Below are 72,089 nucleotides of genomic sequence, written 5' to 3' on the forward strand. Positions count from 1 at the left end.
TCAGTGAAGCAGAGACAAAACATCCTATAATTACTTCCTTCCTTTAAAAATGTCTCTTGATATGCATAAACAGTAAGTTATTCTTTACATACCAAAGATAAATAATTCCAACTCCTTCCACTTCAATTCTGTTGGTGCTTGGGGATAAAGCTCAGTCTCTAAAGAACAAAGAAGTTTCTTGCCAAGAGCTGACCAGATGGCTCAGGACACAGCTCTGAAGACCACTGTGATTGTCCAGTGTTTTGTTTTGTTTGTTTGTTTTTATTTGTGATAAGTAACATGATTGCATTGCCTGGAAAAGTAATTGCTTCTATCAGAAGATGCTGGCAACAGGGTCATTCTGGACCATAAAAACTTTAAAAGGAAATGATAAACACAGCATCAAATTCAATCAGTAGGATGAGATCAGCTTCTATTGCGTTTCTTGGAGAACCAGACAGCACATAGCATACTCTGTGAATTAAATCTATCCAAGCCCAAACATCTAGCTTCATACAGCATGCCACATGTCTTTCTGCAACACCCAAGACATTTTCCTAATTAGCAGAAATGAAGAGCATATGGTGGAAAGGAGAGGGAGAGGAGGTACCAGGAGTCTGAGGTATGTATGGGGCAATCCAAAGGGAGATATGTAAGAGCAGATACAAAAGGCTAAGGATCAGTGATGGTCTAGCTCATAGCTAACTGTATTGTACAACTCCTGGCCACTGTGCTAAGAGCTTCACTCATGTGAACTCACTTAAGCGTTGCCACAACAATCCTCTGAGTGTGCTCTACTTAAATCCCCACTTTACACATAAGGAAATAGAGGCTTAGAAAGAATAAGTAACCAGTTCCCAATAACAAATGGCAGAATTGGGATCTAAGCCAGTGTCTTTCTGAATCCAGAGTCTACACCCTTCACCCCCACATATACTGCCTTGTAGAAGAAAATTGTAGGTTTAATCTCTTCTCTCTCTGCCTTACTTCACAGCTAAGCCATTGCCTCTTTCCTTCACTTTCAGTTTAATTGGACAACATCTGTCACCTCCTATCCCCACTGCTCCACTGGACCTGTCCTCACTGAGCATACCAGTTAGGATGTCTGGGGATACGATTGGCAAAATACCCAACAGAAAGTAGCCTGAAGAAAGGGCTTTTGTTGTTTTGTTTGGTCTTTTTGTTTGTTTTATTTTTTCACATAACAAGAAAGCCTGAAGCTGGGCAGACATAGAGTTTGTTCAGTAGATCAATAATGTTCTCAGGGACCCAGCTTCTTTCCACATTTCTGCTCTATGCTTTTCTACATGTTGGCTTTGATCCTCCAGCCAGTTTGTCCCATAATTGTAAGATAGCTGTACTCTCTCACACAACAGCACCTAAAGTGGGAAAGAAAGGGACAGGGACACTGCTTATATATTTTTCTCTTTACATGAGGCAAGAAATCAGTCACATTTCCTTCATGTTTCTTTGGAAGTGTATTTTAGGGTCATCTCCAGCTACAAGGGATGCTAGGGAAGCAAGTATCTGACATTTTTATGGTCTCAGTGTGGACATCAGGCACCAGGATCTACCAACACCAAAAAAAGAGAAGTGCTGATGCACAAGCCAAGAGAGGGCTCTGCCACCTGCCCTCCATTCCAGAGGAGTCCTTTCAGCCCTGGTTGGACTGGCCATTTCTTGTACACAGGCGTTGTGCCTGATATCCTATTTCCTTACATTCTTTCTTTCCAGGCCCAGGTTCTTACCTGTCTTGCCTCCTACCTCTTACATCACTTATTCTGTCACCTCCTCCCAATACTTCTTCATCACTGGCAAAATAAGGACACTTGGGCTCATTCCAGGTCACACAAGCATCTCTAGGGACTAAGCAAAAAATAAATGTGTGTGTGGGGGGAGGATCATAAGTGATATATGAAGAGCACCGGGAACTGTGGGAAACTGAAGAATGCATGCCTCTTTAAAAACACTCCAATTCACATTTTCAAAGTACTGGGCTAAGAGAAATTCATCCATAGGCCAAATGTATTCTTCACTCTGAAACCTCTGAAAGAACTCCAATTCTTCAGTTCTAACATATCTGCATATATTTCCGAAAGTAAGCTAAATGTTTTTGGAAACCCATTTAATACTCTAAGACCACAAGTAAACATGTGCTCAGGCTGATGTAACAAAACAACACAGATGGGTACCTTAAACAACAGAAATGTATTTTCTTGTAGTTCTGTAGGCTAGAAGTCCAAGATCAAAGTGACAGCAGGTTTCTAATGAAACCTCTCTACCTGGCCTATGGATGGCTGACTTCTTACTGTCTTCACACAGACTTTTTCTGTGCAACATGAAGAGAGGGTGAGCACAAGTGAGTGAGCTATAGCATCTCTTCCTCTCTTATAAGGGCACTCACACCTTAGTATTAGGGCCCCACCCTTATGACCTCACTTGACCTATGTTATATCCTTTATCTCCAAATACAGTCTCAATGGGAATTAGGTCTTCAACATACAAATTTTGGGGAAATAGAATTTAGTCCATAATAGTGACAGTCACTGCTCACAGAGCTGACATTTGCCAAGTAATATTGGCGAGGACACTGAACAGAGAGTGGTGAGGATATTCTAACTCATTTTAGAGCTTTAAACAGAGAGTCAGGTTATCAGAGGATGGTGATATAACACCTTAATGCTTAAAGAACTAAAGACTTTTTCAGCCAACCGAACCCTATAAGCAGATAAAATGGATGCCACCCACAAGATGTGATTAGAAATTCATGGGGGCAGTTCCTACTGAAAAAAATATCCTTAACAGTTAGTTTTATCTAAAATTTTATAATTGGAAATTCATTACTTTAGATTGTTTTGATTTTGTGTTTCCAAGAATCTTTTGTTGCAAATACCTATGGGCAGACTCTTACATTTATATCAGCTAATACCTTAAGGTGGTCAAGGACAATAAGTAGAGAGTAGAGGGGGAAGAGAGATATGATAGAAACTATATAAAAACCTGTAGTACAGTTGGTTCTAAACACACATATATGTACACACACACACACACGAGATTTTGATATGCTACTTCCTTTGAGAATTAATTCATAAATTATAGGAAACCAAAATGAGCAATTTTTATAATTGAGACAGTATATTGAAAATGGGATATTTCACATATAAACCCAGGCTCTTCATTTGAAAAATCATAAGATCTAGAACAACTGAGTGTATATTTCCTAATGCTAATAATCAGAGCTGAGTAACAGCGACTCCTATTAGATGGGGCATGTGTTTTATTTATCACAGTTCTTACCCTTACCTCTGGTTGTACCTATCATTAATAGGAATGCCAATTGCCACTATCACTGTGTTTTTACTGGAGCTTTTCTATCATTGAAAAATATTTCTTATGATTATCTAAAAGTGGAAAACAAAAACTGACTAGGTAAGGCATTTCCAAAATATAGGGGAAAGCACATAGTAGAGATTTCTGGTATTCATCAATATCTGTGTTCTTTTCTTCCTGGGCTCTACTTTTCCCAGCCCTGCTGGATCTAAACCAATGGAATGTGAAGAAGTGACATAGTAACCAAGACTGAAAGAGTTTTAAATGGACATTCTTTCTTCATACATTCTCCTCTAGCCAAATGCAAATGATTGAGTGAAGGACTAGGGGATGGTGGAGCCACAAAGTAGCAGTGGACTAGATCCCTCACCTAATCTGCTCTGTAACATGAGTGAGAAATATATTATGTTAAGCCACTGAAATCTGAGGGCTGTTTGTTGCAGCAAGTAGCTGTCTTGACTGCCTTAACTAAAACAGAATGTATGTTTACATTATATTTACATTAATTTACATTACCTTACAGGGCTCTATAGGCATCTCAACCGTTAAATAAAATACTGGTGTAGCTAAAGATTTGTTAATTTTGTTTATCTTTTCCAAGAAACAAACTCTTAGTTTTATCAATCTTTTCTATTGTTTTCTTGTTCTCTACTTCATTTATTTTTCCTTTTATCTTTATTATTTCCTTACACCTGCTAACTTAGGGCTTTTTCTTCTTTTTCTAATTCCTTGACCACTAGAAATTTAGGTTCTAGTTAGATTATTTGAGATCTTCCAATTTTCTTGATGTGTGAAAACAGGGTATTCATGAAGAAAGATGGGTTATAACAATGGCAACTCAAACAAGAGTAGTCATGGAAGCTAAGAGTTATAGACATAGAATGCAAGATGTGTGTCTGGAGAAGGTAGAGAGAGACATAGACAGAAAAAGTATTTTCATTTTTTTTCAGAGTTGACCCTGGCTGATTCTTTGTACTCTCCTCTTCTACTCAATGACCTCTCCCTCCCACGTGAACACTCTCTGTCTTCTATATTCAATCTATGATATAATTTGCCCTTTTTACTTGTTGATCTTGAAATATCATTTGGTTATTGGAGTTGTTTTATATATTCTCCATCAACATGAGATTATGAATTTAAGATTCATGGCATAGCCATTAAGGACGATAATGTCATCCTAGCCTTTCTAGCTAAAGAGAGTTTCTTTGGGAGAAAACAACTAAACTCCAGAGCAGGAATTTAAATTAGTTTAAATAAAGTTTTTGGAAAGAAAGAGCACAGACTCACTCAGGCTATGTCAAGAAAAGTGGGTTAATTATAAAAAGAAACAAAAACAGATACCTCATGAAAGTCCAAGAACAGAAACACAAAGACTGGAGTTGTGTTGAGGGACACTCTAGGGACTTCTGTAGCAAGGTCCACACATCTTCCCTGTAAAGGCAATACTATTGAAGGGATTCAGTTACTCTCTGTACCTCTTTTTCTTTTGGTACAGATTCTTTTTTCTCTCAGCTTTATTGACATATAAGTGACGTATAATATTGTATAAGTTTAAGGTGTACAAGGTGTTGTTTGATACACTTATATACAACATACCTCATTCTACTGTGCTTTGTTTGATTGCACTTTGCAAATACTTGAGTTTTTTACAAATTGAAGATTTCCAGAAACTCTGCATTGAACAAATCTATCAGCACCATTTCTCCAGCAGCATTTGCCCACTTTGTGTCTCTGTGTCACAATTTGGTAATTCTCACAATATTTCAAAGTTCTTCATTATTATTATATTTGAATTGCTGCAACCTCACAATAAAACTTGAATGGATGAGGAGATGCTTCTTATGGGTGAGGAAAGAAATTGGTTTCTTACGATGGAGTCTACTCCTGGTGAAGATGTTGTGAAGATTGTTGAAATGACCAAAAAAGCATTTAGAATAGTACATAAACTTAGTTGATAAAGTAGCAGCAGAGTTTAAGAGGATTGACTCCACTTTTGAAAGAAGTTCTACTGTGGGTAAAATGCTATCAAATAGCATCACATGCTATAGAGAAACCATTCATGAAAGGAAGAATCAATCAAGGTAGAAATATTCATTGTTGTTTTGTTTTAAGAAATTTCCACAGCCACTCCAGCCTTCAGCAATCACCACCCTGAGCATTCATCAGCCATCAACATCAAGGCAAGACTTTGCACCAGCAAAAAGATTACAACTTGCTGAAAGCACAGATGATGGTTAGAAAATTTGAGCAATAAAGTATTTTTAATTAACATATGTACATTTTTAAAGATATAATCCTACTGCACCCTTAATAGTCTACAGTAGAGTGTAAACATAACTTTATATGCAGTGGGAAACCAAATATTTGACTCTTATTGTGACATTTGCTTTATTGCAGGGGCCTGGAACCAAACCTACAATATCTTCAAGGTATGCCTATGTTGCAAAGTGATTACCACTGTAGCATTAACTAACACCTCCATCACATCACATCATTATCATTTCTATGGTGGTACAGATTCTTACTTTTTATCCATTAGTAATTGGCTCAACATCAACTCCATAACTTACCTAGCCCAAAATGTCTACTGATTGATTCTTTCTTCTTTATAACTTCTGTTTGTTCATGCCCCCTCACAGCTCCTTTTCCATCTCACGACATTTGTATGTGTGTAATTTTAGCTTCCACTCAACTGCACCATGAGTTTCTACTTTCACCAGTCAACTATGGACAGATGGAGGTCAGGAATTGTAGTCCTGAAAATGACAGCCTGGGCCAAAGGGCTATGGTCCTAGCAAGCACTGGGATTGACATTACCAAGCTATTAAGTTCCAGGAGATGAGCTTCATAGATCTGTGGTGTGTAATTTTATCAGTGTTTATGTTGCAGTTTGTGTGAATAGGCAAGGCAGGAGGCATACATTCTTTTGTAAATAATCGTAAACATTGGTCACAGCTAAATGTGTGAGAATACATAGTTGTACCCAGCAGGGATCAGGATCTGAAATGAATTTCACAGTATACTTCCCTAGCTTCATCTACCAACCCTATCTAACAGATATTGTCCAGCAATTTTAAAAATTTAGGAAATTAAAAAAATTTTTGGATCAAGTAATATAGGCAGATAGAATTTTCAAATATTACACACACCCAATAAAAAATTGTCTTCTTGACCTCCTATCCCAGCCTCCTATTTCTTTTCCCTACAGGTAATCATGGTGCTTCCACAATTTTTACACAAGTGGATTCAAACTTAAATAAGCAAAAATAGTCTTAACGGGAAAGTTGGGGGGAAAAAGCAATCCTACCCAATTTACTTGGACAATTGTAGAGGATTTATGGACTTAAAGAATGGGCTCCTTTTCTTCTACCAGGAACTCCACTGAGCCTCACTGTCTAGCTAGAAACCTCACAAGGGAAATTCCAACAACACAGAGCTGAGCACCTCCACCATATTCCAGCAAAGGCACTTTGCAGATGTCAGGTAGCACGCATTAGGCTCCCTCCAAAAGATGTGTGCATTGGTAAATAAAAACCAGGTGGTGCCTCTATCAAACAGAGGTCAGATCTTATGGCAAAAATGGTGCCATTATATACAACTGCCATAGGAAGAAAAGTCTGTGCATTCAACGGGAGACCCACAGAAGCCCAACCTGCTAAATCAGATTCTCAGTCACACCTTCTGTCCTCCCGCCATCATTTATATACCCCAGGTAAGTTTTCTCTCTCCAAATAACAAAGGTTGAAGTTCCTAGTCAACATAGATTTTGATGCCTCAGGAAATCCCATAAACCTTTGGTAATGTAGGTAAAATCTCCTTCTCTCTACTCACATGACACAAAGATCTCTGGAATTACTAATGACTGTGTAAGACCTCTATGGGAGCCCTGCCTAAGGTTCTTGCCTCCACATAGTCCTTTCTCTTACCTTTTGAGTCCAGGTAATCCATGTCTGGTTGCATTCCCTGTACTCAATTCCCAAGTCTGCAGTAATTTCCTACACTTCCCTAGGAGAGGATGATAATCTTATCTTACCCAAGAAATATCAAAAGATGTAGTTAGCCCTGTGGAAACTGATACCTTCACTTTTTAATGAAGATTTAGGACAGCGGTCCCCAAACTATAGCTCACAGGTCCAATCTGGTTGATTGCTTATTTGTGTAAGTAACAATTTATTGGAACACAGCCACACTCATTTGTTTATGTACTGTCTCTGGCTGCATTTGTGCTATAATGGCAGCATTGAGTAATTGCAACAGATGGTATATGGCTCACAAAACCTAAAATATTTGTCATCTGGCCTTTTACAGAAAAAGTTCTTTGACCTCCAGTTTTGGCCTCTAAGGAGGTTAAATGGGGCAATCTATCATAAGTACGATTTTAGCAAAATACATATGATCTGACAGACAGTGATTTTAACATAATAATATTTACACCATCCTAACCTAAATTCAAGAGTTAGCCAGATTCCAGGTTTATATATTTAACAGTAGCATCAGAGACCCAGGATCTTTACCCTTTTCTATCCTGCTATCCTCAGCAGGTTGACTTACCATTTCAGAGTTTCCAGATGGCTACAATAGCTAAAAGCATCCTCATTGGAGAGCATCCAAAAAATAAGGAAAGTAAAGGGCAAAGACTTTTTCTTATAAAATTATTTTTTTTTATCATGAAAGAAAAGCTTTCCCAGAAACCTTTTGTAGAAATTCCCTAACTGGGTTGCGTGAGCATTCTTACACCATCTCAAAGGGAATTGAGATTACCATGATGGGTTTGGAGTCATGACTGTCATGCCTGGTTGCATATTAGAATTACCCACAGAATAGCCAGCAAATTAGAAAACATCAACGTTTGTGCTCTTCCTGGAGCTAAGCACATTCCAACATGAACAAAAGCAGATTTCATTTGTCTGGGATGAAAACCTAATAGCTGATGACTTTTGGGAGGCAATCAGTGGTGTTACATGCCACAGTCGTGTACATGGACACTGAAGTAATTCGGATAGACAGTGGGACTAGGAGGGGAAGAGACTGTGACCAAGAATCCACCCAGAATCTTCAATGAAAGAGAAGTACCCAGAAAGTTTCTGGGCAACAATTTCAACAAGAGTAAAGGGTCATGGATTTCAATGCATATGGAGATCACAGGTGCTGTGGAGTGACAAGGGAAACAAGGAATATAGGAAAGCAAGAAGTTCCAAGGAGATAGTTAGTTCGGTATTGACATATAGAGGGTAGAGTAGCTATATTATATTAAGGTTGAGGTGTCTAAGAAGACCCATCAGTCTAGACTTCAAAAAAGAGTTCTTTATAGGCCATTTTAAAGAATGATAGGCAGGAAGCTACTAATAATTTCCCCAGAAAACAGACATGAACTATGTGTATCCTGAGAAAACCCTATCTACAGGGATGGTGGACATCAAAAGTCTGAGTGAGGTTGTTCTGTGAGGTGTGTAAAATACAGAGAAAGGTAAAAGTCTGCACTTTGGGATACAACAAACATAGATCAAGTCTGCTGCCAATCGTTAATGGACTGTAGATTTACAGAACTATTTTTAACTTATTCTGCTAAAGATAATAGAAATTCAGATGTTTTACTTGACATATTTAAAGCCTTGATGCTAAAATGAAATCACACGCTAATAAGAACAATACAATTACCAAGCCAACCCCAAATCTTCTAATTCCAGATCCCTTGGATTAAGTCCTCACTTAATTCCAAGGCTAATTTGCAAATGACTGTAACCGCAGAATCTGAGTGACCTTTTGGTCTCCAATGAAACACCCTGGGAAAACTTTATCCCCTGCACTCATTTAAAAACAGTAACTGCTCTACATCATTTAAGATTCTTTGTCAAGGGAATTCAATTAGCATCAGCCTGAGGTCAGCCCAGGACTTCATAAAGTTTTTCATCCTGTGAACTCCCCTGGGGTTTCCATGACTCATATCAACTGTCCCCAAAAATGTAAGTTCACTTGTCATCTTATAGATCCTGCAGTAGTTCTGGTCTCCCTCTCAGTATCACATCAAATCTGAAAGGAGGAAGTGCCTGAGGGAAGGCAGTAGGTAGAGAATGCTGGGTCACCCACAGTTCACTGCTTCTTCCCCAAGCAGCTCTTCAGGGCACTGGGGCTGCTGTCTCTGTGACTTCCTGACGACAGCCCATGATCTCTCTATGGGTCAACTCCCAGTTTAGGAAACACTGGGAAAGTACCAACGTCTATTTGGTATAATAACAGACTGTAAGTTAAATAGAATCCAAGAATGCTAAAATAATAACATTTGCCAAATTTGCTCTATCAAAGGCATAAGAATAGCAGCTTCAATAAATGGGCAAATATTTATTGTTTGCTATTTTAGTAAAACTAAATATACCACCTTCACTGAATTAATGTAAGCTTAAAAAAAAAAAGCCATTAACTCACTGAGCCTTTAGTTCAACAGATACTTGAGTGCCTACTATGGCCAAGTACTTTGTATAAGGCACAAGGTAGGTGAAACACAGTTACGGCTTTTCAGTACATTTAAATATCTAAAAATCTAAATAATACCTATGTTTTAAAAAAAGATAATATTATATATGGCACAAAGGTGTCAGATTAAGCCTAGCATTCACCACTAGAATTCAAATGTGCTCAATCATACCCAGATTGTATGTAATGGGCTTGGTGTAATGGGCTTACCAGGAATCCAACCACGTGAGGCTGTTCATAAAAAGATATTGAAGAAGACAGGATCAGGTAGGCAAGTTTGACTTGGTAGAAATGTGTTCATTGTCACAGGGATGTAATTTTGAAACCCTGTGGCTGTCAATAGGATGTTTCCTTTGCCCTTTGAATAAAAACAGAAAGAGATGTCTTCATATTGGGCCAGACAAAAACATAGCTTAGTCGCCTTTTCTCAAAGAGAAAGGTCTATAACAAGACTAAATGTTAACTTGACCAAATTCAGCCATACCACAAATATTTATCAAAACCCTACAATGTGGCAGAAATAGTCATAGGGCTATGTGGCCCAAGAAAAACTGGTTAACAAATAATGGACACAAGCCACAAAGTAATAAAGCTAATATATTTTAAATTAATGAGGTCCTTGTTGGAATGGAGGGTTCAACTGGTGATAAATTTTTAAAGGATGTGTAAAGGCTAAAGTGGATTCAAAGGAGAATGGTAAGGATGATTAATTAGGAAAGGAAATTAGGCTCTATGAGAAAAGGTTAAATTAATTCCAGTTATTTATCTTGGAGAAGAGAAGACTAAGGGCTGACTTGATCATTATCTTATGTTCATAACTGGGGGTGGCAGGTGGGGGGGAGGTTCTGCTTTTCTTTTCCTTAGAAGACATGAGAAAATGGGATAAAAATAAAGCATTTATTTAGCCACTGATTCAGTCAATAAACACATAATATGGCTACTGCCTTGTTGCCTAAAACAAAAGATTGCAGAAGCACAAAAATGAATACAACATAGACTCTGCCAATAGAAGCTATTTCATTCGGACATAAGAAAGAACTCCTGTGAACAAGGTGATAAAACTCAAGAACTGGCTGAAGGAGCATATGTAACATAAATGCCTAGAGATTGTCGAGAAGACAAGATTGTTAAGATTGTTATGATCATAGAACTAGATGATTACTAAAGTTCCTTTCTAGACCTGGGTTACTAAAACCTGTACCCTAGTTTTACAGCCAACAATTTCCTACAAAGTGATAATAAAAGTGACACATAACAGTATTTATATTTGCCCATTGACTAATGTTTTTATTTCATGTCAAATATTATTGTGCCCAGTTTTAATTGATCTTTAATTAAAAACAACACCTAACATCTTAGATTTAAGGGAAAATATCTGACTCTTCTGACAAAGAGTTAAGAATTTAAACTGTGGATTAAAATCAATAACTAGGTTCTAGCTATAAAATAAGAAGACAATTCAGAACATGATAATTTTATTTGAATTTGGGTTGGTCAGGTAGAATATCCAGTATTGGAGAAAAATGGACTATGAAAGCTTTATGAAGTCTTTTTCAAGAAATGTGCTGAGCTACATACATATAACCTTGAATCATAGAGTCACACCTAGAACATTTGTTGTTTAGTTAGAATGCTAGAGAGAATATAAACACTTGAAGCTACCTCCATTTGGATGTCCCACTCAAATTTCAAATTCAACACTTCAAGAAAAGAGAGTGATAAAGTCAGAGAGAGAGAAAAGGAGATAAAGAGAGAGCGAGAGAGATCTTATCTACCTCAACTCAAATTTGTACCTTGTACTCATGTCTCAATTAAAGGTATCCCCCTCTTCCAAGTACTTGAGAAAAGAAATGTCAGCCTTCTTTGCCTCCTTACTCTTCTTTGTCCCCCAAATCAACTCACTTAGCAATTATGTATTGTGCACCTATCATGTGTCTGTTAACCTATCAGGGGTTAGGAGTGCAAAGATAAATGTCACTCTATTTGCCCTCAGGTATATGACCATGTAAACCAACTTTCAGTCTTACATAATTAGGGCGGGGTTTTGGTTTTTGTTTTTTTTTTAAATTTCATTGAGATAACTGTAAATTCACATATAGTTGTAAGACATAATACAGAGAGACCTCTTCTATACTTTTCCTTATTTCCTCCAGTGGTAACCCTTTGCAAAACTATAGTACAGTAAAACCTTGGTTTGTAAGCATAATTCTCCAGAAACATGCTTGTAATCCAAAGCACTTGTATATCAAAGCAAATTTCAAGAACCATTGGCTCAGTTGTGATCCTGTGACGTTCAGTATCATGTACTACTTATATTGCAAGACATCACTCATTTATTAAGTTAAAATTTATTAGAAATAATTTGCTCGTCTTGCAGAACACTTGCAGAACAAGTTACTCACAATCCAAGGTTTTACTGTATACCAAACTGGCATATTTACATTGATACAATCCTCCCATCTTATTCAGATTTTGCCATTTTACTTGTACTCACTTGTGTGTGTGTGTGCGTGTTTAGTTCTACACAATTGTATCAGTCATGTAGGTCCGTGTATCTACAACCATAGTTAAGATACTGAACAATTCCATCACTACAAGACTTGTGCTGCCCTTTTTTTTTTTTTTTTAATTTTTTTTGGTTTTATTTTTTTCTAGGAGAGAGAAACAGCGTGAGCCGGGGAGGGTCAGAGAGAGAGAGGGAGGCACAGAATCTGAAACAGGCTCCAGGCTCCGAGCTGGCAGTCAGCACAGAGCCCGACGTGGGGCTCGAACCCACGAACCGCGAGATCATGACCTAAGCGAAAGTCGGACGCTTAACCGACTAAGCCAGCCAGGCGTGCCCTTTTATAACTCTACCCATCTCTCTCCCATTCCTTCCCCTATCCCTAACCTCTGGCAGCCACTAATCTGTCCTCCATTTCTAAAATTTTGTCATTTCAAAAGTGTTACACAAATAGAATAATACAATATATAATCTTTAAAGACTGGCTTTTTTTCCTCTGAGCATAATACCTTAGAGATTCATCCAAGGTTTTGCATGTATCATTGGTTTGTTCCTTTTGATGACTGAGTAGTAGTCCACAGTGTATATTTACCATGGTGTGTTTAACCATTCACCTGTTGAAAGATATCTGGGCTTATCCCAATTTTTGGCTCTTCCAAATAATGCTTCAATGAACATTCATGTACAAGTTCTTGTGTGAGCATACACTTTCATTTCTCTTGGATAAATGCCTAGGGGCACAATTGCTGGATCATAGGGTACTTCAATGTTTAGGTTTTTTTTTTTTAATTTTAAAGAGAGAGAGCATAAATGGGGGAGAGGGGCACGCTCCACCGTCACCATGGAGCCACACATGGGGCTTGATCCAATGACCCTGGGATCATGACTGAGTTGAAGTCAAGAGTCCTATGCTCAACTGATTGAGCCACTCAGACACCCTAGACTTTTTAATTTATTTAAAAAAATTTTTTTAATGTTTTATTTATTTATGAGAGAGAGAGAGACAGTATGAGCAGGGGAGGGTCAGAGAGAGAGGGAGACACAGAGTCCAAAACAGGCTCAGCGTCTGAGCTAGCTGTCAGCACAGAGCCCAACGTGGGGCTCGAACCCATGAACCGTGAGATCAAATCTGAGCTGAAGTCGAACGCTTAACCAACTGAACTACCCAGGCGCCCCCACCCCCAGACTTTTTTAAAGAAGCTGCCAAACTATGTTCCAGAATGACTGTACCATGTTATATTCCCAAAGCAGTGTATGCATGACCAAATTTCTTAGCAATCTCACCAGTATTTGGGATTGTCCCTATTTTCTCTCTTAGCCATTCTGATAGATGTATGCTGGCATCCTACTATAATAGCTTTATAAAAGACAGATGAATCTATTGCTCTAGAAGGCAGGGCAGAGAGCAACTGCATCCACCAGAATCCCCAGGAAGGGGGACAGGAGAGGTATAGGTAGGCAAACATCCATAAAGGAGATAATATTTGAGTTGGGTTTTTAAAAATTGAGTAGATCTTCAGAAACTAGAAGGAAGAGAAAGATACATCTAGCATAGGGAATATAATATTCAGAATCAGAGGGCTATGTGAGAGCATGAAGTATAGAGAGATCTAGACAGGTGAAACCCAGTGTGTCATAAAGGGGAAAGAAGAGCCAGTGCAGGTGGAAGAGGACTTCTGTGTGTCACATCTGGGATTTTAACTATGTGCTGCAGAGAAGAGAAAGGCTCAGCTATGATGAGGGCAATGCCAGGACTGTTTCTAGCCTCCATGTGCTCCCACAATGTGTCCCATATCTGGCCCTCCTTTCCTTTCTCACTGCCACTCCAGCCTCAGAGGCTCACATATCTCAACTGCCAAACCCAGCTTCCATCCACCCTATCTGCCAATACCAGAGCCATTTTCCTGTATATATACATACATACATATATATATATATTCTTGTATATATGTATATATATATATTCCTGTGTATATATATGTGTATATATATATATATATTTCATGCTATATTATTTCTCTGCTCAGAAATTTTCACTAGCCCTCCTCCTTGTGCAGAACAAAGTCGGAACTCCTCAGAGCTACCCTGGAACAAAGGTGATGTGGCCCTACTGCTCTTCCAGGAAGATAAGCTCCAGGTTAATGGGATTGATTTCTGGTCCCCATATGGGAAGTGCTTTATCCAGCCTCTAGGCAGGAAACACAAGTTTCCTCTACCTTCTTAGCCTTTGGAGATGCTCCTGATCCTTGCAGATTTAGGTTCAGTATGGCTTCCTTGTATGAAGGTTCCCAATCCCCTTCCTTCCTCTATCCCCTAGTTTATACTATTACTCCTACTTTGAAATTTACCAACACTTTTCTAGTATCGTTACTAAAAGTATTTCTTTCATCCTACCTTATGCTATAGCTTATAATGTAAATTGATGCTGGGCATGGTGATAGCGATGTAAAATACAAACCTGAGTTGTTCTCCATTTATCTGATATCAACACACTTATGTGCCAGAGATTTGACTGCACCCTAGGTAAAGGATATAAACTCTCAAAAGATTTGGAATCTCAACAAAAAATATGATAGGATAAAAATAAGAATAATACAAGGCAGAATATGACTTGTTTCTTAGGCATACAAATAAAGAACTATATTTACTCCACATTGATTTAAAATGTGATTCTGTGTTTAAGTTTGTTTCATTTGAGGTCCCCTAGAAGCATTTTCCAACAATAAAAAAAATAGAAACAAAAAAGAAAAGTGCCAGGCTTGTTGAAAATGTGGCAAACTCTATTTTAAATTTTTAGTCTTCACTTCTTTTTCTTTAACTGTTGTCTAAACTTGCTATTTTCTCATAAATAATTATATGTGACAGTATATTCAAAACTGTTTCTACACAAGAGGAACAAAAAGAACATGTACTATAGTTTAAAAACTCCTTCTAACATATTTCTGTGGACATCGCATCCACTTGTGATAAATTAATGAAAATGCATCAAGTGAGCTGCATATTAATAATGTTGCCAGTTCCAGGCATTTTTCAAATACAAGTTCTCAAATAACAAGACGCTCAGGACTGAGGTCAAGGTGACCACTCGTTACCTGTAAGATGTGACCAGACTATTTTTTAATAGTTTTTGCTTAACAATAATAAAAATAGAATCAGAAATCTTAAAACAAATAAATACAGGATGATATAGGGCTAGTGAATGTGTTGATCTCACTTGAAATTTATCAGGAAAACTTGACATCTTTGCTCTTTTTTAAAAATAATTTACATAAATTATTTTCTAAATTAAGACCAAGTAAATGTCACCTTTTATTCCTAATAGCATCAGTATTCTAGGAGTGCCTGGGTGGCTCAGTCGGTTAAGCATCTGACTTTGGCTCAGGTCATGATCTCACAGTTCATGGGTTCAAGCCCTGTGTCAGGCTCTGTGCTGACAGCTAGCCAGAGCCTGGAGCCTGTTTTGAATTCTGTGTCTCCCTCTCTCTCTGACCCTCCCCTGCTCACTTTCTCTCTCTCTCTCTGAAATAAATAAAACATTAAAAATTAAAAAAAAAAGAATCAGTATTCTATTCCCATAGTTATCAATGGCATTCAATGTGTTTTCTGTTTAAAGAAAAGGAAAAAGAACTATATGTCATACTTATTTCAACATACATAAAATAAAGGCCATAAATACATAAAGGTTAACATATAATTGCTGGGGCCTCTCCTCACCTATACACACAATTGTTAGAGGTTGATTATTAGGACTGTCTTTGAGGACTGTCTTGTATAAACTGTTTTTACTTGTTTTTATTTCCTCAGGTCAGGCACATATTCTTTAGTTTCAAAAGAAACTCAGAAGCACTAAGATCATGATTTTTATTAACTCCTAAAATTATAGCCAGTATCTCAACTGCATCTTTTGATAGGCCTTTAATCAGTTTATAATCACATTCTCCACAAGTACCAGGCACTGTAATCAAAATTTCCCTCTAACTTATTGGGCCTGAGCAGAGTATAATCTTTGGGAAATTCCAACACATGCTTAGTTGAACACAGGTATTTCCTTGGAGCCAGAATTTTATTTCAGCCCTGTTTTCTGATTAAACAATGAAAACAAGGGGCGCCTGGGTGGCTCAGTAGGTTGAGCTTCCGACAGCTCAGGTCATGATCTTATGGTTTGTGAGTTCAAGCCCTGTGTCGGGCTCTGTGCTGACAGCTCAGAGCCTGGAGCCTGCTTCAGATTCTGTGTCTCCCTATCTCTCTGCCTTCCTCCGCTCATGCTCTGTCTCTGTCTCTGTCTCTCTCTCAAAAATAAACAGTAAAAAAAGTAAAAAAAATGAAAATGAAAATATTTAACCATTAAATGTACCAAAGAAATTGAATGGCTGTCTGTATCTTTAAGGGGAAGTGCTGGCAGCTGCATGAGACCCACATAGACTAAGAATCATTGTGAGGTTCAGGTTAGCTATAAAGGATGATAGTTACTAATAAAATTGACTTACATAAATGTTCAACTTTTGTGCTTTTTTTCATTCTTCTTTAATATTGAAGAAAGTCAGTCTCTTAAAAAGGATGTTGGAGGAAGGGAGCAAAGATGCACATTAGAGGGAAGTCAGAGGGTAGAAATGGAGCCACACAGCAAAATGCAATCAGAGTGTTTGATGGAACTTTGTCATAGTATTAGAGTGTAATAAGAAAATAAGTTCAAACAGGAAGGAAAGAAGGGAGACTTCAAAAGTCCTCTGATGCTTTTAATAACAACAAAAATAATGCTAATATAAATGCTTCCCATCTGACCCATCTGATTGGTGTTTTGAATTTCCAGTGCACTTTCACCTACACACATTTTCTTTCCTAACACTCACAATAGCTTTTTGCAGTTAAAAAAAAATTAGTTTCACACCACCTCTTGCTGTGACATTCAACCATAGGAATGGCATACCTTCTTTTGGTGGCTGTCTGCAAGAATCTGCATTCTCTTATCTTTAAACAAGCAAGAAGAGTAATGGATTCAGTCGTCCACAGCATGAATAAGGTTTACTAAGACTGCATTGATCCAACAAGATTATGGATTGTTGATTTTCTTGTGTGTCTGACCCTACTGCTCAGTGCTTGTGTCATGTACCAAATTCTAAAAGCTGCTTTTTAATGTGACTTCTGATAATGTGAGCAGTATAAGTCATTGTGTCTTAATGACAAATTTGGTAGAATTAAAAGGCAGCTCTAGGGACTTCTCTATGAATAAGACAGTCCTGTGCTGCTATCTGACAAATCTTTATTTTTTAAATTAATTTAATCCAATTAAATCCTCCTGACTGGATTAGCTGCAATCGAACTGCAAAACTCTGGCCAACCTCTTTATCCTATTTGTGAAATTCAAGCCTTCGAATGATTGGTGGGTCAGAAATGAATGGTCACAGTTTCTAACTGAGTTGGATTTACAGAAATATTTTACAACTTTTGTTAGTTGGTCATCCAGGACATGTTTAGTCTAAAATAAAGAGGCCATGAACATGATTTTTGTGGCCTGGGTTGTGGCCACATGAGACACACAAAGCCTCAGACAGAACACACTGAGTCAGCATTGTGGTCTAGAATGAGGAGGAATGAGTCCTAGATTGGAGCTCATGTCATGGAGCAGAGCCCCACATGGACCAAACAGCTAATGGAGTTGAGTCATTAGTGTCTAGGGACTAAGCAAATCATTTCCAAACTAAGGAGTTTTTTAGAATACAGATTCCCAGACCACACCCTGGATCTAATATACCCACATCTCTTGGAATGGGGCCAAAGACTCTGTACTTTTCAAAAGTTTACAGGTGACTGGACGATCAGTAAGTTTGGGGAAATAGAGGGCCAAACTAAAATTATTCTAAGTGGGCATAAAAGTGGGGAGGAGTTCTCCATCTGCTCAGAGACAGAAAAAGCCTCCTTAAACTACTTCTTCAGCATCTAGTGTTGCTAAATCGAAGTCTGACTACAATTTGATTCTTATTCTTTTCTTGGCCATCTGTTTGGTTTTTTGATTGATTGATTTTTCTCTCTGGAAATTTAAAATTTGGAGACCAGAAATTCCCTTAGAATGTAGCTATATAAGGACACTATTAGTTTGAAGACTCAAACCCTTCAGCTCAAGAGAAATTCTTCTATTTCCTTTTCATCTCTTTCATTTCTTATGTTCTGTTTTTCTAGAACTATTAAGTGGATGCTCAGCATCATGGATTAAAAGTATTGTGTTTTAATCTTTCTTTCATTTTTTTCCATCACTTTTGCTTTTTTCCTCCAGATTTTGTTTTATTTTATTGTTTAGAATACTAATTCAGCCTTCAGCAATGTTCATCCTGTTATTCATCTCCCAGATTTATTTTTTTTCTGTTTTGCCATGAGATTTTTGATTTCTAGAAACAATTTATGCTCTCCAACTACTCATCTTCATAGGAACCTTTTCTTTCCCTTCTTCCTCCCCCTCCTTTTTGCTTGCTTTTCTCTCAATGAATAATAGCCACTTGACTCTCTAAAGGTATTTTGAAGTGTTTTTTACTTAAGTTTTCATTGTTCCTTGAGTTATTTCTTTTATAACCTTGGATCAGTGGTTCTGTTAGTTAATCTTGATCCTTCTATAGCTTTGCCTCAACTATCTGGTACTAGATGATTATCCATTAATAGCTGGCGAGGGTGGCTTCTGCAGTTCTGATATTGCACCAGGCCTCAACTTTGATTGTAAGACTGCTTTTAGTTTAGTTAACCACAAATGGTTATGGCAGATCAATGGTACAAATTCCTTAAGGCTCCCTGGGCATAAGCTGGCAGGAGAGCCAGGTATCTGTCCCCCTCAACCACTTGCCAATTTAGGAAGATGTGTATTTTGGCAGAGGAGTGCTTCAAAGCTGGAGCTTCCTGGCAGAGCAGCCTGCCCCTTGTCCTCCCTCCATGCCAGTATGTTGTGTCTCAAATCCCCATGTGATCTGCTTTCCTCACTCAGATACCCAAAGGATTTATTTTTGATAATACTTTTCAGGCTTATCCTGACAGTGAATTCCACTTGTGCCTGTCATTTGATATAGCAGGGGAAGCGAAAAAGCTGAACTGGTCTGTTTTTCAGAATTTAGCTCCTATTTAATTACTCTGATGGCTGTTCCTTCACTCCTGCCCCCTCCTCTATGTTAGGTTACTCCAAGCTTGGAGGTTTTTAGGATTGCTTCCTTTGCTAATTTGTGAAAATTCTCATTAATTTCTGCCTGCTAATGACATTCTTTCTCCTTTTCCAGAATTTTTATGAATTTTCAGCCACCTAAGGGATTGAGGACAAGAGGAAATTCAGATGTGAGTTGAGTTCAATTTCCTCCTACAATTAACCTCTCTTTGATACTTTCCATATTAAGCCACTGACATATTCAACCACAGAAAGGCACAACCTTTCTGTGGTTAAACCACATCACTTCTAAAATACAAATGAAAAAAACAAACACACACAAACACACACACACACACACACAACATACTAATGACATCTGTTTCTTCATGAAAGCATGAATAGATGAATTATCTTATAATTGGCCATTCTTTTTTATTTTCTTTTTCATGAAAAGCAACTCTATCTGAAAAGATATCTTCCTAAGAGGAATACTGCTAGAGTTGATAAAGCATGCCATTCAACTGCGTATAATACTTTCTATCATTTTCAAAATACTTAGTTTCAGATAAACCTAAAGTGAATCCATCATCATAGCCTATTGTGTTATATAAGTTTTAATAGGAATGATGCCTACAAGGTATTATGAAAATCTACATTAATTTTCAGTTTCTTGGATGGTTATAGACAATCTGCCGTTACTATCTACACAAGGAAACTATTTCTTGCCAAAGCACAGAACCACTGTCAGAGGATTACAGCTTCTTATTAATCAGCATATATGCTTCCTTTAGAGATTGCATTTTGAAATCACATTACATATTCTTTGTAAATATCACCCAAGCACTTACCATTTCTCATCTGCCCAGAGTGAAGTATCAGGAATCGCTCAGAAGTCACACAGCAATTCTATGTGTTCAATGAAACATTAATCATAAGTAGAAACACCATCCAACTGATGTAAATTCAAAACTAAGAGCTTTAAAATATCCTTATCATATCTCCAATTCACATCTACATGGAGAATAGGGCATGAAATGACCCATGACAAGAACCTGTCTGTCATGCAGTCATGCGTTCAATTTGGTCTTGGGGTGATGGGAGATGATATTCTCCATGAAGGGAGAAGAGCAAGGAGCATCTGTGGTAAATGCTAAGTTATATAGATTGCCCAGAGCAAACTTTAAAACTAACCAGTGGGCCAAAAGGCTATGAAAGTAAGTTAAAACCATTTCTCAATACTGGGCAATGAAGACAGAGCAGTATTGATGGTGGCAAAAACTGTGATTATTCTTTTCTCTGTATAATTTATAGACATTCTCAAATCAGCCACATCATAGTAGCTCCCCCTCCCAAATTATGGATTAATAGTATGCCACTACTAAAGTAGAAAAGAGAGAATCTAAAGAAAGCCAATGCATGCTAGTGGGTGATCCTACAGTTTATATTCAATGTAAGTAAGACCTGCCTTGGGTCCCAGAGAGCCAGGGATCTGATAGTGTTAAAATGATACATAAATCATATGCAAAGACAGACAATTTAATTTTGATGGCCAAACCTTAAAATATTTTCTAGTGAACATAGTGTGTATCATGTTGAGTTTGGAAAGAGAAACAATTGCATTATGACTATTTACTTATATGCGGGAATGTATTGAACAAATAAATATAAACATATGTGAGGTGTTTTAGGCAGGAAAATTTGAGGAATAAAGTACTTGTGCTGTATTAGTTTTCTAGGTCTGCTTTCATAGGGCCTAAACTGATGGTCTTATTTTAACTTAAGTACCTCTCTAAAGACACGATCTCCAAATACAAGTCACTTTCTGAAGTACTGGCTATTAAAACGTCAACGTATGAATGTTTGAGGAGACACATGCTATGTCTTTTTGCTTGCTAAGTTTTGTTTTCTTTAAGACAGTGACAGTGAATGGGCAGGAAAGATTACCACTTCATTTCAAATAAATAAGTTCACCAGAGCCTATACAGCCAAAATAAATGTCAAGCAAATGCCCACACTGCACAAAGGAAGGAATTCTAGATATTTTTTTTTCTTTTTTTTAATTTTTGAGAGAGAGAGAGAGAGAGCGAGCGAGCAGGGGAGGGGCAGAGACAGAGGGAAACAGAGAATCCCATGTAGGCTCCATGTTGTCAGTGGGTATCCCTAACCTGGACTTGATCCCAAGAACCTTGAGATCATGACCTGAGCCAAAACCCAAAGCTGGACACATAACTGAGCCACCTTGGTGCCTCGATATTCTTGATTAAGAAAGAAGTAGTGGCAACTTGAAAGAGACATTGGTTCTTGCATTTGGTTTTTACTAATTCATACCAAGAATAACAATATCCAAAGGTACAGATTGATCAACAAATTGGAGAAATATTTTTAACTGCAAAGTAAACAGCTAATCTAAAATTGTTTAAGATGAGATCAGAGTTGATTATGTGTGAAGTTCCTTTACTGGAAAACATGATACTATCAATGATGGTAACATTATGATATGGGATACCAAATCAATGATGTTGTCTAACCAAACTTCCAGTTTTCTAGCATCTATATAGAGAGTGATTTTCATCATTAGGATAAGATTATTGATTGAGGTGTTTGGTGTTTTTGTTTTCAGGTTTGTTTGTTTTGAGAAATATCATTAATAGAATATGAGTAGGAATACAAGTAACATAAAATCTCCTGGTTTTTTGATGCTTACTAAAAAGTCAGGCAGACCTGTCAGGATAGAAGTGAGGACTGGCATATCACTTTATGCTAACATCTTCCATTTTGAATTTTCATCATGAAACATCCATGCATTTAAAATAAAAAGGTATAGCAAATCTACTTCAATAGGATTTTTTACTTTAGCTTTATACTCTCCCCTCCAGACCTCATCAGCTGTCTGGAAATGCCACCAAGCAGTCTAGGTTGAAAGAAGTCAAAAGCATTGATGTTTCTTGGCAAACACATATTCCTCTCTTCTGACTTTCAATCACAGCTTCAAAACCCTATGGGGTGATGCCAGGGCCTGCTTGATTTAACTTGGGATGTGACCTGTTTTAGCTCCTGTGCTGGTGACTCACTAAACACATCTCTTTTATTAATCCTTGAATCTACTGCTATCAATCAACACCGGGGCTGAAACAGCTTTACTGAATGTCAGAAATAAACACAGTGTTTTCCTGTAAGCTCAGAGGGGGAAAAAGGAGATGAGGGCATTGGATATATAAAACCATATATATATTTGGCTTAGAAAGCTTCATGTTTTTAAAATCTGTCTTTTAAAAGTTGGAGCCTATTCTAAAGTTTTAATTGTCCCTGCTCAGATTCTAGGAGATATAATTTGCCTGTCTTAGCTTTTTTCAGGTTTCTGGTATCTATGGAGCTGTTGATTTTCATTATTAGGACAAATTTTTGGGTAAAGTACTTGGTTTTTGTTGCTGATTTTTGCTCATGTGTTTGTTTATTTGAAGGAGTTCTATTACCATGCATTAGTTTTTCCTAAATAGCCCTCCATCTCTGCTCACCATAGTTCATAATTATAGTTACTTGAAGTCTTCTCTCTAAGATGGGAAGGGATGTGAAAACATGGCCTCTCCAACATACAAGCAAAATACAAACTTGATAATTAAATTTTCCTTATGGTACAAATCCTAGAAAAATCTTCATAGATGTATACTCAGAAACATAAAAATTACTTATGAAGTATTGTTTGAAGTAGCAATAAACAGAGAAACCATGTCTGTTGATGCAGGAGTAGTGAATAAATTATAGAACCTGCATGTAGCAGACATTTGCCAGGTCTATGTGAGTTTTTTGTATTGAGTTTGGCTATCCAGTCTTCAGACCCATTTCTTATCTGATGGGAATTCTCCTGTCACAAAATAGGATTATTTGTAGATTTATCGTATGACTCATCCATCCCCTATGTGCCCCTTTATGGGCCCAGAAAAAAATATTCTCTATGCTAAAGCCTTTGGTATTTGATGGAGATACAAGCATTCAGAACATTTAGAAACAAGTATTAGAACAGTGCCTGCTGTATAACAAGTACTCAGTAAATGTTACCTATTCTTATTACCATCCATACAGAAACCTATGTCATTAACTGGAATAACTTTACACCGGGGAATGTGAAACTCAAACTTTTTGTAAAACTGCACTCTGATTCTGAGCTAATACTAATTCCTGGGATTCAGAATATCACTGTAGTCTACTGATCAGAGTGAGGGTATAGGGAATTTAGGTTAAAAATGGACTGTTGGTGGGGCACTGGGGTGGCTCAGTCAGTTAGGCATCTAACTCTTGATTTCAGCTCAGGTCATGACCTCACAGTTTGTGGGTTTGAGCGCTGCGTCAGGCTCTGTGCTGACAGTGCAGAGCCTGTTTAGGATTCTCTCTCTCCTTCTCTTTCTCACTCTGCCCACCCCCCAACTCACACTTTGTGCATGTGTGTGTCTCTCTCAAAATAAATTTTTAAAAAATATTTTAAAAATGGATTGTTGGCACCTCATAAGTGGGTCCAAGAGGACTCTGGACCTACAATGGGGTTATCTGCTATTACAAACTTGGAAGCTGAAGAACAAATATCCTCAACCAATCATAGACTCCTCCCTCATATAACATAGCTTCCTGATTCACAGAGTAAATAACTTAGGAATAACTGACAAATAAAATGTTCTGGAACACCTCTTCTAACAAAATATTCAATCAAAAGCTGTACTGCAATGCTGGGAACTGGCCAATGTGATAATATCAGCGAAGATTTGAAATATATGGATGGTGACTTCTAGTCTATCACTACTTAATTCTCCAGCTCGGTTGGTCAAAGAAAGAGGTGGATGGATGCTGCAGAGTAATAGTGGGAGAATATAATCCCCAAAGTAAAGCTGTTCCCAAAGCACTCTATTATCAAACAAAAGTGGATTTAAAGATGAAGTTTGAGTGGTTCTTAAAGTCCAAGCAAATTGAAAAGTAGTGTTGCTTATACTTTATTCTGGTCTGACTATAGAGCTGCTCTATCAGTGGGTTGGATCTTGGAAGCTACTGCCATCAGACGGTGACTCTCTGGCCCATCTGACAAAACCACCCCTCTCAAGAGAAGGAGGTATCACATATCTCGGGACTAGTGTCATTGCACAGTGAGCTTATTTAAAGTCCCCTTGTTCTGAGTCCACAATCACCAAAAAGCTTCTGATTCCCAAGTTGTTTAACTTTGGGGAAAGAACAGACTAATGATACAAATTTCATTCCTGAAATCATTGTATTTTTTCCCATGGTTTCTAACCACGATGAAGCTTCTCATGGAGGTTTGTCGACAGGAAAGGGTTGTGATGATCATGCTCTCACATGCACTCACAGACCATATCGTAGTTATATTTTCCTTTGTTAATAAATAAAATAGCATTCTGTTGTCTACCTCAGTCATGCAAGTATTTTGGTTAGCATGAGTCAGAGTCTAAGGGCCTGGTCACTCCTGGGAAATACAAGTCACTGGGACTTCAAAAGATGACCAAATTTAGCTGGCCTCTCTTTTTAATGATACTGCATGCAGGAGCACGTGTCCATTCAGAACATTAATTTTTTTTTCACTTTCTTCCTCTCCCTTTGGCTGTTGGTAATATTCATTCTGTAACTGAACTCCATTTTTATCCCTTCATCCCTATCGATATTATCATATCGTAATTCAATTCCCAATTGCCCTTCTATTCCAAGGTCTTCACTACAGGTTCTAGAAGGTTTTTCTGGGAACCTATGGTTTTACTGATATTGTCATTGCTATTGGAGATCATGGTGATATGATGAACCTAGGCCAGGGCCCAGTATTTCCTTCTAGAGCCAGCTGTGTCTAGAAACAATTGATACTTGATGTCCATATAACTAGAAAACTGACTTCTTTATGAGTTCATGGGTTTTTTCCCCCAGAGATACATAAGCTTATTGGCAGCTCTCCCAAGAACTCCCTGTATTTGCCTGTTACCCAAACCTGTTGCCAAAGGCAATACTCTTTATTCCCTGAATCTTACTTAAATATATTAATCTGGATTAAATAAACCAGTTTTCTGCTGACCTGTCAAAAATCAACCTCATAAATGATTAAACTTTTTTCAAGTCCCCTTCCAAACATGTACTGGGCTACCCAGAGATTTATCTTGGCAAAACCAGAACACAGAAAACTTAGGGCATGCTGGGTAGAAATCCCATCATTAATCCTCAAAGAAGTCACTGAGTTTACTTGGCATTCACCTTTGGCCTTTGGCCAAACATGCAGCAAATTTTTCTTAGCGACAAAATAGAACCAAAGGCATTCAGGAGAGAAAAAGAGAAATACAGGAAAGGAGGGGAAAGGGGGAAGAGAAGAAACACTAAACAAGAAATACATTCCTTTGGACTTACGTATCAGAGTAATGTGTTATATTCAAATCCCAAATATGGGTTGACAATTTGTTTTATATGTTATTATTTTTGTAATTGGCCTACTAGGAGTGAATTACCAAACTGTGCTTATTATATCCAACACTTAACAATGGTAGAGCATAGAACTTTTAGAAATTGTTTTAGGGGCGCCTGGGTGGCTCAGTTGGTTAAGCGTCTGACTTCAGCTCAGGGCATGATCTCACGGTTCGTGGGTTCGAGCCTCGCGACAGGCTCTGTGCTGACAGCTAGCTCAGAGACTGGATCCTGTTTTGGATTCTGTATCTCCTTCTCTCTCTGACCCTCCCCTGCTGGTGCTGTCTCTCTCTCTCTCTCAGAAATAAATAAAACATTAAAAAAATTGTTTTAAAAAATCATTAGTTCTCCAATTCACGAGTTACCATCTGAATGATAATAGAATAAATGGCTCACCTAAAAAAAGAAAGCTGTATTATAGTTCTCATATAAAGCTAGTTTTTTTTTAAACTATTTTAAAGCCAAATAATTTTATCACCTAAGATTAGGTTTACATTTATTGCATTCTGGAAAGTCACTCTTCAAAGCTACAAGGACCTTATGGTAGAACAGTTAGTAAACAATCACAGTTCTTTTTTTTTTATGATTTGGTTTGCTTGGAAGATGTCCCACTTTAAAAATATGCTTCAATTAGCTAATTGCTTTTGTGTGGGATACCCTATAACATCATGGTGGAAACAGCTGAATTTGTACTTATACACCTGAAATAAAATGAATTAACATATAGGATGTTTTCATTTTTCAGGCTTCCTCAATAGGAAAATTTTGTCCTAACCCAATAAAGTAGAAATTTAAAAGAATACATACACACACTTATATAAATGTGAAAACAGTAATGATAATGGAATTTACATCTTTAGAAGCCATGTGGCTCATTTTGCACATGAGGAAACTGAGGTCAAGAGGGTTATAAATTAGATAACAGCTGGTTTTAAAATAGTAAAAACATTTTCTGTCTTCTTTTAAAAATCACTCTCAAAAAAAGAATAAATAACAAGAAATGGACACAAAAACTTTAACTTCAGTGCAGCTAGGAGATTTCTATAACCTGAAATATTTGAAATATTTGAAAGTAGAGAGTGGATGGAGAAATGGTAAATGACTTACTTCATCGGCAACAGGATGATTAAATCTACAACAGTAAGATACAAATGAGAAGCAAACCATTGTTGCAACTTCAGAAGAAGCAACTTCAGAATCCTGAAAAATTGTAGGAAATGAGGGCAGTAGTCATTACAAAAGCCAGCTGAAAAGTCTTTTTTACTTTTGAGAAAGACAGAGAGAGCAAGGGCAAGTGGGGGAGGGGCAGAGAGAGAGAGAGAGAGAGAGAGAGAGAGAGAGAATCTCAAGCAGGCTCTGCACTGTCAGCACAGAGCCTGATGTGGGGCCTGAACTCATGAACCCATGAGATCTTGACCTGTGTCAAAACCAAGAGTCAAGACACTTAACTGACTGAGGCACCTCAGATGCCCTCAGTTGAAAAGTCTTTGTAAGAAGCAGTGAGCACTTCAGGTCCCCACCTCTATAACCAGGCAACATACCTCTCCCATCCCCACTGAAATACTGAACCAGAGAGATCTAGATTGGGACACCAAGCACAAAAGAGGACTGGGATTTGGTGCCTTGCTGAGGCTGGAGGATTAAATTTTATCTGCATAATAGACAGTGAAACTCTGGAGCCTCTCTGTCTGACCAGATTTTGTATGCTAAAAAGCCATTGGTATACCCTCCAGGCAGGAAGCTTGAAATCCTCTTTCTGAAAAGAATTGTTTTAGAAAAAAATCTACAGAAACTCCTGGAGGGAAAAGCCTGCTGGCCATCTTGTTGATATATACCAGTCCATAAGCCTCAGCCAGATACACTGACTCCAACCAGTATTTTGCTGCTTCTGTCTTAAAAACAAACAGATAGTTGCAGTGCCTGGGTAGCTCAGTTGGTTAAGCATCTGACTTCGTTCGGCTCAGGTCATGATCTTGCTGTCTGTGATTTTGAGGCCAGCATATGGCTCTGACAGCTCAGAGCCTGGGGCATGCTTCAGATTCTGTGTCTCCCTCTCTCTCTCTGCCTCTCCCCTTCTCATGCTCTTCTTTCTTTCTCTCAAAAATAAATAAATATTTTCAAAAATTAAAAATGAATAAATAAACATAAACAGACAGTCAAGAGTCATAGGACATTGAGAAATGTGAAAGATGGAGATCAGATCTGCCTGGCTAGGCTTTGTGATAATTATAGGAGGTTTTAATTCACAGTGTCTAGCTGAGTGTCGGTGCTTATAGGGCATCCATTACATTCTTGGATAATCCTGAATTCAAGTGTACATTTCTTCCCCTCTGAAAATAAGTAAATATTTATTTTCACATTACAGCTTTAAAAGTAGAAGGAACATTCTGTTGTGCTGCTATTGTTCTCATTGTAGCTGTTGTTAAATAAAGTGGAAGGGTTATGTCCTTAGCAGTTATGAGAGGGAAAATTGTGGCATGGATACTACAAAAACTGGAAAACTCCTTATCTGTAATGCAGATTCATGGACGGGTACATATCTAGCAACACAAGGAGACTAAGAATCTTCAGATGCACACTCTTCATTGTAGGTATTTGCATCTGGAGCTATCTAGGAAACCATGAGTCAATATAAATAATTTAAAAACAGGACAATACAGGGGCGCCTGGGTGGCTCAGTCGGTTGGGCTTCCGACTTCAGCTCAGGTCATGATCTCACTGCTTGTGGGTTCAAGCCTCGTGTCCGGCTCTGTGCTGACAGCTCAGAGCCTAGAGCTTGGTTTGGATTCTGTGTCTCCCTCTCTCTCTGCCCTTCCCCCACTCGCAGTCTATCTCTCTCTCAAAAATGAATAAATGTTAAAAACAAACTGAAAAAAAAATGAGACAATCCATAATGATATGGATTACCAACATATTTGCCCTATAACTGAAAATACAGATGTTTCACAATACAATTAAAGAAAATCAAAGTACCGTGATAGTGTTCCTAGACAGGATGTCTGATCAGCAATGTAAATGATAAAAGACATAAGAGTAATGTTAGTTCAAAGCCCTTTTTCCTCTCTGTTACCAATCCCATCAATTTGAACACTCCCACACTTGTCACAGAGACCTTTGCTGTGATTCTTTGTGTAATTGCTCATCATGCATTCTGTCTTCCTTGAGCAATGGGCTGTATGGTACTTTTTGCCAATTCTCAGACCAGGTAGATTACATGGAACCAATTCCATTTCTGTGTGTAAGGGTTGACATCTGATCCTTGAGGGCCAGTCAGAGCATTATCCCCTACACCCGGGCACAATAATTGGTTCAGCCAAGAAAACAAGACCACATCAGATAGTTCCAGGCTGCTGGGTGAGAAATTCTTTCCTTTCTGCTACCCTTGAATAAGGGAAGATAGTAAGTCTGAGCTGCTAGGAGATAGCCCAAAGAGAAAGCCCACCTGAGAGGGAAGCCAACTTCGGAAAAATGCAGAACCAAGATTAAAAGGGTGATTTGGTTCTGATTATATCAACATATTGGATTTAGCAATGCTGCACACAAGAAATACCCTGGACTTTTCAGATATATGAGCCAATGGGTTCCTTTTGTTGCTTAAGCCAGTTTGAATTGGATTTTCTACTGCTTGAACTAAAAAACCCTGACTAATGCAATCATGAATTTGTGTAAGTATACTCAAGATACAGTATAATCTAGTCTCCTTCCTTAGATCATGTAAGCTAAACCCCCACAGATGTCTCACATCTAAATAGTTCTCCGGCATAAATAGATACCACATTAATAATAGACTCAAAAAGTTCTTTCTAATCTTTGATTCCCCAACCTCAAGCATACTTAATGAGGGAGAAATGCTCAGTAAATGTTTATTGAATGATTTAAAAATGACAGGCTGAATAGATGAATGAATAATGTAGATCCCTGACCTTGTCTAACATCAATCCTTGCAGTGTACATTCTCTGTATAGAAAATCATTAATCCTAATTTAATGATTTCCAAGAATCTTTGGAAACTCCCAGTAACCTTCAGTGGAAAGAAAAATATTCAATTAGCTTTATCTAATGCAAATAGAATGTGTCTACAATATTCTTGGTATGTTGTTAGAGATTGGGGAAAAGAAGCAAGTTAAATTGGCCTGGGTCTTGTGGATATATGGATATATATGGGGATGGTTCTAAAGGGAATATGAATATACAACCATACATGTACAGTTAAGTGCAATTACTTTTTCAAAAATTCCTCACATGATGCTGAATCCCTTCACAATCCTGAGAGTTCTCCTCTAAAAAATATACTAAATTCTTTGTACAAAATAATAATTGAAGTCACTCATTAAACAATTACTCTGTGCCATGCTCTATGCTAAGTTTTTATATACATTACTATTTCTTGAATTCCTCCTAACAATTGTGTATGGTACAATAGAATGTAATTTACCTGAGAGTTTAAATACTGTAAACATTCAAATAATGAATTTATGCTTTAAAAAAGGTTTTCTATGCTCATCCATGTTTACTCACATTGTGTAATAACAGATGATCAGTTTGCCACAATATGCCGTGTTAGGAACAGTGTGGTCTCCAGGGCTACAAATGACAGGCAAGCGCTAACAAAGTGGACAAGGTGGTGTGGATTATTAAGGATGGTTAGAACTGATTCTGACGAGGCTGTTTGATGCTGTGAAAATTTTATAAATCCCCTGAAACAAAATTTATTCACTAGTGTGAAGTTACTCCAGATGTATGGGTTGGGCAAGAGCCTTGAAAATAAAGGATGGCACAAGCAAGTGGAGGCTCCTGTCTGATCTTTTCCAAAGACCTATTGTATTGTTCTCTCCTGTGGCTGCTACAGTAAAGCAAATGCTGATGATTAGTGACCTTTCCAAACCTCTTTCTGTAGGTTAAGAACCAATTTCATGTTTCTAAAATAAATTTGGGGCTTACAAAATTACTAGATGCTTTTTTTTAAAGGCGTATTTATTTATTTTTGTGAGAATGAGCAAGTAGGGGAGGGGCAGGTAGAGGGAGGGAGGGAGAGAGAGAATCCTGTGCTTACAGCACAGAGCCTTATGAGGGTGGGGGAGGGGACTCAACCCCACAAACTGTGAGATCCCGACCTGAGCCAAAATTAAGAGACAGACGGGGCGCCTGGGTGGCTTAGTCGGTTAAGCATCTGACTTTCGCTCAGGTCATGATCTCACGGTTCGTGGGTTCGAGCCCCGCGTCGGGCTCTGTGCTGACAGCCAGCTCAGAGCCTGGATCCTGTTTCAGAGTCTGTGACTCTCTCTCTCTCTGACCCTCCCCTGCTCATGCTGTCTCTCTCTCTCTTTCCTAGAAATAAATAAAACATTAAAAAATTTTTAAAAAAAAAGAGACAGACACTCAGCCGACTGAGCCATTCAGGCATTCCACTAGATCCTTTTTTTAACCATTGTTTAGGAAATGAGTATGGTTTATAAATTCTAATTTTGCAGTAAAATTTTGGTAGGCAAAATACACTAATTATATCTAATATTTACATCATTAAATATTTATATTTTATGTGATATATATTTTCCTTTCACAGATAAACAAATATTTTCATTCAATGCAAAATATCCACAGATATGCAATAAATTCTTTAAGTAATTAAAAGTAATAATAAAAAAAATTTTGGTAGCATCTATTCATCTTAAACTTATTTCCTACTGTACTTGACATCTAATATACCAAAACCGTCCAATTAAAGTGTCTTTTTAAAGTCATTGTATTCTTTTGAGTTAAGATATCTAAATTAAGAAATATTAATCTGGAATGAATCAGGCCCCAAGAGTCCAAATAAATAATCTTTTACTGTAGGTATTAGTACTCATGCTTTATTATGGAAAAATTGGGGCTCAGAGAGGTTAAGTAACTTGAGCAAGGTCAAATAAATAACAGGTGGCTGAGCCAAAATTCAAATCTTTGTCTCTTAGATTCCAAAGCCCATGGTCCTTACTGCTGTGATATATATTATTCAAAGAGCAATGAATGACCAAAGGAAATGCACTATGACTGGTCTGGCATACCCCATTTGGACTACAGTGCATTACACTAGATACAGCAGTATATAATAAAGTACACTACAATATAACTCAATGGAGTCAAGAATTTTTATCTGTTTTGTTCAGTATTATAGTTCCAGATCCTATGACAGCTACTGATATATAAGGGATACTTAATAAATATATCTGGAACAAATAGAAAAATGGATTATTTCCTTTCTTTACTATTAACACAACCTAATGCTTAACTCATTTAACGATGAGAGGATAAAAGTATATTTGTACTTACACTTCTAAAACTTATCGTTTTTCTCATAAGCAAATCCTAGGTCACAACTCTTCCAATTGTGAAGTGTTTTAAAATTAACAATTATTTTTTTATTCAACAAAAATGTATTAGGTAGCTACAATATGCTGGCATATCTAGGTATTTGAGATCCATCAGCAAACACAACCAAAAAACCTTTGCCCTCATTCTAGAAGGGGCGAAACACAATAAACAATAAAGCTGATAAAGAAATAACATAGTATACCAGAAAATAACAAGTGCTATATAAAGGGAAAAAGGAAAGGAGTAGGGTCAAAAGTGTGGGATTTGAGGGACATGGGATACAACTGTTAATATTTAATTGTGTGACAGAGTAGATGGCCTGAGATAGTGACACCTGTGCTTGCCTCGGTAGCATATACACTGGGAAGGTGACACTTGAGCAGAAGATGAAAGAATTAGGCATGCAGAGATCTAGTGGAAGAGTGCTTCAGGCAGAGGAAACAGCCAACACAAGCCCTAAGGTAGGAATGTAACTGGCACATCTGAGCAAGGGCAAAAAGGCCATTGTGACTGGACCAGAGTGAGCAAAGGGGAGACTAGGAGGAGATAAAGTAGAAGTAGCGGAAGAATGAAGTATACAGTCTTGAGGCCACTATAAGGCTCTGACTTTCACTCCAAATGAAATGTGGCAGGCTTTTGACCATAGACTGAAGGGGCCAAAAGTAAAAGCAGGAAGACCATGAAGAGTTTACTGCAGTAATCTGGGCTGGAAATAATAGCGCCTGATACCAGGGTGGTGATAGTGGACATGATGAGATGTGATGAGATTTTGGATGTATTTTGAAAGTAGTGTCACCATGCTTTCTTGATGAATGAGGTATGGAGTGTGAGAAAAAGAGATAATACTATGGCTTTTGGTTTAAAAAACTGCAAAGATACAGTGGTATTAACTGAGATTGGGAACACTAAAAATACAGCAAATTTGTTGGGGTGGAGGAGGTCATTTGTAAACATGTGTAAGAAAAAGGCATTTGAGAAGGAGATCTGAACTGGACATGCACATTTGGGAATCATGGTATACAGATGAGTTTTAAAGCCATGAAACCAGATGTTCATCAAGTCAATGAATGCAGAAAGAGAAGAGAATAGAATTGGGAGTGAGCCTTACTTCTAGGACTCCTAGCTAGGAAGAGATGACACAGAAGAAAAACAAACAAGGAGACTGAAAACGAGTAGCTGGTAAAGGAGTAGAAAATACAAAGGAATAAAGTGCATCAATGAGAAAAGAAGAAATAGCAACAGTGCCCAAGAATGCTGACAATTCAAGTAAAATAAAGATTAAGATCAGTTTTAATAGAATTATGGGGGCAGAGTCCTGATTAGAATGGGATTAAGAGAGAGTGGGAAAAGAATAGAGGCATCATCAAATAAATTCTTTTGAGGAGTTTTGTTCTAAAGAACTGGAGTGAAAGTAAAATCTAAAAGTTTTTAAGGTAAAACTAGCAGTAGTGTTTACATGTTTGTGAATATGACCCAGGGGAGAGAGAGAAAATAAGAAAAAGACTGAAATGCCAGAATTCTAGGAATGTTTTTGAGTAAATTAGAGAGGCAGGATCCAGTGTTTATGATGGCTGTATGTCCGGTCATAAACAGTTCATCTCTCTAGAAACATAAAGGAAGGCAAAGTATGGGGGGGGCGGTGATGGGTGATGTGGAGTTCTCATCTATTTGCTTATATTTTTTTCCAGTGATTGGTGGCAGCATTAAGGGCCCATTTCAGGTTGGTAGTCATGAATTAATAGTGAAGCAAGTCAGCAGGGTAGCGGGCATTTCCTCAGTCATGTTTTTCCATGGATGCATGTAGAGAACTGGATTTTTCTAGAGTATCAGTTTGTAAAGGAAAAGGCCAAAGATGGGCAAGAGGATGATTATAATGATCAGCTATGAAATTAAACTTAGTGAGAAGGCAACTTAGAATGGCAAGGGCATAGAGACAATAAAGGGTGGTTGGTAGGATCAATGGAGTAGAAGTACTGAACTTCATCATTTTAGTTTAATCCATTTTTTCAACCTTCAATTCTTTCTGAATCTTAATTCTGTTATTAAGAATTTTACTTCTTGGGGCTCCTGGGAGGCTCAGTCAGTTGAGGTCCCAACTCTTGGTTTTGGCTAGGATTATAATCCCAGGGTTGTGGGATTGAGCCCTGCATCAGGCTCTGGATGGAGCCTGCTTGAGATTCTCTCTCTCTCTCTCTCTCTCCCTCTGCCTCTCTCTCCCCTTGCTCGCACACTCTCATAAATATATATGTGTATATTTATTTACATATATAACTTCTTTTGGGGGTCACATGAAAATAATAAATAACGTTAAATACGGCATTAAGTCAATTTCATCTTTTCAAAAAAATTTTTATAGATGGACACTAAGTACCAGATACTGTAGGATATAAAGTTAGATAAGATTGCTGTTTGACCTTAAGTATTTCACAGCCTAGCTAAGGAAACAGGTAAATGAGGAATCACAAAACAATATGGTAAGTACAATGAAAAGCTACTATAGCAGGACAAAGGAGAGACCTTTAAATAAAACCAGAGGCTAACAGAAGACTCCCATTTGGAGACGATTCTGAAGCAGCATTGTGAATATCAAATGGAAATAAAAAAGGCCTTGCATGGCTCATTTAAATTATAAATGAAAATGCTGACTAAGGGTTTGAGGCATATCCCAAAAGATCACCTCCTAAATTATATAATTTCACAAAGCAGCCATAAGTGTTCTACCAGACATGGCCATTTTACCCAGCTCTGTTTACCCCATCTTGTCCATGAAGCCGCTTTGAACAATTACATCAAATGTCTTGCTGAAATTAAAATGCTCTCCATTTCTCTAACCTCCTAACATGAGGACTGTATCTGAGGGAGAGATTGCTTTGCCATTTGTTCTTAGAAAACTCATGCAGATCGTCATAAGTTATCACTGACTTTTTCCCCAACTGCTAACAAATTACTTGTTTAATATTCTCTTTTAGGATTTTGCCACTAACTGACATCAGCTTCATCATTTGTAACTTGCCTGTTTATAGGGGATGATACCAGATTGGAACTCAGTATCTTTTTGAAACTGTTTAAAGGAGATGATAGTGTTTGAGAATCACTGTCAGGCCAAGGGAATTGAGGAGAAAATACTGCCTAAGACAAAGGTTGAAAACAGACAGGACAAAAGATATGGAATGAAAAGACAGAACATTGGCCTGGAGTAATGGTGTTATTTAAGAAGTTTGCATTCAGTTCGTGAAGGGGAGCAATCTAGGTCAGCCTGGGTGAAGTCCTTAGAATTCAAAGATAATGTCTTGGTTCTGACATCTGGTGAAGGGCCCTCTCAGAGATTAAGATAAAAGCCAGACTTACTGGGGAAAAACTTGGAAACCACTTTTAAATAAAACAAAGGAAATTCTTTTCTATGACATCACACTAATTCTGCCAAATCCCAGTTTGCCAGCGCTTGTCACAATGTTTACAATTAAGAATTTGAATACATAAAAGTCCTTGGTTCCACTGCAGTTCGAAAAGGCTGCCAAGAATCTGGGTTAGCTCCTTCAAGGGAGAAGGGGGAAAAACACAGAAACATTAAATTGATGATGACAAAGACTCGCAATCCAACCTAAAGAATAGAGACAGGGAGGTTAACGAAATTGCATTAAATGGGTTAGCCCAGGCCTAGCTGATAGCCAGTCATTAATTGCTTTTTTTTCTTTGCTTAATTGTAAAAGTTCATTCCCAAGTTTTGTTTTATTTGATTCCCTTAGGGTCTGCATTAATTTTTCAATCTTAAAATCAAAACACAGATTTAACATCACTTTTATCAAGGTTAAAAGAAGGGCCTGACCAAGGATGAGACTTCTTTTGATTATCTTTGGGTTAAATCTTACCTAAAAAAATGGTTGAGCAAGGTATCCGATGAACAGAACATCTAATATTCTGTTTAGTTTTTGCTGGGAAAGCAGGAGGTGGAAACTAGAAATCCTGAAATTGCCAAAGTTAAAATAGTCTGATTAGGTTTCTTCTCAACTTAATATTAGGAACAATTTATTATTATGCCAAGACTTGCCAGCCCTGAAAACAAATATGTTTCCTTTAGGGAAAGTAGCTAAGGCAATTAGAACAATATGACAATTGTTGACATTTAGAAATATCATTGAAATATTCTTTCCATTTCAACAGATAAAAAAAATTTTTTTAACCAGCATTATTTGGGAAACAGCAACCAAATGGTGTGAATAATTAAATGGGTGGGTACCCCATGGGTGGGTACTGTTCTCGCTATTTTTTATATTCTCTCAACAGACAGCAATGCTAAAAAAGCAAGAGATTTTGAAAACTGAGCTACATGAATAATATAGATTCAAATGACATTAAATATACACAAAATTAATCTGGCATATTTCATGCTGAATCATTATTATTGTCTTTAATATTAGTGGTGATTATGCATAACTGAAAGTTAGTTTATATATATATTGTAACTAGTATTTTTAACTATTTTTTTTCTCTTCCTTTGATCTCCATGCCTCCTGTCAGTGTTGCTTGACAGTTTCCCTCAATCCATGGTAGATTTTAACTTTTATTTCTTTACTCCTATCATGCAAGTTACACAAGATTCTAGACTTGTCAAATTGAGGCCCAAAGCTCTACTCTGAGGACCCCTGTACCTCTCAGGGCTTTGCTCACCCTATAGTGCCACAGCTGGCCTTCAAATGTCATTGTAACTACTTTCCATTCAGGACTCTAAAGTTCTGACATCTAAAGAGTCAAGAGAATGAAAATGTCTAGGAGTTGGTGAGATGACAAGCACATGCTGGAAGCAGTAAACAGTGAGGCAGTGAGGAAGCAGGCCAGTCCACCTGGCTGGATGAAAAAGAGAAGAAAATGATACCAGGGAGAGGGCAGAGGTGAGTTTAAAAACCTACACCGAGATACCTTCAGAGAAAACACAAAGCTACTCCGGTTATTCTTTCTTTTTATCTACTTTCTTCCTGACATTTGGCCTTAATATTACCAAATGACTTAAAAAGAAGGGACAGTTTATCTCCACATTATTAAGTCTCCACAGACATCTCTTTGATCTTATCCACTGCCTAGCATCAGAACCTAGCATAATACCTCAGATGCGGTAGGAATTCAATGATTAATTGACTTCCATTATTTTAAATCTTTTTTAAAGTAATTGCTCAATATTGTTCACTAGAACCAGGCCATTGGCTCACTTAACCAATTAGCCATAGATTACTAAATCATTGTTCCAGAAACAGTCCAGACATCAAGGGCATAACACAGAGAACATCTACCTAAGTCCAGCTCCAGGTTGTTCATCTAAGGTTCTAGGTACACAACAGGTGGAAATCTATTTTCTGTCACAAATCTACATTTTGTCTTAAGTAATTGTGTGAATTTGATCCTACTAGTGGCTACCTGCTTGATCTCAGTTACTACACCACCTTGGTTTTCTCATCTGTAAGAAGAGGGATGTGTTCATTTTGCCAAAATTTGTTAAGTGGGTCCTGACTGCAAAACATCACACTAGACACTTCTATAAAGGAGAAACATGACAGTGTGATGTCCCGTTTTCTTCAGGGGCTGAGACCATCTAGACGGGTAGGTATCTATCCTTGTCTAAACATTCACGAGAAACGGTATTTAGGAACATCTCTTAATAAACAATGTTAACCAAAAAAGTAATTCTTCACTTCTAGTTTCTTTTCCTTATATCCCTTTTGGGGTTTAGTAAGGACACTGATAAAATGCCTTACATTCCCTAGAGTTAGAAAGCTTTTTATTTCTAATCTAAATCCTTCCTGCTATAGCTTAAATCCATTTCCTCTTATTCTATTCTCATGGAAGACAGAGAAAAACCATTCATCCTCCTCTATATAATAGTCCTTCATGTATTAAAGATTTCAGCCTTCATTTCTCCAGGTTACATAATGCCAATTCCTTTCATTTTACTCATATATCTTATTTTCCCAAGTTCTTAAATTAATTCCATCGCACTCCCCTTGGACTGTATGGATAATGAAATAGTCATGCAGCCCCTTTCAGACTCTAATTGGGTAATAAACCTTCAGGGAGGCAAGTATTTTTAAATCTTAAACCAGAATCTCACATGATCTGGGATTTAAAACATTTTTGGAGAGCAGGAGGAGGCTGGAAAGCACATGTATCATTGGCACAGAAAGCATGGGAAGAAGTGGGAAAGTACCATTTGGATGTTATTATTTTATAAAAGAGGAAAGTAAGGCGTGTGTCACAGCAAATAAGGAAAAGATGCAAGATTAAAGTTACAATTAAAATAACCAGCTGCCAATTCCTGGTTTTCTACCAAATTGCTGTCAAGTGACTATGATATCTGATCATAGTAATCTAAGCTGAAGTTAAAAAAAATTGCATTATCACAGCTTAATTAGGCAGTGGGAATTCACTATACACAGTGTTGATATTATTTTTCTGGAAAGTCTTCCAGTTATCTCTTCTTCCTTTTCCAACTAAGTTCTGCAAAAGAGTCCCTCACTAATATATTCTACCAGGAGAAATAAATAAAACCACTGAGATTAATTTATTAGGCCTCATATAATATCTAAATCAGTATGTATATGAAATATTATTTGCCTTAATTTCACAAATGATGCATGGATAAACAAAATGTGATATATGTATACAATGGAATATTATTCAGTGATAAAAAGGAATGAAATGCTAACACATGCCATATACTATAAATAAATCTTGAAAATGTTAAGGGAAAGAAGCTAGACACAAAAAGCCACATACTGTAGGATTCCATTTGTATGAATGTTCAAAACAGAAACAGGAGACAGAGTAGTGGTTGCCAGGGGCTTTGGGGAAGAGGGATGGGGAGTAAATGCTTAATGGGGACAGCATTTCCTCTTGAGATGATGAAAAAGTACAGGAAGTACATGTAGTTAATGCCACTGAATCATATGCTTTCAAATAGGAAATTTTATGTCGTATGTATTTTGCCACAATAAAAAAAATATTTGCAGTCTAAGAAACTGTATGTATAAACACAAAATTAGGCAGAGATAGAGGCGGGACCCAAAAGGACCCTCTTACAAGTTGATAATCAGCCAGCTGAATATTTACTGAGAGCCTAGTGAGAGCCAAGTACTGGGGTGGGCATTGAGATGTAGCAGCAACAGAGACAGATGTGTCCTCTGTCCTGGTATAGAAACTTCAGAAGCATCCATTCTTCCATTTTTTCTCTTCTGCCAAAGATACACTTACTCTTAAAGGAAAAATTAGAGAAAAAGTAATGATTAATCCAAATCTATATGTGAAAATAAACAACCCAAAGTGAAGCAAATTGCTGCTTAAACAAGTCCAACTTGGGTCCGAAAATAAGGATTGGCAAATTTACACTTAAACTTACACTTAACCTTACTGGATACCATGAAAAGAAGAAGGCACAGTGTATACTATATCTGCATATGACTGCCCAGATAGAAATCCTTTTGATCATATATACCATTTTTTATAAAGAATAAAACACACGAGATAGTTTGGATTACTGTTCAATAAATAATCCTTCCACACTTCCCCACCCCTCCAGGGGTGCAGTATATTCCCCTGCCCCACTGATTCCTGGCTTGGCCACATGATTGACTTTGGCCAGTGGAACCTTAGAAGACGACGGGCATAGAGGCCTTATGTGTGTTTCCACAGTTAAGTGTAGTACCTGTGTTTCTGCTTTCTGCCACAAGAATGTGCCCTGAGCAGACGTTGGTCCTAAGGATGGTGAAGAGCACATGGAACAGTCTGAAGAAGAGTTTCTTAGTTGTTCTAGATTAAACCCAACTGTTGTTGTCAGTCATGACACTTCGGAGTACTTATGCAGTGTTATTGTAGTGATAGCTAATTAATACAACACACACACTGAAATAAACTCACCCAGAATTCTCTCACATTACGACTTTTAAAAATACTTAGCAAGTTAGCCATCAACAATGATTTCGTTTTTTCTTTCCATATTTTCTTATTCAGTTACATGTTTAGTATTAAAAATTGTCAACTGTGTAAAATGGAAATTTAAACTATGTAATCTAATGTTTATCTGTTAGTATAACTGGTAAGATTTGCAAGGATGTATTACTGGGATGTTAAGAAATATAGAAACTATATTTGCTGTATATATGCTGATATAATCAGGTTCCAGTAAACATCTTGATGAAAGTGAATTAATCACTAATTTGACATTTTCCTTTGGCAAATTAGCACGATTAGGTTTCACATTAAATGAAAATGTGTTTGCACTTAAGTACTCCATCAAAGCAAAATCTCTGATGGCATGAGTAAGGTGTATAATTCAATTAATCTCCTCACTACATTCTTCCATTTCAGACATTTCTATCCTAATTTTCATGTTTTCAGTCCAGACAGGGCTCATAAAGCAATGTCACCTTTTGGTAAAATTTTCTTATGAAATATTCAAGAAGTTTCTAGGGAAAGCATCTGGCATATGATGTTATTCTTTTAGCCTGTGTTCCTCCATTGGTCTAGGCGGAAATTTGAAAACTGAGAAAACCCATACAGTAAATATTAAAAAGGTGTTCATAAAAACATTGTATCTCTTAAAGAACTGTAATTCTGTTTTAATTTTTCATAGAGGACAAGGTTTTTTCCTACGAAAATGCTGCTTTATCAGATAAACATTTTTTACAACAACTATGATGGAACATCATGCGAAGGTAATTTTCCTCTCCTTGGACACTCTGTCATTCACAAAAGTTCATTGGAATAGGAAAATAACACACCAGGAAGAAGAAAATTAAACAATGCTCTTTTTTTTAAAGTTTATTTATTTTTGAGAGGGAGAGAGAGAGCACACATATTGGGAAGGGTCAGAGAGAGAGGGAAAGAGAACCCCAAGCAGGCTCAGCACCACCAGCATGGAGCCCCATACAGGCCTCAAACTCACTAATAATGAGATCATGACCTGAGCCGAAGTCAGGCACTAAACTGACTGAAGCACCCAGACATCCTGAAACAATATACCTTAAGAAGCATAAATAATTGGGGCTCCTGGGTAGCTCAGTCAGTTAAGCAGCTGACCTCGGCTGAGGTCATGATCTCAATGTTCATGGGTTTGAGGCCCACATTAGGCTCTGTGCTGACAGCTCAGAGCCTGGAGACTACTTTGAATTCTGTGTCTCTTTCTGCCCCTCCCCCACTTGCATTCTTCTCTATCAAAAATAAATAAAACGTTAAACATTTTTTAATGAAAAAAGAAGCATAAGCAATTAAAGTTTTTTTTTAATATTTTTTTATTTATTTCTAGGAGAGAGAGAGACAGCGTGAGCAGGGGAGGGTCAGAGAGAGAGGGAGACACAGACTCTGAAATAGGCTCCAGGCTCTGAGCTGGCAGTCAGCACAGAGCCCGACGCGGGGCTCGAACCCTCGAACCGCGAGATCATGACCTAAGCGAAAGTCGGTCGCTTAACTGACTAAGCCACCCAGGCGCCCCTAAAGTTTTTAAAAAATAAGTAAAACAAAAAACTTTTCATCTTTGTGATAGTTAGAAAAAATACTTGAGGATAGATAAGTAATAGAAGGAGGCAAAGAGATGTAGCATCTACTTCCTTGTAATGGCTGAGAGTTAAACATGACTGTGAAAAGAGCCAAAACACACCCCTAAATAGCCACAAAAGGAAGTGTACCAGGAACTGTATTTATTCATTCATTCAATAAACATCAATCACAGACTATGTACTTGACTAGAAATTTAAATAAATCAAGGAAGTGGAGATTATAGGTTGTAGGAATTCTGAGAAACTTGTGTACTGAGTAGAACAGAAAAATACAGCAAGGAATTCTGCCCTGGGGGCGGGGGGAAGGAGAAAACTTCGGAGGCAGGTCTCCAGAGCAAATTCATTTTATGTGTCCTTTGACTACATTAGAGCCCCGGAAACCTCCCCTTGTATATTCATGTGCTGTAAAGCAATGGACCTTGTGATCAGAAAGAGAACTGAAAGCAAGAGAAGAAAGTACTGGGAGACGCTATCAGTTTCACTGTTGTAAAAACTGACAGATGAAATGTTGTGCTGTGTAAATTCAGAAATGCAGGGGACTTCTACTAAACACATTTTTAAAAAAAACTAAACATTTTTAATGAATTCCTAATATCTGAAGGACCAAGTAAATTTCAAATCTAAGTTATTTTAATCTCTCTTTATTTTTGAGAGACAGAGTGTGAGTGGGGGAGGGACAGAGAGAGAGAGAGAGAGCGAGAGAGAGAGAGAGAGAGAGAAAGAATCTGAAGCAGGCTCCAAGCTCTGAACTGTCAGAGCCCTGATGCAAAGCTTGAACTCACAAACCGCGAGATCATGACCTGAGCCGAAGTCAGATGCTTAGCTGAATGAGCCACCCAGGCGCCCCAAGTCTAAATTATTTTAAATGTTTAAATAAGTTCCAAAACATTTTTAAAGTTATTTATTTCTGCGGTGGACAGAACTCTGAGATAGCCCCCCGAGATTCCCAGGATCTAGTGAGCACATATCTTCTCCAGTTATGCAAACGAACACTACTAATCCAGGTGCTGCTGTGAAGGGATTTTGCAGAAGTAATTAAGGTCCCCACACAGCAGACCTTAAATTAGGGAAATTACATGGGTGGGCAGGACCTCAACACATTAAACCTTTAAATTAGAGTTTTCTAAACAATCCAGTGAGGAAATGGGCAGAAGACATGGACAGACACTTCTCCAAAGAGGACATCCAGATGGTCAACAGACATATGAAACGATGCTCAGCGNATATAGGAGGATTAGGAGGAATTTGACGGAGGACTGTGGGGAAGAAGGGGGGAAAAATAGTGGGGGAGAGGGAGGGAGGCAAACCATGAGAGACTCTTGAATGCTGAGAACAAACTGATGACTGATGGGGGTGGAGGGGAGGGGAAGGAGGGTGATGGACCTGGAGGAGGGCACTTGTGGGGATGAGCACTGGGTGTTATATGGAAACCAACTTGAGAATAAATAAACTATTAAAAATTTAAAAAAAAATAGAGTTTTCTCCCATTTGTCTCAGAAGAGGAAGTTAGAGAGCTTCAAAGTGTGAGACTGAATGAGAAAGAAATTTCCCATTGCTGGCTCTATTCATTTCTGATTGCTGCTGTAGCACATCATGACAGATTTGGTGGCTTACAACAGCGAAAATTTATTCCTCTATGTCCTAGAGGTCAAAAATCCAAATTGAGTCTTTAAGAGGCAAACATTAAAGTGTCATCAGGCTAGTTCCCTCTGGAGGCTCCAAGGAAGAATCTGTACCTTGGTCTTCCAGGTTCTAGAAAGAGCAATGTTCCTTGGTTCTTGGCTACATCACTCCAATCTCTGCTCCATGTTTTTTAATTGCCTTCTCTCCTATTAGGACCTTTGGGATGCCATCAGGCCCATCCAGATAATCCAGCATAAACCTCCATCTCAAGATCCTTAGTTTAATCACACCTGCAAAGTCCCTTTTGCCATATAAGGTAACATTATTCACAGGTTTCAGGGATTGGACAAGGGGATCTTTGGGGCAAGGCATTATTTAGCCTACCACACTGGCTTTGAAGTTGAAATGAGTGACACGGTAAAGAATGTGGGTAGCCTGTAGGAGCTAAGAGCAATCCCCATCTGACAGTCAGCAAGGAAAAGAGGACCTCAGTCCTACCACTGCAAAGACTCGGATCTTGCCAACAAGAATGCATTTAGAAACAAATCTTTTTCCAGAATGTCCAGATGAGAACTCATTCAAGACAATAGCTTCATTTCAGCTGCATAATATTCTGAGCAGAAAACCCAGGTATGCCATGCCAGACTTCTAAACTAGGGAATGCTATAATAGGATGCTTCTAACCTTTATAAAAACTATAAAGCTACTATAGAGGTATTGTTTTAAGCCACTAAATTTGTGACCATTTGTTACACAGCAAAGAAGACTAATACAATCTCAAAATATTTCAATCTCCAAATGTTTTGAAAATATTGAAGATATTTCACATTAGTTGCAGTATTCACGACACTATGCACTAAAAGGTTTTGAACCCCATCCTTAAGTCTTTAAAAATATGAGCAGCATGGATATGTGCAGGTGTCAATATCCCCTAGCTATTTGTGTTCTTTGTTAACATCAGCATAATTATTTTAGTCAGCACATATGCTAGTGACATAATAAAGGAAAGCCTTTGAAACCATAACACTCAGTTACGCACTAGTTAAGAGCAAGAGACATAAGCAAGGACTTGGGAGAAGATGGAACCATGCAACATCTACTCTTTCATTTCAATGAAATTTAAACCCAACCACAGAAGAATGTTGAGAAATAAAATTCATCTCCATAATCTTAATCAGATTAATATAGCTTTTGTTGTTTTTTTGCAAGAGAAAATATAAATCCCTTAAATAGAAAGGGAAAATACCAAATCTGTTAAACTAAGTAAAACAAACCTATGTAGATACAAAAATCTCATCTATAAAACCAGGTACTACCGCAATTTATACCAAAGACTCCAATATCTCTACCTTCCAAATACAATGAAATCCAGACCCAAACACAGGAGAAATTTGAGAACTGAAATCCATCTCCATATCTTCATCAGAGTGCGGCTTTTATTATTTTTTTAAGAGAAAAGGTAACATCCCTTAAGTAGAAAGAGAAAATCAACAATGGCCAGATTGAACCATGGAGAAAAACAAGAAAAGCACCCGCTTGAGCCATATTTGCATATCCAAAGACAAACAATGAGGCAGTGTTGAAGGAGGTACTGTGTACTACGCCATCTTTACTTTATGTGAACCTAACTGGGATAATCCATTGTTATGATCTTTAATCCAAACAAACTTAGAAGGCAATCCTCTTTTCCCATATACTGTCCCAACCCTCCCCCCACCACACACATGCACACACACAGCGTGACATCTCAAGGCAGATGATTCATCATATCTGGAAAATGTTTAGAAACAATACATCTATACCAGACTGCCCTCTATCCTAGTACACACATCTCTGTAACCCCTAACACACACACACACACACATACACACACACACCACAGACAGAAAAATCTTACCTTCCACCTAAGTGTTAAGGGATCAATTTAAACAATGTGTGTGTAAACATTCTGGGTTTCCCACCCACTTTCTGACAAATAGCAGATCAAGTATACACATTTATGATCCTATGCCCAATCACCAGGCATCAAGAAGGCCTATCACAGAGACTGAGACCTATTTTCCCCAAGGCCGCCTACCTAGATTATCAGTGATGTAGAGGGGTTTATGCACATAAAGTTAACAACAAGTGCTCCCAGAATCCTAACTCCACTAAGCTTCAAGGCAGAGCTTCTCATGTCAAGAGCAAACCCTAGACTGTGTCACCACCAGTCAGGGAAATGCCTCCTGTAGGCTTTCTAACACTATAATATAGCGTCAGGTTGGAATCCACATACTGAATCATTTCTTATTGTCTCCATCAATAGGGGCCAAGAAGAAGCCTCAAGCATTTGGGCATTCCTGTCCAAAACACAGCCTTCCTACTAATTTCTGCCTTGAATCAGTCAGGATAAATCTCATTATGTCCTCTAGCCTTTTTATGTTCACCTCTATAGTCCCAGGTTTCTAGGTCCGCCCTCATCTCCTCATTTGTAATCCCCATAAGGCTGAGAGTTCCTTATCTAACCCCTTCTCCCACCCCTCCTGAAATCCTTTCACTAGACATTTGAAACTCCATTATTGGCACAGTCCCAAACATCCTAGCCCCTTCTCTGATTCTCTTTTTCTTTTCTTACTCTAAAGGAAACCTGGCACTGCCCTGAAGACACTGGTCCTGCACAACCCTCTCAAACACAGGCTGGTTTTCTCCCAGTCCTCTCATCACTGAGCATGAGAATGAGCCGGATATCCTCTCTGTTGCTTATTACCTTTTCATTCCCGTCTACCTCCATACCTCCAGCTTTATATTTCATGGCATCGGACGATATTACTTCCTATCCTTCAATATTATTCTATATTCTATATGCATACCTTCCTCCAGAGGTTATTCCCCCTCATTTTTCAAACATTTTCACTTCTGGCTCACTGTCCTCCTCTCCATGACTACTCCTTTCTTAATTTTTGAAGACTGCAAGATACATGTAGATGATCCTTCAATTTTCCTAGCTTCTCAGTTCCCTAAACACCTCTCCTCCAGTAGTCTTGTCTTCCACATTATTTTAGCCACCTACTCTCATGGTCATACCATAGACTTGGTCATTTTAACTTTAATCTCTCCATAATCATAATTTCACATGTTCTACTATTAGATAACCACCTCCTTCAGTTCTTGTCAATCCTTCTAGCACCCAAATTCCAATGATCTTTTGGCCCCACTGGGATTCCATATCATTAGTCTTACCAACATTCTGCTGTCCCTCTACCTTCTTGATATTTCTTTCCCTTTCTTAACCAGCTTTACTCTCATATGCACTCATTATAATCCTTACTGCTAGACATCCTTAACTCCCTTGTCCTTCTCCTTCCATTATAGATCCTTGGATAATTTCTAACCCTGATTAAATTCAAACCTTTCAACCTTCACTTGCCTGTACCTTTGTAGCTGGATGTGGCTAAACACACACACACACACACACACACACACACACACACACACAACTATCTTGACTGGTCTCACTTTGAATTCATGGCCGCAAACTTCAAAAATCTCCTAATGCTCTCTGGCTATTATAGTATACTTCCTTAGCCTATTCATTTTCTACTCTTTTAGAAAATTATTTTACTTGTTCTTCTTTCTTCTAAAGCGTCCATCATCTCCTCTTGCATCCTCATTCTTGATCATGATTTTGTTTCCAACTTCACTATGAAAATTGAAGCAATCAGAAGACAACATTCACAGATGCCTCCTACCACATCTAACCAACTGACAGTCTTGCATATGTCATGTGTTACCATGGCAGCTTCCTGACTTTTGCAGAGGAAGTAGCTCCCATAGTATATCAGCTCATAAGCAGGTTCTGGGGATCATTCTTGGCATCCCAGTCTAGGATCTGTTCCTTCTGCCCTTCAAGTAATGCTGTGAATATAAACTGCCCAGCTGTAAATTCTTTGTGCTTAAAATATCTAAAGTAATTTCCTTTATCTTCAACTTAACTGACTGATACATCTGTCAAAAATTAATAGAAGAAAAAATGCAGTTGATAGTATTTTTAAAATGGAAAGAAAAGAACATACCCAACAAATGACAGATGAAGAAAATATTTTGAAATGGAGATACTGCAGGAAATAGAAGAAAATTTTAGACCAAATATCTTAAATAGGTAATCAGATTAAAGAGAAGAGATGCAAGAGAACAAAGATGAGATGTTGTTTCAAGTAAGGAAGATGCAAAAAGGAGCTGGCAATGCTAAGGGGGAAGCACATATCATTACAGAAATAAAAACCAAATTGGAAACAGCAAAACAATGAGCCAACACTGGTAAAAACACAGTTGTAATATGGAGAGGAAGCTTAAGAAAATAACAGAGAAATGAAAATAATAAATTTGAAAGGCAGTCCATACATAAATAACAGAATGTAAGCATTATTCATCAATAAAACATTCTTTGCCTAAAAGAACACTTATAGGTTAATGTTAAAAGGTTATCTGTGCTTCATGAAAAAAAACAAAGAATCATGGTCTTTCCTACTGATATTATTGTATTTCAAAAACAAAGACTTATAAGTACTTGAGGAGAAGAATCAAATTCTCTACAAGTGATTTTTAAAAATAGAATAATCTCAGACTCCACTTCAGCAACACTAAAGGCCAAAAAGATTTAAAAACGACATCTACAGAAGGATGAAGAGAAGAGAATGGCATCCAAAAACTACATATCCAGCCAGCCTGTCACTCACAGAGTAGGAGGAAATGTCTGATTTAGCGTTACCTCAGAAATAAGTGCACTAAAAGCAATTCTTGAAAATAAAATATATATGAATTCTTAATAGAGCCAACTGAAAGATGACTCAAAACAAAAAATTCACAAGGGAAGAACACCCACCACATAAGAACTGTTGGTATAAATCAACTCAAAATAATATAAATAAGTAAAATAAGAGTAATAGTATTATAATTCTTAAAAGAAAATCTATATAAATATTAACCATGATAACATAATAAGTGATCAATGCAAAAATTCTAAAATGGCCCAAGAAAAACAAAGGAAAATATTAAAGAATCTGCACAATCTAAAACCCCAATATTGCTAAGTATTAAACAATAAAAACAAATTAACCAATCAGATAAAATCAAACCACAAAATGAAACTAAAGGAGAGTGAAATAGTAAATAACAGGTACAGGATTAATGAATTATAAAATGGAAATGCAAAAGAATTGATAAATCATTCTAGAGGTAATTCCTAAAATAATAAATTAAATAAATTGATACCTAAATGTTTAAAAAAATTTTTTAATGTCTATTTTATTTTTGAGGAAGAGAGAGAGAGACACACAGTGTGAGCAAGGAAGAGGCAGAGAGAGGAGAAACACGAAATCCAAAGCAGGCTCGACTTGGGGCTCGAACTCACCGACCATGAGATCATGACCTGAGCCAAAGTCAGATGCTCAACCGACTGAGTCACCCAGGCACCCCAGATATGTAAATATTTTTAAATAATACAAACCAACATCCACAAACTTAAGAATGATAATGAGAGAAAAACACAAATATACCATAAATTAAGAGCGTTATAAAGAAAGATTTGTACAATTTTAAGCTAATACATTTTAAACTGGGACAAAATGGATAACTCAATCCAAATTACAAATTTATTACAAAATCATGAAGATGAGCTCAAGAAAAGATTGACAGATTATTTAATATAGTTTATAATTATTGGTTATTTTAATCTTATAAAGACACTTCCCTAAACATCAATAAACCCCAACAATTTCACAAAGAAATTGTTTCAAATCCCCAAGAAATAAAATCCTCATGTTATTTAAACTATGCTGGAGAACATTAAAAAAAAAAGAAGAAGTATTGGGGCACCTGGATGGCTCAGTCGTGAAGCTACCAACTTCGACTCAGGTCATGATCTCGCGGTTTGTGGGTTCAAGCCCTGCATCAGGTCTCTGACAGCTCAGAGCCTGGAGCCTGCTTCGAATTCTGTGTCTCCTTCTTTCTCTGCCCCTCCCCTGATCACTCTCTCTCTCTCAAAAATAAGTAAACATTAAAAAAAAAAAGAAGTATTTCCCAGACTATTTATAAAATTAGCATATCACAGCCATCATAATCACATAAAGGCAGCTTTTAAAAAGAAAATATGGACTAGTTTCACTTTTCTGGTTTTAGTCATTCCAGGAAGGCAGGCATGGATCAAAATAAAGAATTCTATTCATAATGTTCACCATATAGTAACCTAAATAGATAGCAAAAATACATTTGATAAAATTTAATCTTTTGTAAGACCTGGCTTTAAAATCATTGCTTTTTTGGTTTTCAAAAATGTCAATAAAATAGGGGCTCCTGAGTGGCTCAGTCAGTTGAGCATTTGACTGTTGGTTTTGGCTCAGGTCAAGATTCCATGGTTTGTAAGTTAGAGCCCTCCATCAGGCTCTGTCCTGACAGTGTGGATTGGAGCCTGCTTAGGGTTCTCATCTCCTCATCTCTCTCTCTCAAAATATATTAATAAATTTATATATATATATATATATAAAGGTGGTTATAGTCAGAAAAATGTAAATAAATAATTTCTAAAAAATGTCAATAAAATAAACTTTTATAGCTAACATAATAGCATATATAATCCAAATGCCAGTGTCTTGCTTAATGTTGAGACACTGAAAACATATGATTAAAGCAAGGAACAAGATGGAAGATGCCTAATATTACCCTAATAGATTCACTTTGCTCTGGTAGAACTCTGAAAACAGTGTACCAGAGTAAGATTTAGAAATAAAATATAAACAAACAAACAAATAAATACATAAACAAATAAGAAAAGCAATGTCATTACTGTATATAGACTATATGATTATCTTTCTGGAAAATGGAAAGTAAACAACTAAAAAAGTACTAGGAGAAAACAAAGAATTCAGCATTTAACTGGACCCAAAATTAATATACAAAAATCAATAACTTCCTATTTTCTCATATAGCATAATAGAAAAATATATTTATAATTGAAACAAAAACTACAAAACATTTTGGGAAAACTTAACCAGAGAGGCATACCCCCCAAAAGAAAAGAGCATAAAAATCCACTGAGGGACATAAAGGAACACCTGAAAAACTATTTTAATTTTATTTTTGGATAGAAAGACTCAATAGTTTTAAGGTGTTATTTTTTCATCAAACTAATGTATCAAATCAGTGTTATAAAAATCAATATCTCCACTGTACTTTTAAAGTTGGGTCCATAATTTGATCAAAGGAAACTAGAAGGTCTCTTAAATATTCAAATATATTAAAGCTACAGTAATAAAAATGTCTAGTATCAGTACACAAATAGACAGCCAAAATTAATACAACAAACTATATGAAAATGTAGTATTTGATAAGGATGGTATTCCAAATCAGTAGAGGGGAAAATGGACTATTGAAATAAGCAGGTTTTACAATAAGCTAGCCATTTGGAAAAGGATAGCAATTTGGAAAATAATTAAATTGAATCCATGCTTTACATCTTGTTACAAAATAAATTCCAGAAGAATGAAAAACTTACGTACAAAGCAAAAATGTAAAATTCACAAAGAAGCTAAAAGAAACAATGGTAAATAGTTGCTATAAACTTAGAATACAAAAGGGTTTCTAAGCATTGCATGAAACCTAGAAGCAATAAATTGTGAATATATATGTTCACGTGAAAATTTGAAAGTTCTGCAAGGTAAAATGTACCTTAAACAAAAGGAAGAAAACAGAGGTAGTCAAGAAAAAGTATAGACAATACACACAAAAAAGACAAAAGTCTAATATCCCTAATGTGTAGGTAACATATTATACAACAGCATATTAATGTGTATATATATATATATATTAATCAGTGTTTAAAAAAGCGAATAACCCAATAGAAAAAAAGGACATGAACAGACAACTCAGAAGAAATACCATGGACTGATAAAAGTATAAAAAGAAGCTAAACCTGGGGGTGCTTGGGTGGCTTAGTCGGTTAAGCGTCTGACTTCAGCTCAGGTCATGATTTCACGGTTCGTGGGTTCGAGCCCCGCATCTGGCTCTGTGCTGGCAGCCGGCTTGGAGCCTGGGGCCTGTTTCAGATTCTGTGTCTCCCTCTCTCTCTGACCCTCCCCTGCTCACGCTGTCTCTCTCAGAATTAAAAAAAAAAAAGACATAAAATAAAAAAGAAGCTAAACCTAATAATTAAATAAATTTAAATTAAAACAGAATTAACAAAGGTTAACAAAGACTTACTGTTGATACTAGCCAGTATTGATAAGTGACTGGGGATATGTAGGTTAATACAACTTTATTTGGCAAAGCAATTGATAACATATTGATTGGCAAAATATATTATTGACAATCTATTAAAATTATAAAAGTTCAGATTCTTTGATCCAGCAATACTACCTGCACTAGTTTGTAGTACAAAAACAGAAAGAAAAAGAGTGGAAGAATGAGAACAAGGGATATGAGAAGGAGGAATAAGAAGAGGAAAAGGAAAAGGAGAAGGAAGATGAAGAGTAGGGGGAAGAGGAAGAAGAGACGGAGGAGAGAAAGCCGAAGGAGAAAGACGAGAAGAGGGAGGAGGAGGAAGAGGGGAAGAATTCCACAAAAATTAAAAAATAAACTCTGGAAGAAGTTCTACTAAGTCTGTTAGTAACAGTTACTTTTGAAGGGTGAGGCTAAAGAGGAATTTTACCTTATTGTTAAATATTTGCGTAGCATTTAGTTTTTTAATAACGACAATATGTTACTTTTGAAATAATCAAATATTTCAAAGTAAAATGAAAATGCAAGCAAGCTTAGAAAGAGCACGTCTTCCAAGTTGGTTTCTTTGCCACTTTTTTTTCCTGCCAAGTACGTATCTAGAGAGACTCCATAGATACAATTTTTGATTCCCATCCCAGTTGTGACCATTCCATCCCCTCTGTTCATATGCTGCGAAAAGAGAGGAGAATGGAATGGTCTCCATCAAAGCTTTACTCATTACCACTCAGCACTTACACAGTCTATCTCCCTGTGGTACTCAGATTGTTGATTTTAAGAGCCATTAGGCAAGAAACGTTGGAAAGCTAGCACTGAGTTACATAAACAATGATCTGAACGGAATGAAAATGTGCTTTGCCAGGTCAGCAATCTAAGAATTCTGCTGGGGAAGAAACAGAAAGTTGTTTATATCAAGATAGTTTGTGATGTTTCCAATAAAACTAAAAATCAAAGAACTCACTTGGACAAGCCTGCTCCTTATTAATATTTTGGAAATGTCTTATCATCTTAGGGCCTCCTAGAAGTTATCCTTGTTGGGAACAGTGAAGAGGATGGTTTTCACCTTTTGAACTAAAAATTTTTAATCTTTCGGGGCACCTGAGTGGCTTAGTCGGTTAAGCGTCCGACTTTCGCTTAGGTCATGATCTCATGGTTCATGGGTTCGAGCCCCGCGTCGGGCTCTGTGCTGACTGCCAGCTCAGAGCCTGGAGCCTGTTTCAGTCTGTGACTCCTTCTCTCTCTGACCCTCCCCTGCTCACGCTGTCTCTCTCTCTCTCTCTCCTAGAAATAAATAAAACATTAAAAAAAAAATTAAAAAAAAAAATTTTTTAATCTTTCCTAGCACTGGTTCAGCACCATAAAAATTCAGTTTATTACTGACTTCTACATAACAAACAATATATTTAATAGAGTTATACATATCCATTTGTATGTTTCTCCATGTTTAAATTTTTAGGGCAGGCAACGATAAAATTAAGAAAGGATCTTGGAAAAATGTAGTTTAGTAACCAACTCTCCCAATCAATTTGCAAATTATTTTATTTTGTTTCGTTTCAAGCTTATTTATTTTGAGAGAGAGAGAGAGAGAGCACAAGTGGAGGAGGGGCAGAGAGAGAGGGAGAGAGGGAATCCCAAGCAGGCTTTACACTCTCAGTGCAGAGTCCAATGTGGGGTTCAATCCCAGGAACTGTGAGATCATGACCTGAGCCGAGATTCAAGGGTCAGACACTTAACCAACTGAGCCACTCAGGTGCCCCTAAATTATTTTAATAAAGACAGAGAGCCAGACTTCCCTGAGGACTTTTTTTTCTTCCCACTAATATTATTAGCTCCATAAGCATTAGATCTATTAGCATATCTATTAGCATAGAGATGACTAACAGAAATTGAAGGCAGTACCACTTCATCTACTATAACTTGGAAATCGTTTAGGGATGTGTCTATTGGATGGACACATGCATACCTTGGATGCCCCTGGGTGCCCTCCATGAAGAAAAGCAATAGCTTGCATTTTTACCTTTCTCATCTTCCGAATGTCATCTCTCATAGTTGCTAGGTATTTATACCTCACAGTCATCTTAATTCAAATCTCATTTATGCTTTTAGAAGAAAGTATCTTTGTCTTTTGCAGTCTGCCTCTAGACTGAGCTTCAAGTGAAGTATGTGATCATCTTAAAACAGATCCAAAATTCAAAATGAGGACTCCTCTATGAGCAAAACTTCCACAGATGAACTAGGAAAGAAAGAAATTCTGATACCAGGTGTTCAAAGACTAAAATTAAGAGGCAGATCATGGCTGAGTGTCACTAGAGAATATACAAAAGAGAAATAATGTTAATTCTTAAGATATCTTGATTTCATTCAGGTTAGGACAAAAAGGAATCTCATAAGGTGGTAGACAGTATCAGGGCTCACTGATCAGTTTTTCCTCCTGGACACACAGAAGGCTGCAGCTCCTGGCACACCTATGCCTGATAAATAAATATACCTTATACCTAATAACTATTTATGGCCAATGTTATGGGCAAAAGTACTGGGTGCGTCTCTCAGACGGAAATATTTAAGTACTGGCATGAGACCCTCCAGAGCTCTCCACCTGCTGTGTTGATCATACAAACACATCATAAAATGGCAGTGTCAAGGATGGTGGTGCAGACTTCAATCTGGTCCTTGAATGACTGTGAAGAGCAGAGATCTGCAGCTGGGCTCACTGAGTGTATTCTTGTTTTAAGCCACTGAGACCTCAGGGTTTGTTACAGCTGTGTAATCCAACCTGTCTTGAGTGATACATACACTTAATCAATCATCATGGTAATAGATGAATGATCTTTTTTATTTCATCATTATGGGTGGCAAAGATGAATTAGGGGCTTACTATTATCATTTTAAATCTAGAATAAAGTTCATGACATAGTTGATTACACACAGATGTGAGAATAAAAATAAAGAGGTGGCTAAAAAGAATTCTATAGGTAATTTACATAGAATAATAGAGGGTTTTTTTTTCAGCTTGCCTTTTATTTCCAAACTCGTTGGTTTATCTTTTTAATGAGTAATATTTAAAGGAGAGAGAATAAAAATGGGAATAAAAATCATCTTTCTTAGCTAGCAGCATGGACAGAGGTAAGAAGAGTGCTTTCTCTCTAGTTTAATAGTAAGAAGGAGATGTTCTTAAATCAGGATGACATGTGCATAAGCCACAAGAGGTATCATATTACATCAGGATACATGTTTAGCCTGAGACAGGTCTATTCTAATGAGACAAACAGCTAATGTACTGGATATTTTCTATTTACTTGAGGCAGATCCATTCTCTCTCCTTTCTACCTTGCTCTACCTAACAGGCTTTCAAGCAATTCGGCTTCTGATTGGGTTCTGCCAATGGGCATGTTCAGGTAGAAAATAAAGAGGAAAGAGAACAAGGCCAGGGTATTATTGCTCTAATTCTCTTCGTGGAGAGTCGCCTGAACCTGGCTGTGTCGTTCAAAAGAAAATCATTTCTTGTCTCAAGATAGTGTGCTCTATGCTCAGCCTTTTGGCTTTCAATAACGTCTCCCTCTCCCATGCCTTCCAGCCTACCAGTGGGAGCAGCTTCACTATTCCTAGCTATGGATTCCTTCTCCACCCTGTGGGTCCCCTATATACCACCCACAAATTTATAATTAGTCCCCCATCAAATTTCCCGTGCATTTGTCATTTATTTCCTTTTGGAATCCTAAGTGATTCCACTAGTTGCTTACTGTACCAAAAGATTAATGAGGATAAACAATTGTGCCTGAAATAAGCAGAGGCCATGCAGATGTAGTTAGCAATGAATTGCAATGAGATTTTTCCCTATATGATGGGAAATTACATGAATACTTAAACTACACATATATGTGTATATATATGCATGCATATAAACATATACACATATATGTAGACACATATATTTGGTTGCTCACATAAAGTTGCCAAGCCAACTTTTCTGCATGTAGAAGAAACGTAGGGCAAAGAGTGTACAGTGTGAATTCACTGTCCTGAGGGAAAGGAAGTAGGCCACACAGATCAAGCCACTCTGAACATAATGTTCTGCTGACAGGACCATCTTCCCAGCAGCTGGAAATATCACTGAGTTAATTCAGAAAGACTGCGGGACTGGGAGCTGAAGCCATTTACAATGTGCACATCAGGACTGGTCAGCAGTTAGAAGGGCCAGAATCTGGACCTGGCAAGATACAGTTGGAAGTAGCTGCTCCTGCCAGATGCAGCCTCAAGAGATTGTGACAGGGCACTCCCAAGAGGGTTCTAGAAAACACCGAGAACTTTTCAGATCTGAATATTTGTATAATCTTTTATTTATTATCATTTTACAATCTTCAATTCTATTGATTAGCTTGTTGATTAGTGTATATAAGAAGATAAAAATACAATTTTAGAAGAACAAATCCCCAATTAACAAAGAACTATCAATGCTAGCACACATTTGGGACAATGGCCAATATCTACCATGACTATTCCACTGTTCTTAAGATATATATGTCACCAAGGCACAGGAAGCAGTGAACCACAGGGCTAAAAAATTCCCACAGAGAGCAGCAATATGGATTTTTCTTATTTGTATCACATTATACTAGAAATGAATATCCACACCTTCTGAGAAAACAAGGAATGAACTAAAATTCCATAAATTGTCATAGTTTTATTTGTATGCATTTTTTAAAAGTTTATTTCTTTATTTTGAGAGAGAGAGAGAAAAAGAGAGACAGCATGAGCAGAGGAAGGGCAGAGAGAGAGAAATCCGAGAAGGCTCTGCACTGTCAGTACAGAACCCGGTGTGGGGCTCGAACTCATGACCCGTGGGATCGTGATCCATGCCAAAATCAAGACTCAGATGTTTAACCAACTGAACTACACAGGCACCCCTCTATGCATTTTTTAAACCTGTCAATTGACTCGAGACCCCTTGGAGAGGCTGAACACCCACTGTTCAGCAAATGGACTATATTGTACACAGAATTCTCCAGAAGCTAAATGACAAATGGGCCATTTTGTGCATTTACTCTTAATCTTTAAATTTATTGTCTCTCATAAAAAGGTGTTGCTTATAAATTAACATTATAAAGCTCTGTAGAACTATCTTTAATTTTTTATTTATTTTTTGAGTACAGCTCTGATATTAACTAGCAAGTTTTACTGAATAGTGCACATGCATAGAAATCAAACATAACTAAATATGACTACTGTACACTTCCTCAGAGAGTCAGTGGTATGATTACATGTTTTTATATTTGTCCTGTTGTGTATAGATTTTGAGGGTGGGAGGATGAAATAATAGGTGACAGAAGAGAATAATTATTGGAATATATAAAATTAATTGATATGTTAAAGAATCCCATAACAAATCAGACTTAATAAGAGAAATGTTTAAGTATTGGTTGTTTCTGTATATTGGGTTGGGAAATAAAGTAGTAAGCATTTTTTTGACATTGAATCACATTTCATTTTAAAAAGAGAAGAATAACATCATGTATTATTTATAAAAGAATCTAATTTGTTATTTCACTGGGACTATATCATCATATTTATATATTAAAATACTTATATGAAGAATTTCCTTGAATCCCTCCATAAACTAGCCATCTAGCCATCAACTAGATGGGAGAACAAAGCAACTTTTGCCTCAGAACCAGTTGACAAAATAGCCCCTCGAATCCACAGATAGAAGCAGGTAACAATAAATTAACAACATCCACAAGATCTACCTGGCATTAGTGCCTGAGTGGGAGAACACACAGGGAAGCCAGGGGATGTCTAATGGGTCTGAAAATGAAAGGGCACAATAGCGCACAGGTATTCTTGGAAAGTAAGACCAGCTGATCTGACAAAAGCAGCAGAAACTGGAAAGCAATTTGCTCAGTCCAATAGCGGATGATCACAAGGTACCCATGGTAAAGCCTGAAAAGGACTGAAGCAGTCTGAGCCTCAGGAGTTGTCAAAACCAAACAACAAGAATTCCCTTTCAAGAGAGAGCCCCACATCTGGGAGAAACTTCTTAGAGTGGAATCAAAACTCAGCAAGAATTTGACAATGAGACAAATGAAAGAGAGGGTCCAGATAAGTTAGAGAAGGGAAAAAGAGCCAGGAAATCTGAAAAAATGTAAGTGAATCTGTGATTTAACACTTAAAACACACACACACACACACACACACACACACAACTGGAAGCATCAAGAAATTAAGAAAGCTACCTAGAGTCAAATCTTTGGAAAGTTTAGGAAAATTAGTTTCACACAAATATGAGCAAAAGGAAAATATATAAGTCAGTTCAATACAAATATATAGAAGGAAAATGGAGAGAAAAACAGAATAGTGCCCTTTAGACTCTGAAAACATGCCAGCAAGATATGGACCACAAAACAGTTCCAAACATGACCTCCTAAATGAAATTAAGTTAAAAGTTAAGAAAATTATGTAAGAGTTAAAAGAACAACATAATTCAGAACTTTAAAACCTCAAAAAAGAAGGTGAAAGATTTAAGGAAAAGATGAAAAATAAAAGAAAAAGTCATTTTAGAAAAGAAGGCCAAGCCAGGGGAGACATACAAGGAAATAAACACAATACAAAACACCTTAAGGATAATAAATTACAGGAGAAAAGAAATAAAAGAAATTAAAAAGTAACAAACACGGAAGATAAGCAAAAAAGAGCCAACATATAGATAATAGTATTGCTTGAATATTAAAACCAAACAAGTCAACATAACAGATACAAAAGTATGTATTTCAGGAAAACATTCCTGAATTAGAAGTAAAAAATTTAAAACTATACAATTTACATGAGAATAATGACCCACAATGACCAACTGCAAGACACATTCTTATAAAACTATGAGACTTTAGAGGGGGAAAAATGACTTGAGTATCCAGGCAAAAAGAGAAAATAATCTTTAGGGGAAAAAGTCAGATTAAAATCAAATTCTCAACAGCAACCTTTGTACCAGAAGGGAAAAAAAAATGTATACATGTTATTCGAGGAAAGAAAGTGCAAGCCTAGGTATTTTATCTAGTAAAACTGACTTTCAAGTATAAATTCATACACAAGATGTTATCAACATGCAAGAATTCAGAGAACATTATTTCCATGATCCTGTCCTACAGGAGAATTGTATATAATCTAAAAATCTAGGAAGACATCCATATAAAGATTGTGGGTGAGCATTAAATATATACTTGCTTGTAGGAGTATGACTAAATAAGAATTAAGGAGGAGAAATTAAAGTATGCCATGGCTATGTGATCTGACAATGTAGATATAATAAAACCACTTTTTTTTTTTTAATGGGGGAAGACTGGGGAAAACACCTGCTTAAACACTTTTCAGATATCATATTGGCGGTAGTGGTTGTATTTAGTATCATCATTCTGATGTACAGTAGTGATATGCTGGGTTTTTTTTTTAATTCAACAAGGTTGGTAATGTTGGTATAATGGCTATTTTTTCTTGGAAAGAGGTGATTGTGACAGGGTCCAGGCAGATGGGAGGTACATGTTGCATTTCTTGACCTGGGGCGATGGTTACAAAGGTGTCTATGCAATTCAGTAACTATATTTGTTTTATGTGGTTTCCTCTATTTTACTATAAAATAATTTTAAAATGGCAAAATACAAAAAGCAAGAATGAGCTATAAAGAAACATTAATTTTATTTATAAGGTTGCATTACAGAAATGGTTGATTCTGTTGGGTCCAAGGGAAAAGAATATCCAAGATGAAGCAAGACCATTTTGCCACTCTGCCCTACCACCTAATCACTTTTGAGTAGCAAGTAATATTTTTGAAATTCAAAATAAACTACAAATTGGAAGGAAATACTTCCAACATATATAATATGCAAAGAATTTATAGCAATAGGATAGATACTAAGAGTTTCTAAAATTCAGTAAGAAAAACATAACCAGCCCAAAAGAAAAAGAAAAAATGATAAAAGAAAGAATTCAGTGACTTATCTATATAAGTATATAGATAGCCAATAAATATATGGAAAGATGTTTAGCTTTGCTAGGTATCAGAAGAATCTGACATAATTCAAACATAAATTAGAACAAAAATAAGATTGAATTTTTAATCCCCAATTTAAAAGATAGATAATATTTAGTATCAGCAGGAGTGTGAGCAAATGGGTACTGTTATATCCAGTACTGGAGATGCAAATTACTGTAGCCTCTTTGGAGCGTCATAAGACAGTATCTTCTAAAATATTAAAGGTGCCTACCATTTGAACACTTCAAATGCAGTGTCACTTCAAGGTATCCATTCTTCAGGAATAGGCACAAGATATATATATGAAGATCACTGAAACACTGTTTGTAAAAGTGAACAATAGCAAACAACCTAAGTATCCCTTACTAGGAAAGTGATGAGCTATACAACTACTTTGTGAGTATAATACAATAGATAGCAAGAATGAGACGGAACTATTTACCTATGCGGATTCCCCAAATATGTTTTATGTGAGGAAAAAAGCAAAAATCAGAAAATGTATACAATATAAAGCCCCCAAAAGAATCCTACATATTTTCACATGCACATTTATGTACGCAGAAAAAACATCTGGAAGGCTACACAGCAAACTCTCAACTTGGGACAGGAAATAGGAGATGGTAGTGAAGAAGGCCTTTTGCAAAAGGAGGAGGAAGGAAGAGGGGGAGGAAGTGAAGAGAGGAGGCTCAGGAGAGACAGAGGGGAAGGAGGGAGAGGAGGAGAGGGGGAGAAACAGATGTAGAGAGGACAAGTTCCACCTCAGATGTCCTTCATGTCCTCTGTGGCCCTGTACTCTATGTGAGCATCCAGAGCCACCAGCATCCTCCCTGGAGGGACAGGTCTCTGTCCCCCCTCCCCTGATAGCACATCATGTATTTATCCTCACTAGGGTTTCAGCTCCATGAAAGCCTGAACCAGTTGTGTGTTGGTGTTTACCCACCATCTCAGTTCACATCTTGATTGCACATCTTGTGAGAGACCGAGCCAGAGCCCTGCTAAGCCACGCCTGGGCTGCTGACCCACAGAAACCAAGAGGTAATAGATGTGTGTTGATTTAAGCCATTAAGCTTCTTGTAATATTGTTTTGTAGCATAGAAAACAAATATGCCACTTCATCCATTTTAAATGCTATTCAAAAGTCGAAAGAAAAACCAGTCTTCTTTTGCTTTTTGTTCTATACTTTCTATGTTGACTGGATTATGTATTTCTTGTATACTTAAAACACAAACAAGAATTGCCACTTAAATGTTGCTGAATAAACTTTGGTTTCAGGGTTCCTGGCTGGTTCAGTCGGTGGAGCACGCAACGACTCTTCATCTCGGGTTTGTGAGTGTAAGCCCCACACATTGTTAGAGTTTACTTTAAAACATGTTTTTTTAAGAAACTTCAGTTTCTTTTCCTATACTTATTTGAATTTATTATCATATTGCACTTATCATGGAGGTTGCTTCCATTTGGCTTACACCTGGATTGGATTACATCTGGATCAAAACTAGAGACTGTTTTTTCTGAAATGTGTACAATATGACAATGCCACACCCTTAGGGCCCACACTGTTTACTAATCACAGACCAACAACCAGCCTATTCCTGGTTCCCAGGACTCATTGCCTCCAGTGGAGAAATAATGAATGTGAAATACTTATGTGCACATATTGTGAACACAACACATATTTCAGAAGATGAGAAAAGCTATGATGATCATCTGGTTTGACACTTTTATTTTATACCAGAGAAAACTAAAGCCCAGAGAGGCAAAATGACTTCCCCAAAATCACATATCCCAACATACTGTCATCATTGTTTTAGTGTTTATCTCCTTCCATGCAGGGATTGTGACTTATTCATCTTGAACCCAACATATTGTCATCATTGTTTTAGTGTTTATCTCCTTCCATGCAGGGATTGTGACTTATTCATCTTGAAATTTCAGCATGTAGCACAATTCCAAATACATGGTAATAACTCAATAAAGGTTTGAAGATAAATGAATGAAAGTCTGATGAGGACAAGAGTTAACTCTATTTGTTCATCTAACAAATACTCATTGAACTCCTAATGAGTCAATCACTATTCTAGGCCTTGGCAAAACTCTACCAAACAAAAACTTATAGTTTATTGTGGGTAGGGATAGGCAGATAAATCAGAAAGTAGTAAATGTCATGGCAGGAACTTTGAAAGGGTGATGATGTCATGGACAGTGGATGAATGGTAGGTTGCGTGGTAAGGTAAGACAAGGTAAGTTCGCAGAGTTCAGTGGGAATTTTCTTACCCACTTATGATGCCTGGGAGAAAAATTATACCAATCTACCTATATAAGATATATAGGGTTCTTCTCAAAAATATGAGCCTTTTAAAAGAATTGCATTATATCCTTACTGACTTGTATGTCCCTTCTACTCCAGAAAATTTTAAGTTTCTTATTGATCTCCTTAGGCATGGATCCTCAAAAAAATTTTTTTTAATTTAGTTATTTCTCTAGCTCTGTGAAATAATTAGTGATATTTTAAAAAACTCTTAATTAAGAACTAGCACTTATAACTTAAAGAATTTAAGATGTGTGCTTTTAGGGCGCCTGGGTGGCTTAGTCGGTTAAGCGTCCGACTTTCGCTTAGGTCATGATCTCGCGGTTCGTGGGTTCGGGCCCCGCGTCGGGCTCTGTGCTGACTGCCAGCTCAGAGCCTGGAGCCTGTTTCGGTCTGTGACTCCCTCTCTCTCTGACCCTCCCCTGCTCACGCTGTCTCTCTCTCTCTCTCCTAAAAATAAATAAAAAAAAAAAACATTTAAAGATGTGTGCTTTTGCAACTTGAATAATCACTTTCTTATTTATTATGTCTTAATGTGTAAATTTTAATCCGTGGATGGGGCTTTTATTCCCTCTCAAAATAAATGGGACAAAATTGAGCTTGTTCTTTTTCATTTTTAAAATTTTTAATTAAAATATAGTTGACACATAATATTAGTATACAACATAATTATTTGACAATTATATACATTATTCAATGCTCACCACAATAAATGTAGCTACCATCTGTCACCATAAGAAGTTATTATGATACTATTACTCTGTTCCCTATGCTATACTTTTCATCCTTGTTACTTATTTATTTCATAACTGGAAATTAGTACCTCTTAATCCCCTTCATCTATTTTGTCCATCCCCCACCTTCCTGCCTTCTGGCAACCACTAGTTTTTTCTCTATATTTACAAGTCTTTTTCTCTTCTTGTTGTTGCTGTTGTTTGTTCTGTGTAACCCTATTTTAAGTGCATCATCCCTGTTGCTTACAAGTCTCAGCTCAGGCCCCAACGTTAAAGACAGTGGGTATTAAGACTCATGTACCAAAGCTGAGCTGCTAGACCATTTATACTGAATTCACCACCACACTGGCTCTATACCCACCAATCAACCACCCACGACCACCCTCACGTATCTATGACAGAAGATGAGAGCAAGGAGAGAGGGCATTGGTGCTAAGTGAAGAGGCCTCATGGGCTCCAGCATAGATCTGCAGCAGAGCATGGGGGAGGGAAATCTTAGGAGAAACTGATCATCTTCCCCAGGAGTAGGAGGTCACAGAGGTTGGTTTAGCACCGTCTGCTGAAGACATCAGCTGGCCCTGATGGAGGGTGATGGGAGCCCTGGTGGAGAAGGCACCCATCCACCAATGGCAGGCAAGAGCATGGTCTATAGGGAACTGGCTCCCCTAGAAGGAGGGTGCAGTCCACCAGAGGCTGGACTTGGGAGCAATCAGGAAGCATCAGTGAGACAAACATCACCTGCACCAAGGAACTGCAGATGGAATGTTCCCCACAGTAAAGCTGCCTAAGAACTCACCAGAGTGCCCTGTGAGAGGAAGAAAGAACATTTAGGCAAACACCATGCAGGGACACCAACACCAGCTTGGTCAGTTTATACTCCCAAGTCCCCTGGCTCCCTCTGTGGTTCTTCCAGGGTGAGGGTGGGAAGAGGGCAAACAACTTCAAGGATAGGGATGAAGAGGTGAAAAACCCAGGAGGGGTGGTGATCAACAGGCAAACTGTGCTCCCCTTGCCCAATATGGGTTTCAAAGCCTGGGTCAGGAGCAAGCTGATAAAGTTTTTAATTGGGTAAAAGACAGATGTTTGGATTTAGACAAGACAGAACTGTGTAACATCTGAACTTGAGACTGTCTTTAACTCCTTAAAATGCCTAGAATTCTTTGAGATCTGCCCAAGACAGCTTCCTGGAGTGGAGAAGGGACGTAAGACAGAAAAGGCTCAAGGACAAAGTAAAAATAAATAATGAAACAAAGTTACTTCCTGCTGGCATCCTACCAATGAAATAGTTACATGGTAACATTTCAGCATAGAAAAGCTACACTCTTGGGGCGCCTGGGTGGCTTAGTCAGTTAAGCGTCCGACTTTCGCTTAGGTCATGATCTCTCGGTTCGTGGGTTCGAGCCCCGCATCGGGCTCTGTGCTGACTGCCAGCTCAGAGCCTGGAGCATGTTTCAGTCTGTGACTCCCTCTCTCTCTGACCCTCCCCTGCTCACGCTGTCTCTCTCTCTCTCTCTCTCCTAGAAATAAATAAAACATTAAAAAAAAGAAAAGAAAAGCTACACTCTTTGGAACTCTTCAGGAGAGGGAACCAGCAGATAGTGAGGACTGACTCTGGACCCTCCATGTATACCCTTATCTTCACAACCCAACAACAATAAAGTAAGGATTCCTACATTCTGAATCTTGTGGATGAGGAAACTGAGACTCAGAAAGTTTATGCAAATTGCCCGAGGACACAGCCAATAATAATGATGGGTAGAACATTTGCTGAGTGGGATGTGCCAGCTCTGTGCTAAGAATTTTACATGCATTTCTCATTTAATCTTAACGATACCCTGTGAGGTAGGTTCTAGTATTAGGCCTAAGACAGGAAGTCAAGTTCGGGTCTTTCCTCCTTCCTTCTGCTTCACCATCCTGTGCAGCCTGGTGCTCAGGTAGCCAAAGAGAAGCTCAGTGCAAGAATTCTTCTCTCACCTGCTTCAGTGCAGGGAAGGACAAGGTCTCAAAGGCATCCTCGCAGTGAAAAAAGTGTGTGTTCTAAATTTAATGCCCCCTTTTCCTTTCATGTCAGGAGCAGGTAGTTGCAACAAAATTGCAGAATAGAGTAGATTTTACTCACTATCCATTTGTAGCCCAAAATTACTTGATTCATACCAATAGTTGCTGGGTTGTTTTAAAAATACTCATTTTCTCTATTTAAAGCTGTCAGACACAAACTCTTGGGTTGCAGCCTGATGTAAAATTAACTACCAAGCATATTTCTACTGCCAAGAATAAAAACTTAGAAGCATAAAATGTGGATGGTTTACTGTGCTGTAGTTAACTTTATCGTTAGCATTAGTTTCTTTCCTAAGGAAGAGCACAATATTAGGTTTGGGACATATCACCGAATGCCAGGCAATCAGAGAGGAACATATTTCCAGAAGTCATTGAAACTGTGCTAGGTGGAAAGGAAGAATGAATAGTTACAGCGCACAAGTACATAAATTACACAAGTCAAAAGGACAATGCAGCAGACAAAGATGATCACCCTGGTTTTCTCAGAGTGGTACAGAATGTGGTATTTGTAAATCTCAGTTATGATGGTACTGATTCTACAAAGACACCCTCAGGAATCACCTCAGCCCTTTATTTTTAGCTGCAAGGCAAGGTTACATTCTGCTCTGTTTCAATAATGAAATGGAATTTGCTTTCTATTTTCTAAGCTCCGCTTTAATTAAGAAATCCCACTATGGAGACTTAAGTTAATTTTTAGAAATCAATTGTATAACCAAATCTGTGTCTCCTCCACCCTGTGGCTGAGCATGTTTTTAGTAAAATGTATTCAGTAGCCAACGTCTTTCATTCCTTTGCTGTATCAGGACTTGTTTTTGATGTCCTTAGCTCATAAGATATGAGGACATACGGTGGCCGCTACGGAAGTAGTCTTCAAGGTAGTCAACAAGAAAAATGGAAGATGATAAAGACCTAAACGTCTTTGTCAAATCTGTCAAAACTTTGACAGATTTCCAAACCACTTTTCACTTCTTGGAGTTTGCTTGTGTTATTATCCTGTTTATTTTCCTCTCATGGTGATTAGTTTTTAAACCATTACAACAAAAAATCTTATGTTCTGTTTTGGGTCCAAAAAGCAAAGGAGTGCTAGAAAGGTTGCATCTGAATCCTCAGCCAAAATCGTGGAAAGAAAACACACACACACACACACACACACACACACACACACACACAGTGTGAGTACCAACATCATCAAATGAAAAAGGATTCCAGGCTTGATGAAAAAGGAAAATCTTCACGGAAGAACACCAGAGCCCTTGGAACAGATGTGGGTGAGGCTGGAGGGAGTGAAGGGAGCATCACGTCACAGTGTTACTAGTGCCTGATCTAAAGGGCTGCCAACCTTTGTTATGCTTTTCCTTTTGGAGACAGTGTGGATGGGTTTGCATTTAGGTAAAGCATCAGACCACAGTCAGCATAACCTAGAAGGGTCATATTACACAAAAATGTTTTTAATTGACTTGAAGAAGGTATGGCCAGACCACCTCTCCCTACTCAAAGAATTTGGTGAAGACTGTCTACGGGCCCATCAAACCAACCCACAAAGCCCCCTTAAACTGAAGAGCTAAAGTGACTTTCCATGATTTGGTGTGTTGAGCAGTCTCAAAATCAAGGAAAAACAGACACCAGAAAAGTGAGTAGAAGGAGAAATGACAACTGACTGAGTCATCACATAGAGAAGTTCCCTTTGTAGGGAAGTTCCAGCCGTTCTTCCTCCCAAGAGCAAGCCCTCAAAAGAAAGGGGAAAAAAGGGTTCGCGTAGTTTGCACAGATTGGGATATTCATGTTTGGAACATCTTTGAAAGCTTCAACAAAATGGCTGCAGACACCTGGATAAAGGTGGGCAATTTTTAAAGTAATGCCTGCTCCTTTCCAACCAACCTCAGAAGCAGCTAAGAGTGTAGTACTGCAAGGAGCGGTTCAGCCATCCATAAACACAATCCCACTTATGGAAGTGGGTGATACTCACGCATCACCAGAAACAAGGAAATATGGTCTATTTCTGAAGCGTGTATGGCGTGAGTGTTGGCATTTATACTGGATTATTCCCTCTTTGATCTGAAGTGACACTGCATCATCTAAATTTAGGTCTCTTTCCCCCCTTATCACATTTTTCTTATGTCACATTTGCTCTTGGGTCAACATCAATGGTGCTGCGCAGAAATACACATGCTGGTAATTATATTTTCCTTACTATGTGTCTCTTCTCTGTTGTGGATTACTTCTTATGATCTTTGTCCCAAAGCCAAACAAATCAAATTTATATTCATGGAAATATAACAAGAATTTTGGAAATGTTTGTAATTGATCCCACATGTTCTGTTTGTTTAGATTCATAAAGCTGCATGGGAATTTCAAGAGATCATCTGGGGACTTTAGAGATGGAATTTTATATATTCTTATGTCATTAACTAATTTTCCAGAAGGGAAGACTGCCTGAGCAAAGAAGTGGTTTCTCTCCTATCAGAGAGTTCTCAATATTCAGACTGAGCCCCCTTTTGTGTAAAAGAATACATGATTTGCAGATAAAGGGAATTCTGATGCCCTCCCGCCCATGAAGGTACGAGAAGTCAACTGGCAGGCACCACTGAACTAGAATTTAAAAATTCTAGTATCTAGAGTGATTGAGGACATCAGAATTCCAACCAATTAAAAGCACACAAACATCAATGAAGCATTTAAAAGTAGTCATTACTGTTTCCTAAATGTACTGATGCAATCTAAAATAGAGCAGACTGAGTGTGCTTTCTGCACGGTTGAACTACAAGGACTGGTCTCCTCAGTTACTCTTCAGTCAGGAAACGGTTTTATCATTTAGCCTCCCAGACATCGTTTGCCTTGAGGAAACTAAAAGTGTTCACAGTCTTTTAGGCCAGCCCACCGCTGTTCAGGTGTCCATAGTTAAACTGTTCAAACTAGGTGCTTGTTCATCTAATTTTTAAGCCCCTTCGGAAACAGTAATCTCATAACCTTCTCCTTCTACTAAAATGTATAAATTTACTCCTCGGGTTACTACTAAACCCACTATAATGAGGGTAGACTTATCATGGCAGCAGATACAGATACAGAATTTGTTCACTGATACAGAATTGCCAGTGCAGGGTAGGCGGGAAAGAGACGGTGGTAGGGAATGAAGAGGAATATTAGGAATAGCTCATGAGCCCTGGCACACAGCAGCGGTTCTCAAAGTGTAGCCTGTATTAGAATCACCTGGGGGGGCTCATTAAATAGCTTGCTGGCCCCACCTCAGAGTTTCTAATTCAGTAAGTCTGGTGTAATATAATGCCTGAAAGCTTGCATTTCTAAAAATTTCCCAGTGATGCTGACGCTGCTGGTGTAGAGACCACATTTGAAGAAGCACGGCCCTACAGGATTTGTTCCTGCAAGAAGTCTTAGCTTCCTGAGACATAGTAAAGCATACAATATAAAGACAGAAAAACCTTAGGAAAAAATATTTGCTTTCCTCTCTCCTAGATACATGTTTCACATACCATAAGGATTAGATCTGCAACTGTTTGTTTCCCTAATGATGGAGCTAATTGCTCTGATCCAAAAAGACCCCCAAATGGTTACAGCCCAGCCTGGAGTTTTATCTCCCTAGGTATTTACATTTCAAGGAGGAATGAGCCCCAGAACTTGCAGACATCTCTTGGTGGTAAAAGCCAAGACACGCAGGGCATTCTGGCTCCTGGAGGGATTTTATTTATAAACCAAAGGGTTGGAGTGAGGATTCAGGCCCATTATGTTTCCAAGGAGACAGGAAGGGAGGAGAACAGCTGCCTCCTTCCCCATTAGAAGCAGAGAAAAATAATTTTCCTCATCTCTCACCTATGAAGTGTCCAGCCACTCAAGTAGGATTATTTGGCCTTTTATCACATTGCCCAGAGAGGAGATCTGGGGCATGAGGAGCTGACACACTTTTAAAATCTCTCTCCTACCTTGAATACTTTGTGTATACATTCAGCATAAAATTAAAAAAAAACTAATATTAAAAACCCAACAGCATCCTAATGCTAAATGAGCTCTAGCTCTACTGTGATTAGGATACCTAGTATCTCTTGATAAGAGTCAGAAGTGCACCCAATTGATTCTATAAAAGGAATGTTAAGAAATTTTATCCAAATGATTTCTATCTTGTAGGAAAAACACCCCCCTATGTTACAGTTTATTTGCATGTTAGGTCATTAACCAGTTTCCAAGCTAACTTAACAACCTCGTTCTAACAGTCTCTTACTAATTTTCCTGTAAATGTTCAGTTTCTCAAAATTCTCTTGCCATCAGCTTTCCATCTTACTGGTTCCTTTACTCCTTTACTTAACTAAGGAGCTGAGTAAAATTATTGATAGCTATTTAGATTTGTATGAGTTATGCTTTTAACTTTTTGAAAATTATATTTATGGGAAGATTTAACAACCCCCAGTCCAATAGAGCCTGTAGCAGCTGGGCCTGCTCCTGCTCTCTGTTCCTGTTGTATCTCCACTACCTACTCATGGAAGTTCTGTCCATTTTCTTGACAAAAACGACTCAGCTTACTTGGGTGAGCACCATCATCCCTCTTCCAACATCAGTGTGCACTCTCCCCTGCTTGAAATGGGGAAAAACTCCAACCGTCACATCAGTTCTGTGGCAAAAGGTCTTCCTGGAGCTTCTTGGTAGCACCATTCTAGGCACCCTAGGCCAGTCACATAAAATCCCATTTAAATGGTACCCTCCGGAGTTGTGCAATGTGGGTGGCTCTGGGTAGATCCCATGGAGAACTGTCTTAGGAGTATTTGTATTGTATCCATACTCATTGAGCCTGTAGTTGTATAATTTACCCACTCATCTAGAGGAAAAAGAACTATTCTAGGTCTACATCTGGGATTATATGACTAATAAAGACAGTAGGTGATAGGCTGCTTACAGGTAGATAATGAGCCTCAGTCTTTTCCATTTTCTTGCTTTTATGCAGAAAGTCACCTCCTTTTCTGTATAATAAAATACAATTAGTCATCTATTGCCTCTCAAGCACTGAAGAAACACAAAGGTCCACAAAGGCTCTACTGGTTCCTTTCCAGAACACTTTTGCTGCAGAAGCAACTTCTGGTTCTTCCCACCAGCTGTATACATGGCTTGTGTACATGGTTTGTAGTGTAACAGTCTCTGGTAGCAATGGTTTTGGTGAATTGCTGCTGGTGTGACAGCCCTGACCTACACTGAAGCCTAGACAATCAACAACCCTCAGAGATGTATCGTGACGCCACAGGAGAATTCTGTTGAAAACATCATTCATTATATCACACCATGTCATCTCCATTAAGGCTCCAGGAAACACCTGCCTGTCTCCAGCCTCAGTGATACTTCTGTACCTCCAGAGGCAAAAATACGTTATATCTTACATACCGCTGACTCCATATATTGCTTTTTTGAATAGCTTCTAAAACATGAGACACAAACTTGAGATACTTTGTGGGTCTTTGTCGTTGGCATTTTTAAAAATTACGGTTATATCTTGCTCCATTTTAATATCCATGCCTCTGTGTTGCTTTTGACTGTTTTTTTCTTCAAAATTGTATTATCTTGCTTTCTCTACCACCCCCTCCCACATACACATACATGCGTGTGAGCACATGCACAGTGGTAAATATCTGTAAACTTAAAGATCTTTCTGAAACAAGGCAGGCAGTGAAAGAAAGGAATTGTGAATTCTCTAAGGATAAGATTTAGTACTCTAGCTATCTGTTAACTTAAGCTCTCATTATTACTCACAAAATTTTTCACCTATGATTCACCACACCCTGTATCTTCCAAACCTTTCTTTCCCACTTTTATCATGAGCAATAATCAGCTTATCCACCATTCAGTAAATTTTTGAGAAATACGGTTCTGATATTAGGGAATTCTTTCAGTGTTGGCAAGAAACTGGAATGTATTGGTTAAGGGGAGTCGTTTGTTTGGGGAGAAGTGGTTTTTTTGAATTAGTGGTCAGTAATTTGTATATTCATGTCTCTGTGCAGCAAAAGTAAAATTTATTACTGTAGAATATGTTTCTGATTGTCTTTTAAACCTTCACTAGCCACCAGCAGCATATGAAGTACCAGAAACACCAGCATTAGACCTAATTACAGCCCAGTGGGCATCCTGCCTAAAATGGTCGTCTTCTTGCTTCTAATACAATTTTATTTGTTTGGCTTACCCTGTCAATTTAGGTTTTATGTTTCATCCCATATCCATTATTATTTTTAAGGGCCTATACATATATCACAAAGAAAAGAAAAATCAAATTTGCACACAGTATCTGAGTCCCAATTTTGTTATAAATTCTGAGATTTATTTCTTTAATAATGTATCAAGAAAATCTGAATAATAGTTAGCTTTTATAGATTTTAATGTTGCAAACTTTAGATGTTAAACTTTTTGCCTTAATTCTTATTATTTCTAGGAATTCAAGAAATTTGGAAATCACTCCTTCAGGAACATACTTTACTAATGCATGATAATTTCTTGTCTATCATGATCACTCTTGGAAGAGCAGGGACAGGGTTAAGGTTATCCTTTCCTTCAAAATGGGCTCTAGTACTGAGTTTTACTCTTTGTGAGGTTACCTAAGTATCTGTTAACTGTGAAAGGAAGACACACCTTCCATCATTTCGTCTCTGCTGCCCCTGGGATGCTCACATTGTGCCGCTCCAGCTCTAACCCATGCTCCCTCTAAGCTCTCTGTATTCTTTGGCTCATATGCAGACAACATAAGTGGGAAGCATCATTAGCATCAAACATGCGAAAGGGGGTGGGGAAGCAGCAATCCCTCTTCCTTTATTTAGACTTCATGAAGGCTCACAAAGACAGTAACGTAGAAGCAATTACAGGGCTCAGATGGATAGTTGTAAAAGTTCCACACCCAACAGTAATGTAACATGTGCACCATAACTCATCCTTTCTACTCCTGACCCCTAGGACTGGATCATGAATTCAGGCTTTATGTTGGCTACTTCTAAAAATTCCAGATAAGTGACAGCCATTTGGGCATGCTTCCTTTCTTGCAAATCCAAAAATGAAGGGACTGAAATCTAGCACCCCCCACCCCTCCCACAGAGACATGTGAGTCACTCCAAAGGCATCAGGAAAGTTTCTATTCTGGCAAAATGTCCACTCTCCGCTCCTTGCCTCATCTTCACAGCAGTTAGAAACACACTGAGAAGCTTCTGGTTATTCCTGATGTATACAGATCACATGCATTTACCTAGCCTACCCTTCAACACCCCACTAAGATGACACGGAGGTACGAAAAAACCTTATGCCTTGTATTAGTCTCCTGAAGCTGCTATAACAAATTACCAAAAATTTAGTGAGCTAAAACAGAAGAAACTTGTTTCCTCACAGTCCTAGAGGCTA

Source organism: Crocuta crocuta, unplaced genomic scaffold, assembly GCF_008692635.1.
Source record: "Crocuta crocuta isolate KB4526 unplaced genomic scaffold, BGI_CrCroc_1.0 scaffold131, whole genome shotgun sequence".
Lineage (NCBI taxonomy): Eukaryota > Metazoa > Chordata > Mammalia > Carnivora > Hyaenidae > Crocuta > Crocuta crocuta.